The 57,139-nt window shown below is 53.2% G+C and overlaps 5 protein-coding genes across 7 annotated transcripts; 4 read left to right on the top strand and 1 right to left on the bottom strand.

Moving 5' to 3' along the window:
* Positions 1 to 32,439: 32,439 nt before the first annotated feature.
* On the top strand, positions 32,440 to 34,757 carry LOC128278405 (muscle segmentation homeobox). The gene is made up of 2 exons (XM_053017134.1): positions 32,440 to 33,678; positions 33,817 to 34,757. The coding sequence occupies exons 1-2, from the start codon at positions 32,440 to 32,442 to the stop codon at positions 34,744 to 34,746; spliced, it is 2,169 nt and encodes a 722-aa protein (XP_052873094.1). The 3' UTR covers positions 34,747 to 34,757.
* Positions 34,758 to 41,469: 6,712 nt separating this feature from the next.
* On the top strand, positions 41,470 to 44,018 carry LOC128277750 (uncharacterized). 3 transcript variants are annotated; one of them, XM_053016260.1, is made up of 5 exons: positions 41,470 to 41,821; positions 42,251 to 42,416; positions 42,595 to 42,964; positions 43,127 to 43,170; positions 43,276 to 44,018. In XM_053016260.1, the coding sequence occupies exons 2-5, from the start codon at positions 42,279 to 42,281 to the stop codon at positions 43,309 to 43,311; spliced, it is 588 nt and encodes a 195-aa protein (XP_052872220.1). In that variant the 5' UTR covers positions 41,470 to 41,821; positions 42,251 to 42,278; the 3' UTR covers positions 43,312 to 44,018. The 3 variants fall into 3 exon arrangements, with proteins under 3 accessions (XP_052872220.1, XP_052872219.1, XP_052872217.1); XM_053016259.1 differs by lacking the exon at positions 43,127 to 43,170 and having other exon boundaries at positions 41,470 to 41,817; positions 43,504 to 44,018; XM_053016257.1 differs by lacking the exon at positions 43,127 to 43,170 and having other exon boundaries at positions 43,504 to 44,018.
* LOC128277752 (mediator of RNA polymerase II transcription subunit 18) lies at positions 43,992 to 44,809 on the bottom strand. Its single transcript, XM_053016261.1, has 3 exons — positions 44,684 to 44,809; positions 44,534 to 44,624; positions 43,992 to 44,465 (listed from the first exon to the last, which is right to left on the bottom strand). Exons 1-3 carry the CDS (start codon positions 44,806 to 44,808, stop codon positions 44,046 to 44,048), a joined length of 636 nt encoding a protein of 211 aa, XP_052872221.1. The 5' UTR covers position 44,809; the 3' UTR covers positions 43,992 to 44,045.
* A 487-nt stretch (positions 44,810 to 45,296) lies between these two features.
* On the top strand, positions 45,297 to 46,724 carry LOC128277617 (delta-aminolevulinic acid dehydratase). Its single transcript, XM_053016098.1, has 5 exons — positions 45,297 to 45,495; positions 45,570 to 45,717; positions 45,841 to 46,293; positions 46,369 to 46,485; positions 46,551 to 46,724. The coding sequence occupies exons 1-5, from the start codon at positions 45,386 to 45,388 to the stop codon at positions 46,707 to 46,709; spliced, it is 987 nt and encodes a 328-aa protein (XP_052872058.1). The 5' UTR covers positions 45,297 to 45,385; the 3' UTR covers positions 46,710 to 46,724.
* Positions 46,725 to 47,631: 907 nt separating this feature from the next.
* LOC128268345 (uncharacterized) lies at positions 47,632 to 53,103 on the top strand. Its single transcript, XM_053005402.1, has one exon. It carries the CDS (start codon positions 47,632 to 47,634, stop codon positions 53,101 to 53,103), a length of 5,472 nt encoding a protein of 1,823 aa, XP_052861362.1.
* Positions 53,104 to 57,139: the final 4,036 nt, after the last annotated feature.

Raw genomic sequence — 57,139 nt, 5'->3', positions numbered from 1 at the left:
TAACATTTAAATATCCCCTGTCGTGATTACGCATCCTGGTCATAAGTCCTCAAACATCGACCAGGAGCAGATAAGTTAAATCGAGCAAGGAGTGTTGGCGAGTCAATACGGGAAGTCAAGTTTAAAAACAGCTTAAGCCGACCGTCTACGATGCTCGAGTGATCGTAACCCACGTAGAAGGCAGTGCATTTTATAATGTGCTAGTCGATCAGCGAACAGCAACACAAGCGATCTGAAGGATATTGTAGTGAGACCTATAATTTGTTACAACAAGTATATGATGATGAGTGTATGAGTAAGGCAAGGGTTTTTCGTTTTTCTTATTAGTTCTAGTCATATTTTTGTTATTTCTAAGGTTGATTTCAACCTCAAACGATCAGGCACCAGAGCTACACCGCTCCGATAGCCCGGGAACCTATTCAACAGTAGCGATCGGTGCACGTCCTCAATAATTCACACTCGCCTTGGCGCTGCTGTGGGTTTATGTGATCCCACAAAACATGAAACACAATGTACGATCGTCAATACTTTGTACTTGGTCACGCGGAGTTCTGCTTCCTCCGTGGAGCCCAACCATTAAACCGGAGGAGGGCAGAACAAAAAAAACGGGGGCTCTCAGAACGCGATGAATAATAATTAAAGCTTCCATTAGACGCCTTCTGCGTCGCGCGTTGCGATGTTCGTTGCGGCGAGGTTTGGTGAGTCACGGCACGTTCCTGCGCCAGACCCCCGAACAAAAACGGTCGCCCCTGATGGCCGCCGCGGGCTGGCGTTGGGATGTGATTCTCTCCGAGCTCTAACGACGACGCAGACGACGGCGACATTTCCTCCGTTCCCATTTCCGTCCCGTGCACCGTCTCGTGCATTTCCGCCGGTCGCGCTGGCCCTACCAATGGCCAGCCCCGTTTCCGCTACGCTGGACCCTGCGCGCGTGCGTGTGTGAGAGAAGCCAATTCCGATGCACAGTAGGAGGAGGAAACGGAAGCCGAACGCGAGCCTTCGGGTTAAACGGAAGCCTAAATTATGAAACGGATTATGATTATGGTTTGTTTTTTCAAATTCCTTTTTTACACGGCGAAGTGTCGTGCGTCTCGTACGATACGAAACACGGGATGTGATAACACAATAAACATGTGATAACTTTAATAGACTAAACAGTAACCCGACTAAACCCGAATGGACCGAAAAACTAACAACTAAACTGGAAACTATTTACATTGTATGTTGCCTTGTAATAACTAAGTCCCTTTTTTTCAAAACGACTTAATTAATTAGTTTCCCAGAACTCGGAGAGAAAAGGATTCAAATTTCAAACTACAATAGGTGAATTGTTTTATTGTTAAAGAAAAAAAAACATATAATTTGGATTGAATCAACACTAATAAATACAAAGTTCGTGAGTTAAATAATTCATTCCAATTACTTGTATTAGTTCATTCACAAACGAAATAAATTACTTAGATGGCGCGCCATATTCTACAGTGTGGCCCATAGTCCGACCTACAGCCTTCCATTGCCGCCGTCTCGCTTCGACCACTTCCCCACCCCGCTTCGTACCACCGAATCTTGTACGCCCTTTTCCGTTTGAAACAATCTGGCCGCCCTCGACACCCTCCCGACACCGCCGTCCACCGCCGTCAACCTCCCGCAACCGGCCACAGCATCGGCCGGCGGTCGACACAAAAACGTGATCGCCTCCTCGATGGCGGCACAATGTCTGGCAAAGTCGGCCCGAAGCCGACGCCGCCGCCAACGACGACGACAACCGACACCCCGGAGCCGGGCCGGAAGGGAGCTGGGTCGGAGGGTTTTGCGCATATGCAGCTCTCTAGCGTGGCGTGGCGTGGCTTTGCGCCGCGTTGTTTGCGTAGAACGTTCGCGCTTACGTTGCGCATATTTTGTTTCGCGTTTCGCGTTTTTTCTCCTCTCCACTCCACTCAACTTCTTCCTCTTCTTGGGGCCACTTTATGCCATCTCATCTCGCGCGGGAGGCCCATTACGCCTCGCGCCGTTCGCCAACCTGCTAGAGGCTATGTGGAGTGACTTTTTTTATATCGAGATCCATTTATGGGCACCGAGTCGAGGGGTTACAAAAATGGGGTTACATAAGCTGAGCGAGGATCCTCCCGTAACCTTGTGCAAAACCAAACTGCGTGATCGTGTACAATCTCCCTAAGCCGCGAGGAGCTATCGCGAGCATCGCTTCGAAGGCTCCGGGTGCGATTTTCGGCCAATCTACCGCCAGACGATCCCGCAAGCGCATTCAAATCGCTTATCAAGATCGCCTTTTTGTCCCCGAGAGTCCGTGCCGCAACTAGCAAGTAGCGATCGGCCTGAGGTGACACTTTGCGCGCCCAAACTTCCAGCCAAGAACGCCCAAAGTTTGGCCTCGAAATCCTTCCACCCATACACAAGCATCCGCCATTGTGTCGCCATTCTTGCCGCGTCTCGCCCGGCTTATCTGCGGCCATATCGGCGGCGACGATGTCGCAAACTTTGCCAACTTAGCACATTTTTTTGTTTGTTGGTTCGCCGACGCTGGCCGCCACATGTCTCAGAACTTTAGCATCTCGCTCTCGCTATTTGGTTGGAGTTTGTGTGTGTGTTTTGGCCCAAGTGAGGCTCCGGGGGCACCAACTAACTGCTGAAAAAGGGATCCTTAACTTCATGTGTTATTATAAATTAAAACCATTAAAAAGGAGTCGATGTGTCGATGATCGATAAATCAATTAAATTAAAATAATGTCATCCTTTGTCTCGCTGGCAAACCAAGACCAGGCTCGGAGGCCGAACAGCCGATTGACTAATGTCATCCTCACACAACGATTCCAATGGCCCCATCAGGTGACAAGTGGACGAACCGGACCAGAACAAATGGTTCCGCATTAAGGTCCGCAGGTTCCGCAGTCTAAACCGCGGTCTTTAGACGGGCGGTGACTTCTTTTGATGTTTGGCACGAAAGTTGCCGCTGTCCGGGTTGCAACGGAACGTGGAACCGGGCCTTAAACGGGTGTTTTTGCCGCCATCAAATTCGCATTTTCACTTTTGGTCGTTTGTTTTTGTTTTGGTGGCCTTTCGCCGCCGCACGTCAGTCAGTGGACTGTTTTTGTCGATTTGTTTATCTTCGACGTTTCGGCAACAAAGAAATGGTGCATTTTTCTGTCGGAAGAAGATCGGTTGTAGATGTCCTTTGCGATCCTTTGTGAGCATCGTTCGTGACGATGGCCCCCGGGTTGCGATAGTATTCGAAGAAATTTCGAGAAGTAACAGCTACAAACCGAGACAAACGAGAAGAGGCCATTAGTGATCATTTTTCACAGGTTTGTCGGACTCTCACGAAGAAAGAAGCGCTCTAGACTGGTTTTCCCGCCCATAGATCAAGAGCCCGTATCAGTGAAACGTTCACCAAGTCACAGATCACCACCGCGGATGACGGTTATCAGCGGTCGGGTTGTCACTGAACCTTCAATCAAGTCACGCGGAACGAATGATTTGTTTACCGACGGGTGACAAATAGGTGCCCGAGCCAACTAGTCGGAAGAATGTCGGTCGATCGGCGGTCGGGCTTCCGGTCCGGCACCGGATGCCTGGAACCTGTTGACTTAAGGGCCCGCAAATGTAAACAGCGCTCCAAACTCCAAACCGACGGAATTGGACGGCCCGCGTCGGAGCATTCCGCAGTGTCCGATCAATCAAGCGCGGTTCCCGGGAAGTCCCGGGCGGGAGGGCACTGCAAATTTCATCCAAGAGTTTCCCACAGCGATCGGGAGTATTGGTTCCGGAGTTGTTGGCGAAACCCGTCTTCATTAGCATTAGCGGTGGCCGGCAATCAATCAGCGCGCCGGGCCGGTTCCGTGGTACAGGTATTTTGGGCAATACTGCGTCACTTCCGGTCCAAACCGCGTAGGTCAATCGATCGTCAACCACTTCCGTTCACTGGCGTTGCGAAACCCGCCACGGTTCTGCTGCCGGCGAACGTCTGTCTCGCAGATTGCACCACCGTAGACTCTGGGGCGACGACACCGCGCCTCTCCGACGTGAAGGTGAAGGTTGTCAGTTGTCTATTTTTGCGCTCCCAGACGGGGTGGGGACCACGGTGACAGGTTCACATTCCACACCGAGACACATTCCACCGTGTCGTGCCGCGCCGGGTTGTTATCGGTCGTGAGATACTTTTTTCCCGCGCCCGCGCCCTATCGCTGTACTGACCGATGACCTGCGGTTCGTGGAACTGAGTGCTCTGTCACGCCGTTCACTTTGTCCGGACCTATCGAAGGGTGATTTTTAGATCTGTCCGTATCCGTAGACTAACGCAAAACCATTCTCTTGAAGTAAGTCAATAAGTCATCAGAAATTACAGTCGGGTTACAGTCATCTGTAACTCTGCTCATTCTCGGGACCTCTACTGTAAAATATGCCCTGCCCGATCGTAGGCCTGTCGTGTTCGCTCCGAACCCCTAAATCACTTTTATTGTCGTCGTCGTCGTCGTCGTCGAAGGGTCGTCCGGATGTGTGACATAGCAATCCGCAGCGCCGGAACTAATGCCTAATTTGTTTCTACAAACGATTCAGAGTTCCTCTTCTTGGCCACATCGGGACCCTCCTACACGCTGGCCTCTAGAGGCCCAGAGGCAGTCAGAATCAGTTTTCACACACAATTCACACGACGAAATTGATGCTTTCCAAATGTTTACCGGCATACCGGCGGGAAAGGATCCGCTCGGAAAGCCTCGCTTTCAATGTGGTCCCAAATAGGGGCTTATGTGGCGCATCGGTCACCAGACCGACCGGATGCCAGCGCGGGCCCGAAGGACTCCTGAAGTGAAGCTGTCGATAAATAACGGAACCGTCGCTTGGTCGCGCGGTGTCAGCTTACGCGCCGTGATGCAACTGCTGCGCATCCTCGAAACAAGACACCACCCGAAACAAGATGGCGGCGTCCGCGCTACTTTTTCGGGGTGGAAAATGACTTCAAGATGTGCTCACGATGTGCCCGCGATGTGGTCGTAAAAGGAAAGTACGAACCAACGAGAGGCACTGGACTACCAGGCAGGGCAATCAATTAAGCAGCGCGCAGAGGAGAAAGCGACCGTCCGCCAATGGCCTCCGCAACATATCGGGCCCAGAATCCAGAATGTGTAACACTAAACCTCTGGCTCTGGAGAACCGTTTTCGGACCTTTCGTCTTCGTCGGTTCTACTCCGGACGCGACTTCAACTCCTACACGAGAGCAGAGCCAGGGCCCGGTAGGGACAGGGGCATCTCGGGCCTTCACATCGCCCAGAAAACCCAGACGAAAGTCGAATGGAAAGCGACCCAGGACAGCCTGCCGCCGCCAACAAGTCTGTCCGGTCCAGAGAGACGCCGAGCGACGGAGAGAGAGCCGGCGGCCGACTTGCGACCTATTCGAACTTCTTCATCGCCTTGTTCTTGCGCCCTGCCGTCGTCGTCGTCGAGGCAGACAGGAAGGCACCGTCACCGAGGTCTGGGTCCCAGCCGGCAGGGGTCCAACGTGGTGGGTGCAGGTGCCGAGAGGCAGAGGGAAAACCGGCGAATGACCTGGCACTCGGGAACGGTCGCTTCAAGTGTTTCTTCATGTCTTGCTCGCTCTTTCTCTCTCTCTCTGGCGCACGCGCACACTCTGGGGTCCCTGCCATACCTTCCTCATCCCCGTCGTCTCGACGCATCTTCCTCTCGCTCTCGGCGAAGGTTAAACGGCTACGTTGGAATCGCGCACGGGACGCCGATCGCCGCCGGCTTGGGACGCCGATCGCCGGGTGTTGATGAACATGATGCGAAAAGAAGATACAGGGCCCCCAGAGTGTTTTTTATGCTCCATGTTGCCATCACCTCGCGTTGAAGATGTGTACATAAAGTTCTGCGACACTAGCCCCCGCTCTCTGTGCTCGGCTCGTACGCCTATGCCCATGATTAATGGCGGACGTAGGCCCACCACACACTCAAACACCCTGTTCGTACCCCTAATGAGATTTGTTCCTAATGACTCACATTCAGTTTGGGAATTTTCATCAAGTTTTGAAGATTGATCAAAATGGCGCAGAGTTGCTGACAGTTGCTCGATCAGATCAATGGCTTCATAGATCAAGACCTGGTTCAAGACCTGGTCAGGAGTTGTTGCTTATCAAGGATTCAGAATACGATTCACGGGCTCAACTTGGAAGCCAGTAACATTATGGAAACTCAGTGGTGACTACCTGAATGTCCTATTCCCAGAAATCGAATGACCTCAGTTTGGTCAGCTGTAACGTGCCGTTGACTATTTATTACTATTAAGTCATCATGCCTTACGGCCACACGGACACGGTTTGCCGTGTGTAGGTGCGTGTACCTCAGCACCTCATTAGTGGCGATCATTTCGTGTGGTATTTAAAGAATCGCCACACTGTCACTTGTTTTGAGCCAAAGCCGTTGATGCTGTACCGCAGATTTGACAGTGGCAGCTCCCGCGGCTGCCGAATATTACAACCACCACCATTTGTATCTATTTTCAAACAAAGCCCGTGTGGAGTGTGTCAAAAACTGGCCTCAAACGCCAAACTGACGGCTGACAGATCGCACCATCCGTCTCTCGATCGCGTCCACTCAGGCGTTATTCATGGGCTGCAAAACGATGGAACTCATATTTCGGTGTCTGGAGGGCCAAATGCCTTCCCAGTTCTGGTTCGAGCCGCCTCGCCTCTTACGCTTCTGTCAATTCAGCGTATAAGGCGAGGCGTCCGCTTCTTCTCGTTCTCTCGCCGAGAGGATCCCATTTCCCGGACCGAGCCGATCTTGGGCCGGCCGTTTGATAACGCTGGCGAAGAACTGGTGCAACCGGAGACCTTCCACGCAGCGCCCGGACCAAATGCAACCATATCGGGGCTGCACTTCGACACACAAACAATGTCGGGGTCCACGCACCACAGGGCGCAGGGCCCAGGGCGCGTCCGGTCCGGTCTGGTGTTCCGCGTCCTCTGTATTTCGTAAAACAACAAATCCCCGCCGTTCAATCATTCCTTTCACCTCGCGTTGCGCCCGTCCGTCTTCCTTCGAGAGGCAACCGAACTCAGAAAGATCGATTCCAGCACGAACGGGCACCAGGCAGGCAGCAAAAGCGAGCAAGAAGCAGAAAAGAAAAAAAACACACAAACCTGAGACGTTCCATGGCAGACAGTATGACGCCAAGCAGTCTCTCGGCAGCCGCCGCCGCCACGCCGTTCGCCCTTTCGACCGCCTGTGTTTGCGTTTCGATCGTTTGCGTCCGTCGCTCGCTAGCGATCCGATCTCCCCGCACATGCACAGCACAGCACAGCGCAGCGGCTTCCTCGCCGTGGACCTGACCCCATGCTGGAGCGGTCGGTCGGACACGGATCCGGTCGCTTTACCAGTGCGCTGTCCAGTGCGCTTGTCGTACATCCCAAAACTGCAGCCGCCGCGCATTGATAAGTACCGGATACGATCGAGAACTCTAGCTCAAGTACCAGTAGCAGTAGTATACTAGTATGGAGCAGTATGCAAGTGCCATGAGAGATAGTCCCAGATTTATTGTTGAAGGATTTATCTTGGAGACATCATGAAGCCAAGGGCTTTATTGTGGTATCTTATACGAGGACTGTTCAACAAGTATCGGGACACAATTATTACAGTTTTCTGCGATTGCAAGGGAGTGGTGCATCATGAGTTCTTGCCACAGGGTGGAACCGTCAATAAAGAATCATACCTGTAAGTTATGCGCAATTTGCTCTAAGCAATTTGGTCAAAAAACAACACGTTAATGATTAAATACGGCCCGGTCCGTTCTACTAAAAAAAAAAAAAAACACGTTAATGATATCACAGCTAGCGTGTTTCCCAGATCTGGCTCCCTGTGACTTTTTCTTGTTCCCGAAACTGAAGAGCACGACTGAAAGGACGACGCCACGCTACGATTGAGGATATAAAGACGGCTTCGGAGAAGTAGCTGAACAAGATGACGAAAAAAAGATTTTTTAAGTGCTTCGAGGATTCCTCATGTTCCAAAGCTGAGCTCAACGACCCAGGCCGAACAAAAGCGATCCTACCCTGCATCTGCATGATCGTAGGCCCCTGCTGCCTACAAACTTATCAACTCGCGTCCGACGTCAGCATACGCGGTAGCTGCTGCCGCTGCTGCTGTGGCCGCTGTTGCCGCTGTTGTTTGCCGTTTGTGGTTACCGCGAGTGGTGGTGGGTGGGGCGCGAGAGTGGTGTTGTTACTGTTGTGATCTGCCATTGCTGCTGTTATTACCGCGCAACGCCTGCAACGTGCTTTGAACGTGCCCGGAACGCGCAGTGGCCGGCTGTGTTCGCGTCCCGAAGAACCCGCGGGGCATCGTTTAAGCGCAGCGCAACTATCGCGAGAGAGGCAACGCATGGTGGTGGCGGAGGCGTGGTCGAGCCGATGCACGATGGGCGGATGGGCTCAAGCGCACGTGCACGGCCCACAGGCAGCCCGATGAAATCATCCTCAGCAGCATATTGACCACCCGCCCGCTCTTCGATGATCGATGGCGGTCCCAGCAACCAGCGCAACTGCGGGGCTCGGAGGGCTGACAAACAAATCCCGACACGCGGCGTGGTGTATTTTCCACCGCGGCCGCACAGGGTGGTTCGATAAATCGAAATGCATTGTGGACAACTCGCGCCACTCGTGGGATATGTAAAGTTGGGCCCCGTTTTTTCAGGGACCGACTCGTCCATGTGGAGAAGACCTTTGACACCGTTTATCGTCACACCGTGCAGCGCCACGCATTCCGGCCCACACGGCGTTTGGTGTTGCCACATCGCAAGCATCCACTTCACTGCTGTACGTTCGAGCACTTTACGGGCGGCGGTTTATGTAGTTATGACGCGACATTTAGCGAATATTTTGGAAATGAATGGAAATTGCTTCGAATTTAACTTCTCAGCATAACTACTCGAAACTGCTCGAAACTGGTTCGTTTTGACGCCTGTTGTGCATTCTGATGATCTAACGACCTAACGATTCATTCAAAGCCTGGAAAATGGCCCTTTTAATTCATCATAAAGGGTAATTTGTTCGTATTTATTTCGTGCCTCGTTCCAGGTAGGCTCTAAACCGGCCGCGGCACGTGATCTGCCCTCAAATCAAGTGTGCCCCGTGCCGAATTCGTACGCGGACGCGCGGATTGGTGACTAAAGCCCAGTGACCGCACTCAGACCGCGATTACGCAAGAAGCCAGCGCGGCCACACACACGCGTGGCCTCGCATTAGTTAGCATTACGCTTGCAGGCACATTACGTGCCCGGTCCGTGTGTATTATCAATAATAATAGAAATCCAATCAAAACGGCCCTTTTTCTGCAAAACAACCCAGTGCGTTTGTGTGGCCCGCCATCGACAAAGAGAATCACGTTTCCTGATAGCCACCGCGGGGCCCAGCTACACCCAGCCCGGCCCAGCCAGCAGCCGCCGCAGACCCGAGGTCCCGAGTTCGACGCCATATCGACTGGCCGACTGCGATGCGTGCAATGTCTGGTGGGCGATTCGAGATTCAGCGATTCGAATTCCGCACCGAGGGGTGAAACTGTGGCGCACAACAAAGAGCGCAACCCTTATCGCCCCACAAAGCATCCTAAACAACCCCAACCAACCAACCAACCCCCGGCGATAGAACCGAGGCTGACGACTCGCGCTCTCTCTAGGTCGCCGGCGACGACGGCTCCGACTTGACTGATAAGGTTTCACTCGCACGTTCATCAAACCCTCGACGTTGACGTTTCACAGCACCCGGTCGGCCGACGGGTAAACCTGAAACCGATGCCCCGACCGCCTACCGCCTACCGCCTACCGCCTACCGCCGACCGCAGGAACCGCAAAGAGAGCCCGGGCAGCAGCAGCAGCAGAAGATCAACACAAACACCGGGCCCAAACAAAACAATAAGCGCCTAAGCGCCGCCTTTGATGGTGCGATCAGCGCCGCCGCCGCAAACGTCAGCCGACATTTGATTGCCGCACGAACTGTCAAAGCAGCATCATCGGCCAAGGGGGCACCTCTTAACCCCGACCGAGAGGCGGTGGCGGTGGTGGCGGCCCCCGGGCAAAAGGGGTCACAGTGGTTAACCGTGTTTGAAGGTTATTGGTTTTTGTGGTCTGGCTTGGTGTGTGGGGCCTTGGGGCACAGCAGGACACGGCAGACGGTCACCGGACGGTTGCATCAACCGGATGATCGGCGCCCATTGGACTCGCAAGTGCTTAGCTATGTAAAGGTGGCAATCCGCGTGTCAAGAGGCATGGACATTAAAGAGGTGGAAAATATCTTTTAATTAGGAAAAAGAGGAACAAACAAGTTGGAAAATGACGTCATTCAACAAACGCGACAGAGAAGGGCAAACAAATTGGTTAAAACAAACAGTAACACAGTAATAGGAAACATAGTAAATGTGAGTCATATGTTCCAAACCATAAAGAAGAACGAAGAGAATAATAACAAAAGGAAAGAGAGAGCGATTTACAAACTTACTGGTCGATTAGATGAAGACTCATCTGAAACATGAAACTTCCAGTCAAAAGCTTTAGACCATTACGCCTTGAAATGAGGCCCAATTACACAATTTTTCATCTATTTTTTTATTACAAAAAAAGTCAACGGGCAAAGTTAACGGTTAGAACTAGAACTAACACTAAACACAACAACAGACGAAACGAACGCAAAAGCTGATAACCGATATCTAGAAGAAACATACACGAGTACAAAAATTAAACAGTAACTAACAAGACATGAAAGCCAAATAAACTGCCAGACATGGTGAATCTGATCAAGGGACATATTAATGTCAAGAAGTGACGACAAACTATTGATAAACTCGAGCAAAAAGTGTTAGCGAGCCAATACGGGAAGTCAAGATCATCTCACTTCATTCGCTTTGATGGTGCTTCTAAAGTGTTTGTCGATTTGACTTTTAGCTGCTTTTTGAGTCCATTTGACTTTAGCAGCTTTTTGAGGATTTCCCATCTTATGAGGTGCATGTTTCACATTATACGTTCACAGGACACCGGTCCCGGTCGCTCCTTTCCCGGGCTTCGCGTGGGATTCTTCGCAGCCCAAAACACCCTTCCCGCAAAAGCGCAACCACCCGGAGGTCACCTGCCCGAAAATTGTTTCACTTGAACCGAAGCCTGATGTGTGCCTGATGGGCGCGCGAAACGAGAAGCAACGACAAAATCAAACAGGCAGCTGCGAAACACGGTCCAATTATTGCATAAACATAAGCAGCCACTTCCGTTCAGCGTGTGCTCGATAATTGGCCGCAGGAAACGCCGCAGTCGGGGGGGGAGAGGCATGTGGGGCTAACCAAACAAGAGCATTTGCTCAATTGGTGTGTGCGCCTCTTAATCGATTTGCATGAGGATTTTGTGTTTGGCCTTTCATTTGTTGGTGGCTCCTGCTGCTGCTGAACGGCAACCAAACAAACGCGGCTTTTTGCGTGGCTTCTCATGCAAATCTCTATTTACATTTGGGGGCCGTTTTTCTTCGCTGACACAGGTTCCGTTCCACCGGGCACACGATGCGAAGTCAATAGTGAATGTAAATTTTGTTTATCAATTTATGAAAGTGTATAAAAAGCTCCATCAGCCCCGGCTTCCGGCTGGCGTCTGTGAGTGACAGTCGCTTTGCATCGATCGGTTCAGGACCGTTTTTACCGTCTGCTTCCCTGTGGCGATCGTTTGCTATCGACTTTTTGCTATCGAAACCCAGGTTGTATTGTTTGTGTGCGTTTTCATATTTATTCTAATCTTCTGTTTGTTTTGCACGTTTTCTGTTTCGCTTTACTTGTTTTATTGTTTTATTTACATGTTTCAAACATATTAACATAGATTTCATGTTTTGTTCTTCGTTTCGTTTCGGTCCTTCAGTCCAAAAACCTCTAATCTCCTCCCAAATTGGCGCCAACGGCCGTATTGGCCATGCCGATTCGATGATTAATTCGTTCGAAAATGTCCAAACGTGGGAAAAAGCCCACCTTGGGCAACCTGTTTTATAAGCCGTTCCGTTCTTGGGACCCTCTTTCTCGACTGCTGACTGCTGAACACGATGGGGCATCCGCAAGAGGACAATTCTTCGCGACAATATTCATCGCGGCCGCTAAGCTTCTTTTCGACCGGCACCGTCCAGCCTCTGTAGGGTCCTTGTTGAACAACACAAAACTCCAACTCAAGTTTCTCTCTCTCTCTCTCGTGCGCAAGGTTCGGCGCGACCACCCGGGCACAGGGTTAGGTGTTTGGCACATTTCTTGGACCATCGGAGACACAATAACTTATGGCCGAGGAACGAAAGGAAAGCAAACATTAGCTTCACAACTGCTCGAATACCGCACCTGAAGCGCTCGTCCATCGTCCAGCTCAAGGAGAGAGACCTCACGTAGCATAGAGAGCTAGTAGAGAAAAAACCGAATCACTCGAAAAGCGCCTTTTATGCAAAAACGGGCAACAAAACCATTCACAAACACGCATCCACCTTCAGCAGAATGGGGCCCGCTCCTTGAGGCGCTGGCGATGAATGAAATATGATACTTGAAACTGCGTGGCCGCCTCCCGACCATCGACCATTCCGCCGTTGGTCGTCCGTTGTTTTTTGCATTTTAATTCTATTTTTGAAACCGATTCTACCGCCCAAGAGGGACGCCGTTTGACCACGCCTGAACCCCGAAATCAATCACACACCACATTCCGGTCCTGTCCACCAGCGTCCAAGCAAAAAGATGAATCGATTGAGGAGTGTTTCGCAATGGCAGGCAGAAAAGGCACAACAACACACGAACGTGGGGCGGCCACATCGTAGCGAGGCTGATGTACGTGCGTCATGAAAACATCCACACTTGACATTTACAATTTAAAATTTATGCTCGAATGAATGAAACGCTACACGCCAGCCACCCAAACGCCAACAGCGGAGGCCATCGATCGAGCATCGGGCGGGGTGGGGCTGGAAACTTGAGAGCTTCGGGTTAGGGCGGACGGGCGGCCAGGGCTCCTTTCTACCTCCGGAAGGAAGTGAAAACCGCGCTCCGACGATGACAAACCCACCGCAACGACAACAAACGGCAGCAGTCATGAATGGTGGCACTCGGAACACAGGTGCTCGGCTCGATCTTGATGCTCGGCTCGATCTTGATGCTCGGCCGAAGACGCTCCAGACTCTGATGGCAGATGGCCAGACGTGAGAGCGTGAGCAATGGTGGGGCGCAATTTGCATGGAGCGATGGTGGTCGATAAATCGATCGCCCCCCGGGACGACGATCCTTTGCGATCGACGATTGCTCTCTCTGACATTATCCGCTTGGATTACCATTTAAGAAATAAGCAATGAAAGGAAATAAATGTAGCAATAAGCAATAGGTAAGATGTACGTAAAAATTTTGTAATTTAGTGAGAAATGAATGTTTTTTTGGCAGAAGGGGTTGGCCTTGGCTCTTCAAAGGTGCTCGGCAGAGAACGCTAAGTTGATGGCGAAACCAGCTCATAAGACTTTAAACTAGTTTTATTATTAAGTCCTTAAGCCTTTCTATAAATTGGAGGCTAATTTTATGTTGGTTCATAATACAACTGAACACAATTTGGTGCCATCTCCGGAGTATGGATCGTCTTGGAGTGCCCTACCATTTGCTTTGTTATCTGGCAAGCTTAGGAATTTGTCAGTCTTGACTCCAGTCATGTACTCTACGCTAGACTAGACAGTTCAACCCGGTAAATGTTATGTGCAACAGATTTAATCAAGAGTACGAGTTCTTTGACTAATGACTAACAATTTTAATAAATCAAACAAATCAAATAAAAAAGGCCAATGCCACCATTTTGTTCATTCTCGACCTACAATCAACTAATCACTATGAAAACATTGTTGGGCACTCCACCATTCTTGTTTTGGGATTTTATTTTTACACCCTTTTCAACCCCCTTCTCGGCGCATACCAACGGTGGTGGTCTTAATCCGTTCGTCGATTGCACCGGCTCCGGATTACCCACTTTGTGTGCGCCGTGCCCCGCGGGACGACAAGACAGCAAACAAAGCTCTCGAAGACACGGACCATAAAGCACAAAAACACCGCGGCCCGCAGTGTTCAATTACGGCCCCACTCGAGTGCCATAGTAGAGGCGTTAGTAATGTTGATTGATAAAATGACAGCCTAGTGCCAGCACCTCCCGTTGCTCGACGGAAGCTCCCGCTAATCCCGATTCCCCGGCGGAAATGGTTAAATATAGACCTCGCTAAGGACTTCGCATACCACTTAAGACACAGTGCGAGTCACACCTTAGAAACCCCTAGCAAAACGAATAAGCTTAATGTTAGATGAAATGTAAAAAATGCGCGCAAGCAAAGGTGACATAAGCAATCAAAGTAAATAAATACAGGGAAACAAAAGCCTCAGCCCAAAGGCGGTGGCGACCACAAGGCGGTCCACGATCTGTGTGAGTCACCCGCCGGCGTGTAACATGAGATCATGATCTTTTGACCACGCCGAAGATGCGCAAAGAACCGCGCATCGATTCGAGACTGTTTTATGGCCCATGGCATCTTCTATTTCTTCTGCACACACACAGACACACTGCACACGCTTTTGTTTCGTCAGTCAATTTGGTGATTTGCAATCCCGTTTGGGGCGGCTAAATAAACATATCGTTTTATGATCACGGTCTGCTCAGCCGCGCCACAAGGAAGCGCTTTCATGCGTATAAAGTTGTTTGCTTCGTTTGGTCTTTGCAGAGTTTATATTGCTGACGAATTAAGGATTTGGTTTTCAGTTCGCTACCGGTGGTCAATCAATGGGTCGTCGTCGCACCACACGGTGCACGGTCCACGGGCATATAACATGCAAATTTATCCTACCACAGGCGCATACCATTAAGGGAGCCTGGCGCGCGTGCGCGCTCCACTCCGAGGTCACCAATTGACTACCGATATTGTCTTGCAAATTTGTTAAAATGCAAATTTCAATTTCAAGCCAAATAAGTTCGGCGAATCCCGGGCTGGTTTTCTGTCCCCTCCGCAAAGGGGTTCGGTAGCAGCCGCCAACGTCGCCATTTCATCAAAGGCTTCCGAAGTTTTTCTAGTTTCTGATTTCGTAGGTATAAGGTTGGCTAAAAAGAAATCCATTATTTTCTCGGTAGATGGCTGTAATGATCTTGGCCAGGACTCCTTCCAGGACTATTGGCTAGAAAGGTGCTACTGTGTATTTGGTGGGCCTTGGAAGGAATCATTTATTGATTGACCTAGCGATTGACCAGAAACGTCCAGAGTTGGCCAACAGAAAAGGTGTTGTGTTCCATCAGGACAACGCAGTGCCACAAACGTCTATAGTGACGGATTTGGATCGACAGAAGATTGTGGAAATCGATTACGACTGGAGTTAGTCGGCAATAAGGACCAAGACTTCTACAAGAAACTTCTTAAATAAGGTTTTGAAACTCACGCAAAAATAATGGAAATTTTTTTAACCCAACAAACTTAAGGACTTATTTCGAACTTCCATCGATGTCCATTGTGTTGTTTCCCAAGACTTTCATTCCATTTTGGTGTGTGAAACACATTCTTGGGAGCCCAGGAGCAATGCTCACTTCGCAAGACCGTAAAGAGTGCAGAGAGTTCCCAAATTGCGCGCATTGGCGTTCTGCGAAAACACCGTTTGCACCATCTGTGTCGGTAAATCTAGTTGACACCCGCTAGCCACCCGCTCGATTAGCGCTCCGGAACACTTGGGCCCTGCCGGGAGAGTGCCCCACGGAGTCGTTTGCGCATTCCATTAGATTAATAACCCACTCGGGCCACGGACCCAACCGGAGATTAGGGCGCCAATATCGGGCGCACCATGTGGTCCGCACCGAACCTCGTTCTCAGAAGGTCCACCACTGCATTCCAACACCGCACCACACCGGCGAACCAGATCCAGCCCTGGGTCTCTGGGGCATTCTTGGAAAGCCCAAAATCTTACGACAGCCACGACGTCGCCGAGGGATCAAACCCCGGGGCGGAGTGTTGCATAACCGCGATCGTCAGCGACATGCAGCTCTATTTGCAGCATGGTCACGTGGTCACCGAACGCGCCGGGCCGTCCGTCCAGAAAGTCCAGAAAGACACGTCCGTCGCCGGGCCAGACAGCCGGGCCGGTCGACCATCGCCACCAGATGCAAATAACAATTATCCGTCGGTCGGTGCGATCCTCATGCAACATGCAACGACCATCATCAATTTAGGGCCGCAGACGTCCGATACGGTGCCCCGGCGACAATGGGCCCGAGCGCACGCACCGCGCCAACTAGCGCAACTAATCCACCCCGGATTTGGCGTTTGGGGTGGGCCACCACTTGTCTAGTTGTCTAGAGGTGCCTAGCCGCCGTCGTCGTCGGTGTCCGTATCCGGATGACAGCGCGCGCCGGCCTGTCACAGTCCGGCTGCGCCACTTCCGCCGGAGACGGGGGAACAAGCGAAGATGGCGTCCCTTGCCAAGGGCTTAGCCCCCGAGCTAAGGGCAACGACTTCTAGTCCCGATGGTGGTGGCCGCCCGTCACCGGTTGTCTCACCGGGCTCGGCTTACGAAACCTAAAACGCCAAATATGTTTTCGCCAATCTTGGGGTCCGTTACCCGAAATGCCAAAATGGATTCTTCGTCGTCGGTGGCGTAAGCTACGGTTCCTTCGGAAATGATATGCGTTTCCGGTTGCAAACTGAGGCCCCCCTCTATGCTGCAAATGGTGCACATTTTTTCGGGGTCCTTCGCTTCTCGCGCGGGGAGATTGGGTTTGTGTCGCAGGTCGCGTTATGTTGCGCTCGCCGGTGTGGCGACGCAGAAAAATGGCGCTTTTGCGCCGCAGGAGAGCCCCCAGGGGCCCATGCCTCGGCCAGGTGTGTGTGTGTGTGGGTTGATTAGCCAAAGTCTGTGTGCTGTGAAACGTGAGTAGGAGTTGCGCGAAGAGGAGTTGCGCGCGCTGAGGAATTTCCGTGCCCCGCGCTGAGGGGCGCAGCAGCGGTCACCTCGTTCACTTCATAACGGTAATCAATTAGGTGACCGACCGACCACAGAGCGCCGCGACGGAGCGTACTCGGCGCGCGCTGATGGTTGCATTTATGGAGAAACCGGACCCAGGAGGCCCGGTCACTCCGCGCGGACCCGGTTAGCCCCCGCGCAGTAGGTACTTGAGCACCGGGCCCCACCGGGGCCTGATGGCGAAATAAGGAGGCAGCCGATAATGAAAGGTGCTCAATCAAAATGGCGCTAGTAACAAGTAGCGCGAACGGTAGTAGGAGCCCACTTTGCGCGCCACGACACGGGAGCGCCTCGACCGCCTAGCCCTCCTCCCGGGAAACTTGTCCTGTCCTCCAGACCACTTCTGGTTGGGACATCATCTCACCGTCGTCGGCCGTCTCGCTCTTCCGTGGGCTCCGTGACAGCGCCCGGACGGGCTCTCCACATTGTTGCCGGGGTTTGGAGATTGGGCCGCCAGCAACCCTCGGGCAATCTTTTCACTTCATCGACGGCTCGGCCCGGTATCGACAGGCGCGATCGCTTCCGAAACGGAACCTTAGGGCGCAACCTTTCGATCGGGCAATCGCTTTTGAGCGAACAATTTTGAGCTGGGCGGATCAACCAGACTCCAGGATCCAGAATCCAGAATCGAGTTGCCCGCTGCGTAAATACTAAGTCTATTAGAAATTGTTATAAAATCCCCTTTGAATTAGACCCCAAAACCTGCTAATCCGGTTAAATTAGATAAAGTTAAGCAAGGTCTGTGATGTGAATAGTGTATTTTAAAGTTCCCGAACCGCTCATTAAACGACCCCATGGAAGGTTGATATCTTTCGATTAGTCTAACCGATATAAACCACCTTAAGAGGCACAAATAGGGCTCTAAACTCTGCCCGTAAGTTCTAAAGATCCGACCAGAAACCGGCATTTGCAGAAAAGGATTCGCGGCCCTTTCGTTCGGCCCGGCGTCCGTAAATCGTGAAAGAGATTAATTCCAGAGTGAAGAGCCAGCCCACAACTCGCCACACTTAGGCCTCAGAAATGCGCCCAGGCCTTGCGGTTGGTATGCCGTTTGGACCTCACAATTTCGGCTGGACACCTTCTTCAGGTGGCTGCCAACCAGCAGGGCGAGCGAGAGAGAGACCAAATAACAAGGTGGTAAACGATCCGATATAAATCAAAATACCTCGAGAACCGTCGGCTTTAAGAAAACCGCTTAAGGCGTGTGAAAGAGTCCGGCGAGAAAAGAAGAAGAGAGAGGGCGAGCAGAGAAACGAAACATAATTTCTGCCGTGCACCCCGCATGTGAACCGCTCATTTTCTGGTCCACTTCGGAGCCCCGACCGGGCCGGGCCTCGGCCGGGTATCAATCAAATATGGCGACGCTGGAATGTGCCAGCGCCAGCGCAACATGGCGCACACCGATCCAAGGCACGGGCTGAGGTGAGGTGAAAGATGACTGCGGCCGAGGCCGGGGCAACGGAACGGAGCACAAACAAATACATAAATAAGCGAAGGAACCTCACGGGGTGGCAGCAGCAACGCGGCGAGCGCGAAAAAGGAGTAGTTGATGAAAATAAATAAATAACCTAAACGGAATGCTCCGCGTCCGAAGTTCTCCCGAGCCGTTTGGACTCGGTTTTGGAGCCTCCGGGCCAGGCACAGAGGAAGAATTCAGCCGGCCGGAGTCGTGCCCAAGACGAGCCTTTTTGGGGTCGCTGGATCATCCCCGGGACTGCAATTCCTGGGCGTGCGCGTCCAGATAATAAGCCGGGCACCCAAAAACGGGCAGGCACCGAGAAGGGTCGACGGAGCTTGGCCCAAAACAGGGCTTGTTAAGGGCGATCGCTCACCTCACGTCGGCTTGGTCGGCCTGGTCTTCGGTTGAACGGAGAAGACATTCCAATACCCGCGTGCTGGAAGTTCCCCGCGAGGGCTGAACCAGAGCAAACGGAACGGATTTTAAGATACCGAACACTAAACGAATTTAAATTGACAAGAGAGAGACCCACAGATAGAGAGAGCGAGAGATGCCTTGTCATCGCACATTCCCGGATGCGGAACGTCCAAAATCCCGATCCCGAGTGACGAGAGGCAAACGATCGAGCGAACCGCAGCGCCTATGACTCATACGCCCAGCCTCCCGATAGCCAGCGCCAAAAGTGATCTTCGCGTTTCTTCGCCGTCATTTTCGCAGCCGCCAGAAACTTGGGCCCCGAGATGAAAGGAAGAAACAACCGCCCAAAACGGTCGCCGCCATGATACGAAGCCCCGACCCAGCGAGTTCTCTGGAGTGGTTCGGGGTCTGTGGGGATCGGCGAAGCTAACGAGTTTGCGCTGCGAGCTGAGGCTCTCCGAGGTCCGGTGGCGGGCCCACCGACCGGAGCATGGTTGTCACCTGCTGCTGGCCGCGGTACCTCCCCGTTGGCGAAACGAACACGAAGCGCCTCGAGCGCCCCACGGCGGCCGGGACGGCGATTGTGTTGACTGACATCATATTTTTATGGAGGTTAAGTCAAACAAACCGGTTATGTTGCCGCCTGCACCCAGCGATGGTGGTGGAAGCCAGCACAAGCGGGGTCCCGGCCACCGCTCGGCCTCTCGACCCGCTCCTGGGCTCCTTGCTTGGGTCGATTATTAGCAAGTTTTTCGGTTTCGGTGCGCAGATCGGACGGGAACGATCTGCCAGCGATTTTTTCGGTTTTCTTTCTCCCGGTTCCTGGGAGGAAAGAGGAGGTTTCGTTTTTATCCACGGATTGTGGGCGAAAAGAGCTTGTGGTGGAGACATGGCCAGCTCAGCAGTCGTAGCCTGGTTACCAAGGCTAGCGAAAAGTAGGGTATCTCCGACTCCGAGCGATAGACGTCAAACCGCAACTACCGAAAGTCCCGTACTCGACTCTCGATAGTCCAGTGCCTTCTGCGACTAACAACCGTGGTTGGAGCTGTTGGATTGATGAAGATATTGACCCGAGTCGATCGAGCCTAAAACCGGCCGCATGATCACCACCGGACAAGATGGAAATCCATCATTTTCCGAGACACACTCTCTCGCCTATCGCATCGTCACATCCGGTCCGCTGGGGGCTTACACCAGGTCCGATCAGGTTCCGGCTCCCGGGGGTCTCTGTCGAGTGGGGTCTCTCCCGGGCATTGAAGGCGCCATAAATTGCTCAGCCGTGCGAATCGTTGCCGTTTGTAGCCTATCTTGAGTGTTGCTGGTGGCCCCAGGACAAGTGGCCCGGTTGGCTCTTGGGACAAATTCCACCACTCAGCGGCTGGGCTGGAATTCCACCCCCAGGACTGGACCTAAGCGGCGCGACGATTGCACGTGGCCGCGGTACTTGAAATAATTCAAATTCTCGCGTCAGTCTGCGACCCCAGAAGGCAGTGGAAGGCTCACCTGAAAATACCTGAAGCCGAGTTCTCTTGGGTGTGGGGAACTGATAAACTTTATCGCCCGTGCGACACGCTCCTAAATTGGATCCCACGCACACACACCTAGTTTTAGGTGGCAGCGATCAGCCGATTAATCAGCCCCCGGAGGGCTGTGTAGGGCTGCTTATTAACCAAGATAGCGGATTAGTGGAGAACTGCTGGGCGTCGAGAACGTTCATTATCGGTGGGCCTTTATTGCCCTTTCCAGCAACGACGGAAGAGAGCCATAAAGGGCGCCCGATAGTGTCAGCAACGCCACGTTGAAGTGGGTTTCTCTGTGCAAAACAACGGCTGCGGCAAAGCTGTGAGTTCACTGTTCCGAACCGAAATGGACAACTGGCCTGTGTGTGCGTGCTGATAACGGTTTATTGTTTTGCATTTTGATTGATTAAATGGCTGCCTTCCGTGCTGATGGCTTCTGCTTCTGACGCGCCCGTTGGCCGCGTCAATTAAAATATTTTGGCTGATAAATACTCGTCCCATTTGTCTCGTCCTATGCGCCGGAACCCCCGAAATCGCTCGGGAAGCCCTAATCATTACACAGACGAAGAAACAAGCGTAACAAACAAGCCGCGCTCCGTTTAGTACCATCGGTCACGGGCCAATCGACGCGGGTGCTGGGGCGGACCGATAAGCGGCGGCGGCCCCAGAAGTACGTGTACAACTTCAGCCAGAAGTGTACAACTTCTGACGAAAGCGCCAGCCAGCGGCGGCGCGGCGCAAACAAACATCATGTCGAGAACGTTTGACGCCAAGCCAGCCAGCCAGCCAGCGCTCTGGCCAGCACTCTCCCCGAGCCCCCACCCCCCCCCCGGGATCACCATAATCGTAATCAAATCACACAAGTGCTCCACACGGCGCTGGCGGCGGCATCGATCAAAGGCGACGGCGGCGGCCTGGGCGGCCACTTCAAAGCGGGCTCGATCGCGGATCCATTGGCTCGTTAATTATCGGCCCACCCCATTTCAAACGGGGCCGCGATCGACCTTTCCCCTGAAGATTCTCGGATCGGATCTTCTTCCGAGCGGCACTGGGACGGACGGGGTCACAGATCTTGTTCCGTCTGGCTATGTCAAACGTCAAACAAATTGTCGTACGATGAAGTTCCCAGAATGACACCGATTGCTGTCGTCGCAGTTCCCCTAAGCATCGCCTGGCATCGTGTTCGGGTTCCAGACCGTGGTTCGAATCCGATTAATGAGCAATTAAGAAGGGCTTGGGACTTGGGACGATTGCTGAACCATCAAAAATCAAGTTTGATTTCCGGTCCGGGTCCATACAGAGACCCGGCCCAGTCAACTGGCTCTGTAATAGGCACTTGAGGAGCCCTCTTAGGAGGGCCACTGCTGCTGCTGCTGCTACTGGAATTGCTGCCGCGAAGAACTAACGTTGGCCGTTTTGGGGAAGCTCTCCAACCACAGAGTCCTCCAGAACAGAGTCCACTCGAGATGCGGCGGCGGCGGCGGGTACCGTCCTCCAGGGGGCCCCGAAAAGGCCCGCATTTACATAACACAAAAATTCAAGTGATGTGTAAACTCCACTCCACGTCCACGTCCGCGCCCGACGGAGGAGGTCTCGAGTCTTCGGAGGTGGCCTACCGCACACCGAAGTGCTACCGGGCGCGGTGACTCCTGAAGATTCCGGTCCACCGGCCGTCAGCCCTATCGACGTCGAAATCTTCGCCGGAATCGGCGCGCGCGAGACCCTTCTGGTGGCTAAAAACCGGTAGCCGAGACTGCCAGCGTGTGTGTGTGTGTTTGGGGTCTTCTGTTGTTTCTTCTCTACGGCTGCCTGCTGCTGCGCCTTCTTGAGCCGATCGAAACATCATCATCGTAACGAGCCTCTAATGGGAGGACCCGAAAGGAGCCACATCCGGTGGTGCTCCGGTAGTTAGGCCACTCGACTCGGTGTGCATTAGCGGAAGCGATCGCGCCATGTATACCCCACTCAGCAGCCGAGGCGATGCATACCCAAACGAGCATGCAGATCGTGTGGATTCGGAAGGGTTCTTTCGGAAGGGTTTTCCGGAACGGCAGAATAATGAGCAACTTCAAGCAACGGAGAACGGTGAAGGAGGCAAACTGGCGCAGTTGGCTATGGTCGCAGTTTCTAAAGCGGGCGGGAACGCTAATTCTTGAAGTATGTAAAGTCTTGAGCTCGTTTATAATCAATCGTCCGACAGGATTAGTTTGATTTTCCAGATAACACGCACGAATATTATAACAACTTTATGGACCCTTCGTAACTCAATGTGGACACCTGGACACCATCGCGACCCCAATGATCCCAACTCCGCCAAAGGTTCCGCCACCTGCAATGGCACCGTTCGTTCGAACGGAACACCCCCCGGGCCCCGCGACAAACTGCGACACCTCGAAGTGGCTCTGGACCTCACCTGGCTAGCTGGCCAGCGGCTACCGTAGCACTTTCACACCTTACTCTCCACTGCAGTTTGTTTCCCGCCCGACCAAAGCACCCCGGAGTCCCCGGGAAAGTAAACAAGAAGCCCGACCGGAGGCTGCGGAACATTCGGGTGCGGAACATCTTCAGCGAAAGACCTGGAAACGGGTGGGACAACAATCCCAACGCCGGTTGCCACCCCGGACTCCATCTTCACACCGGGACACCTACAGGGTGCCCACACAGAACTGTAGCTGTATGTACCAGTGCGCCGTCCGGTCCGTTTTAAAAATACTCATATCTTATTTGTTGTTTATTTTACTTCGTTTAACCTTTCCCGTGATCTTTTCCCTTTTTTTCACATTGTATTCCCTGCCTGGCTGCCTGCCGGCCGCCTGCGGCCTTTCGTGGCCCGGCCTTTTCGGACCCTTTTTTCCACACATTCTTTGCTACCAAACCTCGTCTTTTTTTTTGTGCGCGGTCTCTGGAGGGCCGCGGAGGTGATGCGATCCGACGGGGCGATCGTTATGTTTTCGTTCGTACTGTTCTCTCTCACTCGTTTATGCGCGCCCCTACGTCCTATGCTACTTGCGAGCGCCCCTGCGGACGTTACCATCCTTTTGCGCGCGCCATCCGGAGCGCGTTGGTGGTGTTTCCGTTGGCTGGTTGGATCCTTCTTTTCTTGTTTTGCGATCTGCGATCGACGCCTCGACGCGTCGTTGGGCCATTAGGCACCTCGCACCCCGATTTACCTTGATCGACCTATCGGGCGAGCGAAGTTGGGCAAAATATTGGGATGGCTCAAGGAAAAGTTTCATCCCGATCGCTAGGGGTCCCGGGCACCCGAAAGGAGGAGGCGATCCGTTTAGCCGCCCGCAGTTCGCAGCGTGATGATCGGCCCGCCGCGGCCCACGGTCAGACAGTGCGGAGCCAACATGGCGCCCGACCGGTGAGCGAACGAAATGGCCGCCTCATCGGAACGATCGTGGAACGCGCAATGGAAAGTTTCGATGGAACTTTTCCCCCCGTTCACAGCACCAGGATCGGAAGGACCCCGTTCGTTCGTCCTAATTTTAAGCCTCAGCATCCCGACCAACACCCGGCACGCACACAGGAAAATAAAAAGGTAACAACGGCGCAAAGTAAGACCCATGGCCCCACCCGGCAACAACCAGCCCGGTTGTTGCGGGGGGGCACACACACACACGGGCACACACACAACACAAACAGTTTATCGCCGGTGGCGCCTATTTACACACTTGGACCGCGCGCGAGACTGAACGGCGACACGGACACAACGGCAGCGGGAAAAAGATCGAGCGACACGAGGGGCAACAGAGCTGGACCGAGGACCAGGCGCACCCGGTCCGTGGCCGAGAGCGGGAAGGAGCGATTTTATTAATTGTCAGAGTCGGAATCGGAACAGGCCACAGACAGACAGACGGGAGAGAAAGAGAGCGATCCTCTACGTCGATCGGAGAATCGCGTACAGGGGGTGCAATAAGTCGCGCCGATAGCAACCAGCGAAAAAAACGAACGTTAAAACATGATATAAAATAATAATAATAAAAACAGCAATCCCGCCAGCGCCGCTACACCGCAACACGCACCGCGGCGCCTTCGCCGTCGGTTAAGCTCATAATTTGTGAAATGAAAACTTCCTGTCACACCTCGGATCGACCGGCACACACACACGGGCACGGCACACCCTTTCCACGGCAGAGCGAGAGCTGGCCACGATCTTTGGCGCCGGCTCCGCCTCTCTCTTTCTGCCGCAATAGTGGTCCGGGTCGTCGGCAGGTATTAGCACCCGTTCTCTCTCACTCATTCTTTTTCTCATTCTCTCTGTCTCTCTCTTGCTCGCGGTGGTGTAAAAACCAAATTCCAAACAGAAAAAGGGTTTCGAAAAGATCTCCTGCGTCGGAAAAGGGATACCCACGCCCGGGTTCTGGGCGCTGCTCTTCGGCACAAAATATCGTCCGGAAGACGCGGCCAGAGGTCAGGAAGGTAAAAAAGCGCCACAGAATGAAGTTGATGCTGCCGATGATGACGATGCCGATGATGATGATGATGATGAGCGTTCGTCGGAACGGACGCGATAACGAAACCGGGTTTCCTCTGCCGCGTCTTTCGGTCTTTTCTTACTCCCCGTTTTTCCTTTCCCACTTATTGTTGGGCTCACGTTCCTGTGTGTGTGTGTGTGTGTGTGTAGGTATGTCCAAAAACGGCAGAAGGCAGATTCCACACGGCAGAGGAGGAAACAGGAAGGGCACCACCGTGCCCGGCCAAGCCACCAGGATGGGCAGGGCAGGCCATTAACAATCGAAAACAGAACCGCAGCGGGCAGAGGCTCCTCCGGAATCAAACGTCGTGGTCGAAGGAGAAAACAAGGAGAGCCCAACAACACCCAACAAGGGAATCAGGAACGGTGGCCCCAGCAACGAACAACGAGCCTCCTCGAGAATGATGGTCCAAAAAAGGGATGAGAAAGAATGTAGCATCTCTTTCGCCCCATGTCGAACCTAACGAGAAAAAAAAACCTTTAGCCACGAACGAACGGAAGACAACCGAGGGAGCCGAGTCCCGGTCGGCCCGGCCCGCGCTCCGCGGGACCGAAAACCTGTATCCGAAAGACTCTCCGGTAAAACTATGTTTGGAAAATCATTAATGCTGGAAAGTCGTTGCCGCCGCCACCGCGCGCGCGTGATGGCTACGCAAACGCAAACAAGATTCCCCCCCGGGAGGGACGACAGGGGGTGTGGTGCCCTCCCGTGCCACTCACCCGCCTGCCGTTGCGGACGGGAGGACGGCGCCCGCGCCTGATTCGGGGCCAAACCCCGCGCAGTTGCTCGCCATGACCAAATGCGGCGCAAACGGGGTGACGAGGGGGGCAAGAACGCACCCTTCCTCTCCGAGGCCACCTTGGGCCACCCGCCCTGACACCGAGCTGGAAGGAGCCGAACGAGACAAACCGGAGGCGCTTGCAGGCAAGATGATCGCCGCCGCGCGCGCGCGAGACGAACATCGGCAGCCAGTACGGCGGCCAGCACCGTGGCCACGCTGTTGGTGTGCGTGCCTTGAAACACACACACACACACGCAAGCGCTCAGGGTGCGCCCATGTGCGTGTGAGCGCGCCAAAAGCCGCTCTCCCCCAGCATCCAACATGCGCAGCATACTCACGCAGGATGCTGGCGATCGCGTCGGGGCTCGCGGGTGCTCCGCCACCTTCGGCCGTCCGCCCCGAGGACTCCTCCAGTCGACGAGGCGCCCGACCACGCACACACGCACGCACAATGCGAGAATTTTGTGCCAACGCAGCATCGGCATCGGCAGCAGCAGCTTGGGGCGCCTCCGTCGCGCCCATGACTGATGGGGCCTGCGGGGTGATCTTTCATTTCGCCTTCTCCTCCACTTTGCGCTCTGCTTCGTGCGAACCCGCCCGCGCGAGATCCCCATTCCCGCACTGGGATCAAAAAGGGGCGCCCTCCAATCCGTTGACGCTGCGTTGACTATTTTTGGTTCTCTCCACCTAGAGAGTGAGAGCGAGACGGAAGAGAAAGTTCAGCCAACAACGCCACCGCCAACTATGACGTGATTCGCGCAGCAATCAAGATTGATAGACACACACAGAGCGCCACCAAGGTGAATGCAGGCAGAGGGTGGGCTTACCAAAGGGCGCCACTAGAACCGGCTGACTGTGCTGGCCTTCGCGGAAGTTAATTACCGAGGGGGTGCGCACGATGAGTCAACATAATGTACCGGCGCCACACCACCCCACGCCACACACGATGCATACGTGGCCGGATCCGGGCCGGGAATGGAAAAGTACGGATCAAACGGGGAGCTGATTGATCGTGCCAATCATCATTCCACACAGCAACACAGGTGGACTGATCTCACCTCACTGATCTCAGTGCGGGCGACAATTAGCCGCCTCTCGCCACATTACTCATCCATATTGCATTCTGCTGCGCCGTCCAAGGACGCCGTCGGTTGGTAGGGATTTTTTCCCGCCGTTAGAACAGAGCACGACACGGGTTTTTTCACGGCCGACAAAGGCCAGCCGCAATTAGCAGAGCGGCCGGGTCGTGGGCCGATAAAGCGCCCCGACGGGTGCAACGGTGCGTTACGCAAGCCGTTCCCGAAGGACACCGGTGCGACGGTGCGTGACATTTCCCAGTCCTAAGGTCAACTAAGGCCCGCCGCGGCGAGAAACTATCACTCGCTCTGCGCCGCGCCCTCGTTCGCACGGTCCGCACAGGCACAGAACATCCAACACCGGCCTCGGGAGGTCCTGAGCCAGTTGGCGGCTTCCTGGCGTTGGCGATTCTTCGGCCTTTCGCCAATTTGCGCGCCACACGGCGCGCACACTGCACTTGCAACTCTGCACCGCGCGCACCGGTTGCGCAATAGCGAAAGCGCGTATGCAACGCGGCCACCCCGCAGCTTTTGCTTGTCCTTTTGTCCTTCACCGTGACGGCCGGCCGGCCGCGGGCCGCCATCGTTGCCTTGACTTTCCAGAAAGTCGCACCAGAAAGTCCAACAACGCACACGGCACGTCCTTCGCTCCTCGGGCGGGAGCAAAAGTTCACAAACAAACGCACAAAACTCTAACCGCGTGTGGCGCGGCGCACAGGTTCCTTTCACTGTTGCACCGCACCGCACCGGTGTGGCTGATTATTTGGAGCGTGAGAAATCTCTTTCCTCCGGTGGCCGATCCGGGAGTTCCGATCACGCTGGCCGAAACTGAAACCATAATTAATGAGACGGGATTTTGGCAGTGTACATCGAAAGTCGCACTTTCGCAACTTGTGACTAATGGGCGACGGACCCGGAGGGGCCCCGATGGAATCGGTACATTCAGATATCACCCGTTGATGTTGCAACAAAGTACGGGTTTAGAAACACGGAGATCATAGAACCCTTCCGGTACCAATCTTCAAGTAGCACAAGAAGCAAACAATACCGGGAAATGTAGAATTTTAACTAAAAGGTTCTAAAAGATCTTTGAAAAGGGTCAAAAAATGGTCGGGAAAGCGTTAAAGACGAGGCACAGCCAAGACGACCATCAACTCTGTGAAGTTTCATTTCGATCTGTCAATTCATTCTTTGTTTACAAGCCATTTAGTACGGACGTGTCATAGTATTTTTTACAATGGAAAAAATCAAGTATCGCGCAGAGTAATTGCAATTTTATTTTTGGAAGATCTTTGGTCTTCGCCTTCAGTGAGTACAGCAGAAAGATGGATTGCTGAATTTAAACGTGGTCCTAGAAGGTTTGAAGACGATACACGTTAGGAACGTCCGAAAACAGCAGCAACACCTGAAATCGCGAGGGACTGAAAGAAATTTAATAGAAGCCAGTAGGCATTTTGACAATAGTCAACATCCATGAATAAAAGCTCGAATTCTTGAAGCATCCGTCGTATTCACCAGATTTGACCCCTAGCGACTTCCATCTGTTTCCAGACCCAAAAAACAATCATTCGGGGAAAGCGTTTTTCATCAAATAAGGAGATCATAACAGCTGTCAGAGCCTATTTTGCAGTCCTTCCAGATTCTCGCTTCAGGGATGAAACTCATAAATTGAAATCTCGTTTGAACAAGTGTATCGATGTTCAGGAAGACCATACTGAGTAATAAAATGTATTTCAAACCATATAAATGTGTTTTTCTTATCGAGGATCCGAACTTATTGAACAGCTTAGTAGGTTTTTTAACTCATAATATTTTTCCCACAGCCACAGTAGTATTATCTCTTCGCTAACGATTTTGCGTGTGTGTTTTGTGTAGAAGCTCGTTCAACGTCCGGTGCTTCCGATCTAGTAGTTGACTAATTGACGGCCAAATCCTGAAAATCCTAGCTGTCAAATAACCCTACGCAATGCAATTGACAGCGATGCGCCTTAACCTAGCGCCATTCGAATGTCCGGAAGGCTTGCCAGCCCTGAGCGTACACTTAATGGCGGGACACACGCGGCCAGCCGGTGATGATGGTGGATTACTGCGGCATTAGCACTCCGTGATGCTGTGTCGTTGAGTCAGCGCCGTGCGCCGTTTGTGTGTGACAGTGTGTGGGCTCCTTCCCGGCCTCGCATCCCCTCCTATGCGCAAACCGAGCAAGCGCGACACCGAGAGCGCCGGGTTTCTAATGGGTGAGCAACACGGACGCTGCGCTGCGAAAACTAGTGGCGCTGCCAAATCCCGGTCCGTGGACCGCGGTGACGGTGACTATCTACCAAAAATAATGGTGCGCTGCGCCCATGCCAGGCAAGCTGAGCTCAGAAACAAAAGCCAAAGGAAGATGGTAGCATAACCAGCAGCAGCACTGTGGCGCACTGTGCCAAAAACCGGGACACACTTCCGTAACGGGCGGGCGTAGGTAACACTTTAAATTAGAGGATTTTTTTCCCCCGGTTTTTTGGGGGTTACAATTATTTTTAAGTCTCTTCCCGCGCTATGATTTAGGGTGCGGGATTCATCCCGACGGTGGCAAGCGAGCCGCCGCCGGATCGGTAAAGAAAATAAACAGAAGCGCAGCAGCAGCTAAGAAAACACACGACACCAAACGTGATTCTGGCGTAATTAGTGTGAGACTCCCGAGAGCGAGGAGCGAGAATAAAATATGCTGCTGCTGGCTGGCTGGTGAGTGAACCGGCACACTGGGTGGCTACAGGAGCGATCCAGCAGCCATCATGGCGTCGGGCTGGCTGGCTGACCGCGTGCGCCAAGATCGCTGCTGACGGTGCATAATGCGCGCGCGGCGCTCAAGTGGGTGCGGCCCCGTCGCCCCGTATGCTGGCAGCATGGGCGCGAGCGGGTGGGCCGTTTCCGGTGCACGCAGGAACGGAGGCAGAACGCGCCGTTCTAAATGGGCCGTCGACCACACTGTGCTGTGCTGTGCCGTGTGTGTGTGGTTTAGAATCGGATTTGCAACAGAGGCCGCGCCCAGCACCCAAGGCTCCGAGTGTCGATCGGGAGTTGCGGAGTTGCTGGAAAAAACGGGTATTAATCGGAGACGTCAATTAGATAATCTGTGACCGCGTATGGTGAGCGCTAGAATCACTTGACGGTGCCTGGTTCTTTAACCCCTCCCGGTCGGCCTATGGCCAGTATGATTATCTATCCCATGTTGGTGATTTATTTCTCGAATAATCGAACCCCAGACACCGGGACCCCCCCGCGCCGTCTGTTTGTATGCCCCACGAGGCGTGTGTTGGGGTCGTTATTGGTATTTAACATCGGCTCCGCCGCGCGGCGTTTATCCCGTCCATTAGAGTTCTCCGGCTCCTCCGTGTGTTCCGTGTGGTGGCGGCGCGTGGGGTGGCTGGCGGACACACACGCACTCGCTCGCCTCGAATGAAGAGAAAACAACACACACGCGAACGGATCCAGAAAGAGAGAGCGAGCCAGCAAACATCCATCATCTGCCGCCACCGCCACCACCACCACCGCCGTAACTTCCAGCGCGCACCGCATTCTGCCGCGCTCGATCCGCGCGACGCTTTGTCTGGCCCGAGAGCCCGTCCGCTGCCGCCGCCGCCGTCGTCGTCGTAGTCGACGTTCGTGGCGACAATTTGTCTGGTCCGGTCCGGTGCTGGCTGCTGCTGGCTGTTCGGTTGCGGGTCGCCTTGCGCTTGTCGTTGTTGCCGCTGCTTGTTTCGCTCTCCGCGGCCGTGTGTGTGTTGGTGCGAATGAGAATCAGTTTTAAGCCCCCGCACACGATCTCGACGAATGGGCCGACGAAGGCAAAACCCGACAATCACATCGCCCGCAATCGGATCGCGTATTGGTGTTGGTGAGCAGAACGGCTCACAGCGCACAGGGTGGGAGCGGGGCCCTCGCGCACTCGGCCTCTGATGTGCCCTGGCGTTGCCCGGACGGTATCAATCGACAGAACGAACGAGACCGAGTGTCTCGAATGACCGACCAGGCGGGTGGAGGTGGCGAGGTGTGTGGTCATCGGTGCGGCAGGCGGCGGCAGCACACACTATCTCTCGCTCTCGCTCTCGCTGACGGCCACGTTGCCACGTCTGCGCCCGTTCAATAGCAAGCAGCGGCAAGTTTTGGTTCCATTCTCGGAATCGAGCGTCAGCTTCTTCTCTCTGGTCGTCGGGTCGACGGAACTCTCTCACACCGACCAAATGCGTCACTTGCCCCTCGGGAAAGGTGGGTTTCCAGCCTGCCGATGGTAACCTGTGGCAAACGAAGAAAGGTGTAACACAGATTATTTTTAGTGGACATCGCGCGCGCGGTGCTCGGCGCGATAAATTAGTGCAAAAATAAATCATCTTTAGCGGGACGGTCGCCGCGCGATCAGTCGGTGCGACACACACACAGTATGATGGCAACGGTGCGCGGCCACAATTTTGCCGGCCGAGTCAGACCGAGTGACTCGCGCGTTCGAAGCGCCGGAGACCGTCGAAAGGGATGACGGGGGAACGGATGTGGGCGCGTTTGCGAGTCGCGGGTGACGCGACCACACCGCGACACACACTCTGACACTGTCCCGACTCACTGTCTCGTGTGGTGCGAGCGCGTCTCCGCTCGCACACCTTGCCCGCCACGGGCGTCGCATTCCGCGGTGGGTCAGGTTTGGCCTTTTCTTCCATCGGCAGCGCGGGCGGCTGAGGAGAGCCCACCACCCGTCGCCCCGGACCACCTGCAGGACTCGTTGGTGTGCTCGGTCGCCCACTCACACACAAACACACTCACGCGCTCGCTCTCTGTCTCTCTCTGTTGCTCTCGGGTTCGCTCGTACGATCATGTGACAACACGAACGCGTGTGAGTGCGAGCAGTGCGACCCGAGTCACGACGGGACACGACACACACACACCGAGACACGTCGGTCGAGGGCTGAGCGGCGGAATGCCGATCTCTCGTGGCCAGTTTTTCAGTTCTTCGTTGAAACAGCAGCAAGCGAGAGAGGCAAGCACACGCTCGCCAGCCAGCCAGACACTCTGTGGCAGCTCGCGGTTCCGTTCCGTTGGACAGTCCGGGATTTTTTCCGTCACTCCGTTACCGTACCTCGATCGAAGTGGCCGCATAAATTACGCTTGCGCTTTTTAGTTCACCCAAGTGCCACACGACAAAACGTCAAACATTTATCAAGTGCCCCGTCGCGATAGTTCGCGTTGCAGTGTGTGCAGTACTTTTGTGCAGATTTCGGTGCGCGCGGGGATGTAAACCCCCCCCCATCGCCCACCCGGCCGACACACAGTGCGAAACCCGGTACCCGGCGCCTCCATGAGTGCGGCCGCGTGCTCAGAGTGTGTGTTGTTGTGACGTGAGCGTTGTTTTTGACAGTTCGAACCGAATGTGACGGATGTGCCTACTCGATGTAGCGAAAGGAGTGAAAAACATCCCCGATTGTGCCTTCGTACCAGAGAGAAGAGAGAGAGAGACGAGAGGGGTCGAACGCAAAACTTCCTCCACCGCCAAAAGTGCCTTTCCCCCATGCGCGGGTTTGTTCCGTCGTGCAGTAGATTGCAGCAAATTTAGTGGCGCACCGCAATAACGTTAGTGTGTAAAGTGTGTAATCCCCCCGGTGGAGGGTTTGCAGCAGGAGCAACATCGCAGTACTCCACGCACCGCACACTCTGAATGTGCAGAAATTACAAAGTCTTTTCGCCACCGCAGCAGCAGCAGGAGCAGCAGCCACAGAAGGACGAAGGAGGAACTAGCGACAGCACGGCAGAGATGGCCCACGGTTTGGGGGTCGTTGTCGGCATGATGCGTTGCGGCAGCAGCGACACAGTGAAAGGAGAACCGGGCGTAGCCCGATCGGCCACGGGATCACCACCCGGCGGCCACAACTCGTCGTCCGCCAAGATGGGTTCGCGGCGCATCTTCACACCGCAGTTCAAGCTGCAGGTGCTGGACTCGTACCGGAACGATGGTGACTGCAAGGGGAACCAACGGGCCACGGCCCGCAAGTATGGCATCCACCGGCGGCAGATACAGAAGTGGCTGCAGGTCGAATCGAACCTGCGCTCGGTGGTGGCCAACGGCGGCAGTACCGTCGGCGGCAGCACGGCCAACAACGGAAGCGGCTCGTCCTCCTCGGTGTCCTCACCGTCGGGGGCTTCATCGGGTGGTGCATCGATGAAAATGAGTCTTCTCAGTCACCACCACCAGCACCACAACCCGCACCATCCGCTTCACCCGCTTCCGCTGCAGCATCACCTGCACTATCCGCATCACCACCATCATCATCTGCAGGCGCACCACCATCAGGGTTTAACGGCGGCCGGGTTGCCAGCGGGCTATCATCATCACGCGCATCACCACCACATGCAGCAGCAGCATCCGTTGGCGTTCCACCCGACGGTCGTCTCCCAGGGCGCGCTTCCGCCGCCTGGACTAGTGGACACGGCCAGACACCGCGTCGCTCGCGGCAATGGCGCTTGTATGGTGTCACCCCCGGCGGTGCTAACCCACACAACGACGGCGGCCGCCGCGGCAATACCTGTTTCGTCGTGTTCGCCACTCTCGGTCACGTCGTCCATCGGCGGCGCTTCGTCGTCGTCGTCGGCGGCATCTGCGCTGTCCGCTTTGTCGCCATCTTCTGCGTCGCTACCGGCGCGCTCGCCGCCGTCGTCAGCCAGTCTGCGACGGCCATCACCCGCCACGGCAGTGCCATCTGGTGGTGAGTTGTCGCACCAACAGCCACAGTCATCGCCATCATCAGCGTCGTCGCCGCCGGTCATCTTTTCGCCTGTGCCATTGCTGGCGGCGGCGGCCGCGGTCCCTAATGAGCCATCGTCATCGGTGGCGGCCACCTACTACACCCAGTACTACCGGCACTTCCATGCGGCGGCCGCAGCGGCAGCTGCGGCGCAGGTAGCCGCAGTGCACCGCTTCGATCATCCGATCGATCTATCCCGCCCGTACGCCTTGCCCCCCGTGCATTCGCCTGCCATGTCGACCGCGTCGTCGTCGGCCTCCAAGCTGCTGCTGTACGATCACCACCACCACCAGCGTCCGCACTCGAGCGCCTCAGATCACGAGGAAATTAGCGTCAACGATGAGGCTGACCCACCGACGACGGTGGCGCCCGAACCCGAGGTGGGAGTGGAAGAGGCGTGGGATCTGTCCTGTCACCGGGCCGATCGTAAACGATCCTCCTCCGAGGTGGGCGGTGCCCTGTTGGCGCCCGAAACGAGCCGCCCGCCCAAATCGATCAAACTCTTCAAACCGTATCTGCTCGACGGCGACGAAAAAGAGGTCGAAGGCAAAGAAGAGCGCGGCGAAGAGGATCACACCGCGCAGCAGCACCGCCAGCGGCGCGATTCGGCGCTGGCCGTCGACGATGATAAGGATTCGACCCGCGAATCGCCCGCCATCAGCGAGTCGCTCACGGTCGGTAAAACGGCAACAACGGCCCATCCATTTCCGATCATCTGGAGCAACTCGTCACCCGGCTTCCACGAGCATGGGTTCTACGAAACGGCCAGTGGCCCGCGAACCACCGGACCGTTTCCGGTCGGTGGCGCGGCTGCTACACTCACGGCCACGCAAACGACAATCGGTGGCGCCCGGCCAACCTGGAGTTCGCCGCAGGCTTCGCCCGTTTCGGGGTACGACAGTTCGACCTCAATCTCGTCCGTCTACAGTGGACCGGAGGAGGAAAGCACCACGAACGGGCAGCAGCAGCAGCAGCAGCCGAAGCAGCCGCCGGTGCGGCCGGAAGTGAAGCAGCAGCAGCAGCAAGCCATCGAGAGCGAAGCGGACTGTCGGGCCGATTACCGGGCAGTGGCCAGCAAGTACAACATCAGCCGTAAGTACGTCGAGAAGTGGCTGCAGCAGGAGCCGGAAGATGACCACCACCACCAGCACCGCTCGGCTCCGTCGGCGGCCACCGGCCTCGCGGGAGCAGTTTCCCGTGGGCCATCGCTAGTCGTCGGTTGAGATTTCAAACATCGGCGCAAACTCTTGGGCGCCCTGCCTAGCTTTTAGTCCCTTAGTATTAAGCGATCATCATTTAGTAGGGCGCGAGATAAAGAGAGAGAGTGTCTTCAAAGGCCATTTAAATGTGTAGTTTTTTGTAATTTAACTGGATTGTGATATTTTTGCTATACAAACCGCAAGCGTGCGCGCGGCACATAAACTACTCTGGACTCAACCTGAAACACCGTGTTCGATGCGCGGAGGATCCCAGCGGCGGCAAGTGTCTCTATCGTCCCCGTGTTTTCCGGTCCACTTGCACCTGGTTTGGTCCCGGTGACCGGCCGGGCGGGCGGGCGGTTGCTTTATGTAAATGAGCATATAATGAATCGCCTCTCATCGGAAGAAAAGGGTGACAGAACTAATCTGCCAAAGCAATCCTTAATTCGTCTGCATTTTGGGCTCCCTTCGGTTGTTATCCTTGCATCCATGCGCGCGCCCTTCACACTCTCCTCCGTCCGGCGGGTAGCATCGCTTAAGCACCGGGAATCCCCCAGCGCAGGTGCCAACGAGGGCATTACTTGGGCGACACCCTAAACGAAAGGTAGCCTTTGCCGACGGTGGCGCTGGACGAAGTTCAAGTAGTCAATGTTCGATCCGGGTTCCACAGGTATTTTTGCCACCGGTGGCGGGGTACATCGAGCCGAGAGATTTGAGTAGATTATTGAGATTGGACCGGCTCGCGGCGGCCCCGACGGCGGGTAAACTGGTGTGGTCCCTTCGCACCTTTTACCACACCATCGTTTATGGCCGTGGTGGGGAATTCCCAAAAAACCTTTTGCCCTCCGTACGAACATTTTAATGTCCCCGACCGACCACCAAACGAGATCCGATCGATCCACCTTTTGTGTCTGCTGTTTACCTTTTCGGGGCCACTACTGTGGCCATGCACCTCCGCAGAGGGTTTTATGTTTCTTGCTTGCATCATGCACCTTTTTTGCTTGGCGCATTTTTTTTGTTTGTTTCGCGAGTTCTCATTAGAAGCGAATTCTATAATTAGCCCACCCGACCGACCCGGTCCTGTGCAGGTTGGGTGGCCAGTGATTGGCGTTGCTGCAAGTGCAAACAAAACAACACCCGACCGACCGACCGCCCGACCGCCGGGAGGAATAGTGCTGTGACCCATCAACTGCGCTGCGCTGTGTGTAACCGTACGCCTGGGTCCGAACACGAGACCCACACCCAAGACAGGCTTTGCGTGCTGCGGACGGCGATGTCAATGGAGGCCAACGCGAAAAAGGGTGGTCACCCTATACCGGTGACGATGATCATCAGACACCTTCGGGCCGAAAGGAAGCGTCGGGTCAGCACTAAATGGTGGGTCGGTTTTTTTGCAGTCCCTCAAAGTCCCAATACAAACATCGCCCCATACAGGCAGGCGTCCCTCTGTCCTTCTTTCCGGGGCCAGTGTTGGGGGGGTTTGATTGCGCATCGGAATCCGTGTAACGGTGAATTGTGCCACGGTCACGGCCCCTTAGGTTTTTTGTCCAGCTTTTTTCGGCCAATGGAACGCGGAGTGCGCGCGTTTGCGAAAAGGACCTAAGGATTAAGGATTTGCATAGTGTGTGGTTATGTTTGAGTAAGCCAGTTAGAGGAGCGCAGATTGGCGGCGGACAAACGCGCAGAGAGTAGCAGAAATAGTTGGATAGAAGTCGCGCCAATATGTATCAATTGGCAAGCAGCGCGGCCGCGGTCGCAGGAGTTTCAGGAAACCAATACAGGAAACGGTAATCAACAATAATAGGGAACCTAATGTGAACTGCAAGTGCCTAAATGAAAACGGAATCAAACGTTAAGATAGTATAATAGTACACACCCTTAGATAGTAACGATAATTTAAACACCTTCGTAGCGCGTAAGCCCCGGGGCCAAACGAAGCGCCCCCCGCCAAACTGGAAGAGCAGCAGCCCCCCTTAGCATATCATGGTTAAGACAAAGCAAACACTTATAAACTCTTATGTATACAAACAGATTGCACCAAAACGGTGACACAACAAAACATAACAAAGTAAATCAAGTGCCAATACGATGTATAGATAGTTACACACACTGTTCTAAAAGGAACCTGATGAAAATAAAAGATAATATTAACATTACGAAAGCATCATTCAAAACTACCAGACTCCCGTGTTTTCTGTGTGTCCCTTTGCGTACGAAAGAAATCCAGTCGATCGCTCAAAGCGCTGAAACCCTATGTCCACTTTCGAGCACTCCAGAGTTCGATCACGCGCCTCAAGCTCGAAAGTGAAATACGAGCGAGTGAAATGGTTACGCTCATAAAACGGAAAATTCATTCGAATTTATTCTATAATCACCTCTGCCCCCGTCCGCCAAATGTGGTACTCTCCGAACCACTCCGAAACCACCGGCCCGGAACGACGAGCGTCCATATAAATATTGGCCCCCTGTTTTTATTGCAAAGAGGTGGGTTTATGAAATTATTTTACGCCTCCGATCGATTGGACATTATCACTTTTTGATCCATCGTGTTTTTACTTTCACTCGCCGCTCGGTTTATCGGTTTCGACGTCCTATTGGTTTTCTCCGCACAACTGATTACCGGCAGAATCAGCGAAGCGGAATGGCCACTGTTTTTGGATGCGATTCGGACGATAGTTGAAACAAACGGTGGCATAGAATGAGGCGTAAAATTCTTGTCTGCAGCTTTCGCTTGATCCCAAAATAAGAGATCGACCATCATGTGCCGACGGAAGAAACAACGACGAGAACGGCCGACGGATTGACGAACAGAAGCGATTAAATCGTCGAGAAGTTTCTTAATTTGCTTGAAGCTTCTGAAGTTCTTGGCACTTTTTTTGTTGTTTTTCCGTTTTTACAGGCCAGGCCATCGATTGTACTTTTGGAAGCACAATCCGAAGCGTAGATCACCCGATGAGCTTGGGTTATTCTGACTTAAGCCTCCGAAGCAAAACAAAACCAATCTTAGTAGACATCGACGAATGCTTGCTCTCATTTGGACCATTGTTAGAACGGCTTGCCCAATGCCAGTGCGGTCGAAAATCAATAAAACTTTCACTAAGCACACTAATTGAATCAGAGACGCGACGAGTCGCCAGCGTTAAGCCGCCTCGGCTGTTCGGCTGCCCTCAAATTGTCCTTGAACCAACAAATTAACGGGTTAGGGATGTGCGCCTTCACAGAGCTTGTCTCTGGGCCGGGCCTCTTTTTTCTCTTCTTTCTTGTCTCGAATTTCCCTGTCGCGGTCCCGACGCGACATATCCTCCGTATCGCATTACAAGCGAACCAATTACCAGCCGGCAAGAAGTTCCGGTGCCCTACGGACCAACTAACGGACAACACTTTCGACTCACTACCTCTGGCGGCAGTCCAGGGACCCAAGGTGAACGCCGAAGCACCGTTGCATCATTCGTAAGCAATAGAGTACAGTAAAGAGAGCAAAATACTATTCCAAAGATTGGGCACTGGATTATACGTAAAGTTTCAATCGCCTCTGTTTCGTGAGACAGGTTCACTCAATCAGCCCAACAGCGCAACAATTAGCTTGCAGATTTCGTTCAGCGCCAGAAACCAAACCAAACGCCGAACCGAAGCCAAATTCGCTTTCTCCATTCTCAGCTTTCCGTTTGATAAGGCCGCTCTTGACGTTTAGCTCAAAATCCGTTCGCGAAAGGGTATAATTGAATTAACAACTGTCGGTGTGACTCAACACCACCTCGCCATCACATCAATGGTGGTACGATCGGCAACATCCAGACGTCCAGACACAAGGGCACAATCGGTGCGAGTCCGAGGAAGGTAGGCAACAGGTTTCGCGGGTCCATGAGTTGGTTCTAAAGAAAAGTAGAAGTTTTCTTCTTTGTCCAATAGATTAAATGATTTGGACATTTCAATGTATCAAAGCAATTTATTGAGGTTAGGTTCACTCGAGAATTGGACGTATTGAAGTTAGGGACACTTCAGCAGAACAATTATTTTGTTCCTATTTTTATTAAAACGATAAATTTACAGATGGAAACATTTCGAAGTCCGTTTGTATTACACAAACTGCACGGCCAATTGGGTAATCGTTACGCCCATCATCGGAGCAGTATTTTAAATGATGCCTTTATACGATTTGGCCTTTATCTTCCACCTGTCGCATTAAATGGAGCGCTTTTTGATTTCATTTGTTTTTAAGCCCTCCTGGCGTGGCGTCGTCTTGGCGTGTGAAAAGAAATATTTTTTCTCAAGAATACGTGCGCTTTGGCTAGTTGAGTTTGGCCCCCACAGGGGCGGGAAGTAGTATTTTCGAGACTAATTTCTGTCGACACGTCGTCACCTGACAAACAGAAGGAATTTCCAGGAGATCGATTAAGGGTGTAGCCAGCCAACCGGGCAGAAGATAATGGCGGGGGCTCCCAGGGGCTTTAGGCGCATATCGCAGCAGTGGAGGAGTCGATTCTGGTGCTTGCTGGAGTGAGGTGATTTATCGAACGGACGAGTACCGGAACAACCCATCCCCAGTGGTGGCGCAATTTTGAACCTGTCTGTGAGCGAACCTACGGATCCCACGGTTCACGCCCCGGCAGCAATTAGCCATTTGGTACATCAATAATAATCGATGGGATTCGACTGCCACGACCGTCGTCGCAGTGCTCCCACGAAAAGCTGTCGCCATTTTGTACACTGAACCGAATTTTTTGATAAGAGGAAACGTTAAGGGTTGTGAGAACACCAGGCGGGCACATTGCGGCCCCGAGTGTGGGACCTTAGTAAAATCACTCCACCGCTGCCACACTGAATATTCGTCGCATTTTGTGAGCTCTCTTAGCACATTTAAAATTTAGCAAGCGAACAATTTGAAGCGTCCAGAAACATTCGGTGGCACCTTACGCCATTTTTTAACAGTCATTATCAAACTGCCATTATCATAATCATCAGAAGAACTTCTATGTTCAGGAAAAACCGAGTCATGCAAAGCGTTGGCTATGTTTGATAATTACCTAATCTTCACCAAGATCCACTCAAGGCTACGTTTTTGCTACCTACTGTAAATTTGTTATCAATTTTGGCAAACGTGCATCGGGATCGAGTGTCGGACCGCCGGATGTACCGTTTTGTACCGAACGATGTGTGGTCCGGTAGCACCATCAAACTGGCCACCTATTTATAATCTGGTTTCGCGAAAGGATCGGAACACGCTGACAGGGGCATTTGTCGAAACGGCCTCCTGCCCGCGGGCAGCGCATGATTTGACGGCACAATATTGTTTTCCTTTAATTTTGTTTTAAAGTCTTTGTGTTTTTCTTCTTCTGTTCCAGTGATTACATGCTAGGGTCAGGCGGGATCACGTTGATGATGCGAGGCGCTCGTCCGCTCGTGCTTAGAAGCCGGAACGGTCGAAAGACTTAGATGCTCGCGGTCCGCAAGGAGGGTCCAGCAAGTCTGGGCCGCGCTGCGGCACAGACTTGAAAACGAATTTAACTGGAAAAATACCGCATGGTCCGTCCCCTGCCGCGCAGGTCACGTTGTTTAGGTTTTGTCGGCTTTGGTGAAACATTAACAGCGCAAAACGATTGCTATAGTCACTCTTTGGCCAGAGGATGATTGGAAAAAAGAAACGCAAAATAACAATATTCTGGTGAAAAAATATAACCTACTTTACGCTGTAATGTAATGTTAAATTTATTCAAAGATAAGAGGTGCATGAACGGACATCATTTCCCAATATGTCGCAAGTGACAAGCTTGTCATTGGGGGCTACTGATAATTCCAATCGGGAATCCAGTTCCTGGTTTCGTCTTGAAGTGTGACCTCAACCAGCCTGAATTGGCAAGACGGAAGTTTAGCGAAGTTTCGATCAGTTATATAACTTGTAATGTTCATGAAATCATGTCTCATTCAGTTATCTTCCGCAGGCGGGTCAAACATTCGCCAACTTCAACTACCGAGATGGTAACAATGCTAACAATGTTTTTTTTATTGTGCCACAAGCCAACTAGAGACAGTAGCCAACTAATCAGCGATTAAAAATTTAATTGCCATAACGAACACTGCGCTCTGCGACAAAATTTGGCACCGATGCTCGGCTGGGGCACCGTCGGTGGACGCACGATGATAGCGACCAGCGTGTGTGATTTTGTTCGTTTTCGAGCTGCTGTACTGCCGGTAAGGAATGTTAATCTATATGTTTCAATCAGTCACATAGTATAATTCAATTTGGTGTCTGTTATCTGTAAAAGTAGTCCAGGCTCGACGAAAAACAACCGAATTGTCTTGCAGAATTCAAGTTGCCACTTTACGCATTGATTGAATCCGAGTTATTTTACACATTTCCTTATTTGTTCGTTCTCTGTTTCACGATCACGAATATATATATAACGAATATTTTGTCGTAGCAATGCTAATTAGTTGCACTACCCAAGCAACGGTCAACGGTGTTGATTTTAAATCACGGTTCAAATTTCAACACGTGCTTTTTAGAGTTGCTTTGGCTGCATCTTAACCTCCGCGAACCGTACGCAGCCACCCGAAAGCTTTAAAGGAAAGTGAAAGCACACGTGCGTGTGTGTGCGCCGCTGTCATTCGCTCAAGGTAAACTAGAACCGGTTCGTGGGTTTGTGGGTGGGTTTGGTGGAGAACGGGTCCAGTTTAACAGCGGTAGGGGGGGAGTGGGGATTCGTGTTGCGTTTGTTTTGTTCGCGTAGATCGTGCTGATCTCGCAGAAGGCGCGGATGAACGAGAGTTGCTACCTCAACGATCAACAGCATCGTCATTCTCCGGTTCGCCGGACCCCGTGCTTTGTGTGACCGAAACAATTGGGTGCCGTGACAGAGTGTTCGTTTTCGATTGTGTCGAACAAACTGCGTTTGGTTCTACGCCGCCACAAGTGCCCTTTCGTACCCTGCCGTGTCACGAATACAGGCTCGTCCCGGATTGCATCTCATTCCGTATGCTGCGCGGATGATTATCGGCTCCGGGAAGCACACACCATACTCGCTGCAGCACCTGCATCAGTGCAACCGCGACAGCGGAACGTAGTGAATCGTGCCACTTTCAGAAACAGGCCGCGCGGTAGGTAAGTCTGACCGCTCACCGATTGACCAACCAACCGCGCTGCGATGTAATGATTATTACATAAATTCGAGAGGCTCTGCCACTCGGTGCCGTGTGCCGTGGAAAGCAGCGAGGCTGGTGGCCTTGTCTTTAGCCCATCTACTTCGTAAAAACCTGTCCTCGAGACTCGAATGAAATTGAATCTAGGAACAATCAATTGGAACGCAAACTGGGCCACCGAATGGTAGCCGGAACCGTTCCAGCGACCAGCGATGGAACAGTTTAAATGAAAATTACGATAACAGGCCGCCGTCCGTCACGCATCAACCTTATCAACCAACGCCGTCCGCGTAAACGGGCCCATTGTCCACGCAAACAGTGCGCGTTATCGCGACGCACGGCCTCCGTTCTCGAGTTGCTTTAGTTAGTTTGGTCCGTTCTTGTCCGGCAGGTGCTGGTGAACGCAACGCGACGACGACATGATGCACATGACATTCTGGTGGGGTTCGAACGTGGGCGATGTCTTCTTCAAAGGGCTGACCGTTAACGGGACCGGCGCAATGGTTGCCCTCTGTATGACGCTTACCGCACTGTCCATCGCCTACGAGGCGTTTAAGGTAAGGCAAGCTAATTGAGCGCAGTGTGCCACCGTAGGCCATTGACCGATTGCTGAAGGGTCAGAAATCTTATCGGTTCCAAGTGGAGCAGATAAAATTTAGAGGCAAAAAACTGATCTGATATCCGCGAGAGAGAGAATCAGCTGCGATTCAGGTTTACCCGTTTGTTTTCTTTTAGATCCATGGCGCCAAAGTGCGCGCACGGACGGCCCGGGAACGTGTCCGTGCCGCATCCTGTCCACCGAGCGAAAGTGCCACGCTCCTATCGCTCGAAGGGGCCACCGGTAATGGGCCCCGTATGACCGGACCGTTGTCGAAAAAGATTGGCACGCTCCTAGCGGAAGCGATCGTCTTTCTGTTCCACAGCATGCTCGGCTACGCTCTGATGCTGACGGTCATGATCTACAATGGCTACCTTTTCGTGGCCGTCGTTGGAGGCATGGGCCTCGGGTACTTCCTGTTCGGGCACCTGTCGATGAAGGTGAACATGGAGAACTTCCAAGCGCACCAGAACAAGGTGATCTGCACGGCGCGCTGTCTTCAGCAAGGTAATGAGCAGGAGTAGCGGAAGGAGCGCCACTCGAGACTGCCGACTGGTTCATTGTGGATCGTGATTGTGCGTGATCGTTATCTTTCATGTTCTCCTTTCTTCTTTCTTTCACTTTCTATCTCTGTCGCTGTCTACGTGCATCTCGCGGGTGTGTGTTCAGCCGAAAGTTGCGCCATGAGCCACTCTACGCCCTGTCCTTCCTCTGTATGTGACAATCGTTTTTAAGTTAACCCATTTTCTTCTTACCAATCATCTTCAGTTTCTCACCCGCTTCCGTATCATTTACTGTTTCTTTCACATTTCCTTTAGCGTACTTCCCGATCCAATTATCAAACCCTGCACTAATACTCGGCCTCCAAACACTTTCCGATTCACACTCATCCATCCGCATTGGTCCGCTGAATAAGGATGTACCTCGCGTGTGGAGCCTTCCCTCCCGTGTTCGTTTCTCCCGCTCCCTAGCACCGATGGCCCGCGATGTGCGCGCGTTTTGTGTTCTGTAGCTTTGTGCCTGACCGCTGCTGCTGCTCGTTTCAGAATCTATAAACCCCTCCGCGTCCACTAGCCGTGACGATCGTGCTGGAACATCGATTAGCGCTACTCCGAGCTCGGCTGATGGGCCATCGAACAGTACCGCGACAGCTTGCCACTAAAGGTTTCCTGTGAGTTCCTGCGAGCCAATCGATCATAAGCAATGTGGCAGCCTTGCCGGGGCGAGGACCCAAGCACAAAGCAAAACGCTACTCGAACTGTGATTTTCCTGCGACACTCTACCGGGGTGCGGTGGTTTTCGCTCGGTGGTTATTTTACAAGTGCTAGACCGGTTCGATAGAAAGATTAGTTGTGCCAAGAACGCTCTGCTCTGAGAATGTTGACAATATTTAAAAGCAAACCACAGAGTGCTATCTGTACGTACCACCATTTGATAGGTTTCCATCTACTACCATATTCTTTTGTGATATTTTGTTTGTTTGTCCGATTGTGCGACGTTTGCGGACGCGCCTTTATTGATGAACTGTTATACATCCTTTTTGAATAAACCAAGATTATAAGTAAAACCTGCTCTCGTTTCCTGTTTGTTACGGCATTTGGGCAAACCGTTTGTAGTCAATCTTTTCCAACTGCACGAGAGGCTTCAACTGCTCGGCGAAGATGCGCATATCCTCAGCTATCGCATCCTGACCTTTCGGGGCCAGGACGGACAGCTCGACGAGATAGCTCTGCGAGATGGGTTCGGTCATGTTCTTCAAAATCTTCGACACCGTTATCTTCATGCGCCCTTTGCGAAACATGTAACCCTTCATCGAGTACTCAAAGTCCAACCGAAAACCCATTTCGGTGAGAAAATCGATGACGTGCGGGGTGCACGCAATGTCGAGACTGCTTCGGACGAGTGTTGGGCGTGTTCTATCGCCTAGTTCCGGTTGGCCAATGTAGCGTAGCTGGAGCGGCGCTTCGACATCTTGCGCTCGCCTTACCCGTACGGTCATGACGGGGGTCTGCGGATACAAAGATTATCTCGTTACGAAACGCCGGTTCGAGTTTACCTTGTCTTTACGTTCAATACCTTTTCACTTGGCAGCTTAAGGCTAAAGCACATTTCGATATCGCTAAAAGTTTCGGTGCTTGCATCGACATTGTCACAAAGTCCTCGCAACCTGGAACATAAAATGTCCATTTAGTAAAGGCAGCCTAATCAAGCGGCATTAAGGATTACCGGTGCAGCAAGTTCTCCGCAGCCGAATCTAGGATGGATCCTTGCAGTAGAAACTCTTGATTGGGAATTATGTTGGAGCTGAGGGCCTGCTGCAGCAGTTCGGCAGCATTTACCTGAGTAGCCATTGTGAACTAACGAGAGACGAGCGAATTAAACTAAGAACAGATCCGCGAAACTGTGAAGTAAAAAAAAGTGAAGACTGCAAAATATAACACCAAAACAATAAAACCGGTAGCGTGTAAACAACCCAGGTGCCAGTTTATAACGCATCGCTCACGGATCGGTTTAGAAATCGAAATATTTCACACTCCTTTGAATTGTCACTGTGGACTGTTTACAAACATTCGCAAAATGTTTCGAGTCGGAATGTTTTTTGGTATTGCAAGGCGTCGCGACCGTAATTTGCAGTATCCTTGGCTTAAAACCACACATTATTGAACAGAATTTGCCGATTAAGTGCGTTGTTAGTTCTAACTTCTGGCGGCAGACTTGTGCAGAAAGTGTGATCTTCCGCTAGTAGTAGTGAGGCTTTGCACTTAGAAAGCGTTTGGCGCACACAAACGAAAGTTCGATTACGGTTCGATTACACAATCCGGTTCTCCGGTAACTTAAAGGCAATCGACGGTTCGGTGGAGCAGTCAGTCGAAACTTGCTTATCATTCCGGGCTCGTGGTGCCACGATAGGTGGTTGATTCCGAAACAATGGCGCTGATTAAACTGCACAGCAGCATATTCCATCCTACGCTACGCAAGCTGCAGTGCCAGGATGTGGCCATCGATACGCACAACTTGATGTATCCAGTATTTTTGGTGTATGTACTTTGGTGTTGCCTATTGGTTGTAATTTCAATCCTAACGATCACGATCTAACCTTGTTGATTTGCAGTGAAGATGATGAAGCTGTCCAAGACATTCCAAGCATGCCGGGTGTGGCGCGGTACGGAGCCAACCAACTGTTGGCCCACCTTCAGCCACTGGTCGCGAAAGGCCTCCAGTCGATTCTTCTCTTTGGAGTGATTGATCAAATGCCGAAGGTGAGTGGTCTACGGTGATAAAACAGGTCGATGATAAGCCGCTGACCCGAAAAGATTTGATTTGTGCCAAATGCACGCAGAGATGCAGTTTGGTAATTCACTCAACAACTTGAACCGTTTCAGGATTCGACCGGCACGGCGGCTGATAGTGCGACGAATCCGGTGATTCGGGTTTTGCCCCGCCTGCGGCAAGCATTTCCAGATCTGCTGATCGCGTGTGACGTTTGTCTGTGCCCGTACACTGACCACGGCCACTGCGGCGTGCTGACGGTGGATGGCACTATCGATAACGAGCCCAGCATAAAACGGATTGCTGAGATTGCGCTCGCGTACGCACAATCCGGTGCGCACATCGTAGCACCGTCCGATATGATGGACAATCGTATACAGGCGATCAAGCGACAGCTTCGGGAACACAATCTGGAGAATCGCTGTTCGGTGCTCTCGTACTCGGTAAAGTTCGCGTCCGGGTTTTATGGGCCCTTCCGAGATGCCGCTAAATCGGCTCCGGCCTTCGGCGATCGAAAGTGCTATCAGCTGCCACCGGGATCGAAGGGAATCGCTAAACGGGCCGCGGTACGCAATTCGGTTTGATTTCGGAGATCGCGTATGGGGAGTGTAATCTTGCACCTTACTCTCTTCCTTTGCCAGAAACGGGACGTTGAGGAGGGAGCCGATATGCTGATGGTAAAGCCCGGTATGGCCTATCTCGATATCGTGAAGCAGGTGAAAGATGACTACCCGGAGCTACCACTGTTTATCTATCAGGTAATGCATCCGTGAGGAGTCGTAGGTGCACTACTAATGGATCTTTGTTTCGCTTCTGGTGCCAGGTGTCGGGCGAGTACTCTATGCTGCTTAACGCCGGTAAAATCGGCGCGTTCGACTTGAGAACCGTACTCTGGGAGGTGCTCGTGAGCATGCGTCGGGCTGGAGCGGACTGTATAATCACTTATTTCACACCATTGTTGCTCGACTGGCTGAAAGAATGAAACGCTGATCGTTGATAGCAGGACTATACGGTGACAATAAACTCATGATTCACGCAATAGTAGTTTCAATAATGTGTACCTTTTCCAGTAAAGAATCGGTCCCACTTGTATATGAGTATTTTCTTGAGTTTAATAAACAAGTCCTATTACAACTATAATTGGGCGATCGTAAGGTAAACCCGTGCATCGGGGAAAGCCCCCGAAAACGAGAGATTAAAACCAGTTTAAACGGGTTACGAAGTTATATTTGGCCGCCAATCTTAACGCTACGATGAGTCACGATCTTCCGTTTAAAGATTGATATGCTGAACAACAAAATGAAGAGCCTTCGCAAAGCAAACGCAATTCTAGAACTTTATAAAAATGCAACCTTTCTTATTAATACCCTATTTATCGTCGCCGGCACCGCGAGTACACTTGAAAACGAAAGTAAACACAACCACTACTACACAAGCCGTTGAGTCGTGGCGCATCGTGAACGCGATCGTGACCATGAATTCGCGATGATAAGAGTTTCTCCGAACATGCACGATATTAAACGCCCTGTTATTTGCCAATAATCGACATCCTCTTTGCTATCCCGATCGTTGCTTGAGAGGCTTTTGATTGTTTTCTGCTAATGTTGTATAGTTAAAAAAGAAGTTCATTTAGTTCCCAAAATGTGAGACTCTTAAACGCACCACAATACGGTTAGCCACGTCGCGACACGCAAATGCTTGTCTCGCGTTTCTCGCGGGTTTCGCGGGAAAGAAAGAGATGGGAATGCAATACCGGCACAGATATGCCCTAATGGCGGGGATTTCGCATTTGTTTTTCGTACACGCATCACTCGAGTTGCGCGTCGCGGATGCGTAAACAGTTTAGTGGCAAGCGGCTAAGAAGAACGTCCACACTGTAATCCAGAAAGAGCAGAATTTCAGTCATGCCGGACGAACTGATTAGTACACTGTTTGAAGCCATAACGACGGACGATCAGCTGTCGTTGGAGCGGTGCCTCGAAACGGCCACCATCGAGACCGTGCTGGAGTTCGAGAAACTCTACGGTGAGTCACCGGTGCACCTGTGTGTGAAACTGGCCGGTGAAAACTGTGTCCCGTTGGTGAAACGCCTCTTTGCGAGCGGCCTCGTCGACGGCGATCTTTGTGATGGCGGGGGCAATCGGCTTCTCGAGTGTGCTTGGGCCTCCGGTGACCTTGAGCTCGTGAAGGAGTTGATAAAAATTCAAATCGACGGTTTGGATGACGCAACCGGTTGCTATCGGATGATGAAATGTGGTTCGCTGGAAGTGTTCCGGCTCTACCTCTCGCTGACGGGTTGGAACGAGCAGGACACGTTTCGGAGCGTAGCGAGCGCCCTGGTGCGGATCAACGTGAAAAGCATTGTCCTCCCTGAGGAGCTGCGTATTTATCTGCTGTGGCTGTTGTCTGATTACGGTTATCGTCAGCTGGCGGGCGATTGGCAGGGCAAAAAAGATCCCCATGAATGGAGGCGCCAGGTGGCCACCGTCGCTGATTGCTGGCGTGTTGTGAAGGAAAAGTACGACACGCGGGCGTACGGCGATGTCGACGATGGTCTGCTACATCGACTGGAAGTGATCCACAATCATCTGTACTTTCTCAAACATAAACGCTTCCTGCGCCATTTGCCGCTCCAAGAAGCGGTGTTCTGCGTGGCGATCTTTATTTCCGCCTACCGGAGCGCCTCGCAGTTTCACGAGTACCGGCTGGTGGTGAACAAATGCTTCGTGATAGACGTCCTGCGGATGGTGTGCCGTCAGCTGAAAGCGGTAGAAAGGCATCTCGTGGCGACGGAAACCGAACTGATCGCGCTGCTTAATCAGCACGACCCGCTAGGCACCCCCGCCGGAAAAGATCGGTTGATCGCGACGATTCGCGAGCGTGTTCCGCACCTGGGAAACGCACAAAACTTGGTCAACCGATTGGTCTCGGGAAGGAAGAAGGGCCAATCGGTTGAGACCACGGTAGCTGAGGCCATTTCGGATGAAACAGTTGACCTGGGGCACCTGCTAACGTTCACCGATCGTCGTGTGGTGCGGATGCTGCAGAAACGGTACGTCCGAACGAAACAACTTTACTCCCTGTTCAAGATGGCGTTCTACTGTAACCAAATTCCGGCTCTGGAAAACGTCGATCCTCCCGTCCGGACGGCCTGTATGAAACGTGTGGTGCAAGTTTTCGGAGAAACGGTGAAAAACACGAAAAACAGTCCGAATTTACCGGGCAAAGTGGAGCGATCGATGGGCATCATGCTGACACAGCTGTTCCCAACGATCAGCAAGGAGCTGCGGGAGATCCTGTCGCACAGTTTTTCGCTCAAAAAGCTCCTACTGGGTACGGAACATGAGAGCAAGATGTTCGAAACGGTCAGCAATAACTTTTTGATGGTGCGGGCCGTGTTTCAGTTGCTGTACGTCACCGTGATCATGGAGGTGCGGAATGAGTTCTACGGCCAGCTGTACCGATGCGGCACGATCGAAAGCCTGCGATCGCTGGTGCTGTACGCGGGGAACCAAGAAGGGTTGGCCGAGCGACAGCAAGCTTATCTCGAGCAGGTCAAGAAGCACTTTGACGAATTTAGAAAGCTTCTGACGGAACTGTCCACGGGTCCGGTCGGAAGTACGGCTCCGTTGGCGTTGCTTCAGCACCAACTGAAGGTAAAGGACAACATCATCAAGGAGGTGGAAAAGTTTGTCACCGAGAATGATGGATTCTCGTACGGGGACGTAGCGAAAGCGTGCATGGCCAGCTCGGATCTGGCCAGCGTACGGCGCCTGCTGTCGTGGAAGCTTACCATGCGCTGGGGAAACAAACTATTTAGTAAAATATTTTCCTCCTGGAAGACGAACCACGTGGAATCAATGACGATCGAGTGGATGGACTGGCGTCTGGTGCGCTACAATCCGTCCGTCACGGCTGGCATCCTGAAGATTGGCGCTACGGCGCTGCAATCGGTCGAGGAATTCGATTACATCGTGCATACGCGACAATTGACGGAGGATATTGGAATCACCGATCGTGTGGACCATGAGGCACTGCAGCAGCTGAACAACCGCCTGAAACCGTACTACGATAACATCTTCTTTGTCGACAACAAGTGGAAAGTGTTGAAAGCGTTTTGTAAGGCTCATCGGCTCGGCTGGAACGAGGAAAGCGCCAACCGGCTCGTCAAGCGCGATCGGGAGCGTTTGCAGGAACGGTTTGATGGCTGTCGCACGAAGCTACAAGAAATCCTGGCGGCGAATCACCTGCGCTCTGTTGACGATCTGTCCCGGAAGCTATATGATCTCCCACCGTACGTGCTGGCAACCGTCGAGTACTGCCAGCTCGAGCTGTGCGAGATGCTGGTGGCGGTCGGGTACTTTGGGGACAGTTTTCACTACATGAAGCACCGCATCCCGATGATCCAGGGAACGAACTACCGCAACTGCCTGGCCCACGATGCGCTCTCGTACAACCTCCTGACGGACAGCTCGATGGAAAAGTTTGTGATCAACGCGTTCGTGATCGCCAACACCGAAATTCGGCTGTTCGACAAGCGGATAAATCCAGCAACGCAACCGGATGTGCTAGGGCCGAGCTTTCCATCGGAGGTCGACACACACCGTTGGGTCGAGGAGCAGGAACAGTTGATGGCCGCTTTTCGTGCTAACGACGTGCCCAAGATACACGCCCTGGTGCGGGCTGGGAGTGAAATAACGAGTCAGTTTTGTTGCTCGCCCAATGATGCGAGCGTCACGCGCAGTCTACATCCACTGACCGCACTCGTCAACCCGTGCACCGCGAAACCCGCGATCGTACAGTTTTTGGACAGATACTATAGCGGCTTTGCCGACACGTGCAACACACCAGCCCACCAGATAGAGGTGGCGTTGCGAATGTACGACTTCCAGTCGGCTTTCGATCGTTCGATCGGCGGCGGTGATCGTCTGATGCGTGAAGCCCTGTTCCGGTGGCCCGAACTGATGGCCTCCGTACGACGGACGGACCTGTTCGTTCATCTGTTGGCGGCAGCCAACCGGCATCGGATACTGTCGAAGTTAATCGAGCACGGGAATGAAACTAGCGTACGCGAGATTCTACCGTTTTTCGATCGGTTCCACGACACGGACGGACGAGGCCCATTGGGTGACGCGATGCTGTATGGCGTCCGGCCGATCGCCGAGATGCTGCTGCCCCGAACACCCGTGCCACACGCTGCGACACTGGTGCTAGCGATCATGGTACATTGGGACGACTTTTTCGCGCAGCTATTGGACAAAGTTGAACTCGATTCCGATGCGTACGGATTTCTGCTGATAACGGCGGCGCAAGCTCAAAACTATACCGCCACCGTGTACCTGCTGGAACAGGCAACGTACCGAAAGTACATACCGGCTGTATTCGAAGCATGCGCCCGTATGGCGGCCCGTAGGGGCCAGTTGCCAATACTGCGGCACTTGCTGGAGTGTCACCCGGTAGCTAACCCGGTCGGACTCGCCACCGTTTTGCAAATTGCTGCACTTAGAGGACACTGGGATTGCGTGCGGTTCCTGCTCGATGCTGGAGTTCCGGTCGATGTTATATGTTCTGGTGACCGAACTGAAGAGAGAACGACATTGCTTATTCTGGTGAGATACGGGCAAAGCCGCCTGCTGGACAAAGTGACAAAGGTCAATCGTGCCATTTTCGGACAGATTGTGGACCACCCATTGGCGCTAGCTCTGCGTCACGGTACAGCATCGGGTCGCATGATTTGTTCCCTGCAGAGACTTGGTTTCGATTGGCTGGACAGCTCGACGGTCATGAACGTGGGGATTTTGAAGCCTAACGAACCAGCTCTCACCACAGTGTGGCAAAAGTGGCAGGAAAGGCGTCTCAAGTTCCGGGCAGAAGCCGAAAGTGATCACTTTGCGTTGGCGCTAGATGTGTTAGACCGATGGGCCGCGATCGGATTCGTCGAGGAGCCGACAACCGATGACACTGCGCTGATTTGTGCCGTGTACAAAAATGTGCCCCAAATCATAAACGATATACTTGACCATGCACGAACGGCACGAACGATCGACGGTATTGGCGTTCTGCGATGTATAGTTCTCGAGATTGACTCCAAGGTCATAATGTCCGGAAAAAGAGGAAAGGGAGCGTTGGCGACCGATTTGCAAGCCGCCGTTAGGACTATGATTGAGCGTATGGAAGGCTGTACGGACCTGCTGGAAGCAATGCAGTGGCACAAGTGCACGATCGATGCTGCCGGGGTCAGCGTAACCGTCTCGGTACTGGCAGCCATAGGCCAAACGTTCGACCAGGTGCCGGGGCTTGCCTGCACTGATCAATTGAACGTTTCTGCGCCATTGCACGAGAATCTCCCGGTTCTGCAGTCAATCACCAGCCGGTTCTTTAGCGAGTACCCCGTTGTGTACGCCACATTTGCTACATCTTCACCGAGCACTCGGCACTTCTGGCAGATCGAGGACCTAAGCTGCCTATTCGACATTCTACCGCCAGGCGCTGCCATCGATCTGACGACCACCGTCAACTACGGCGATAGCTCCGACGAAACACCGCTTCACAAGTGCTTCCCGGATGGGAAGCTATCGTTGGTGAAGCTGCTGGTGGAAAACGGAGCCAATCCGTTGCTGGCTGACTCGAGCGGAATGGCTGCCATTCATCTTTCGCTGCTCAACGCGGCCGATAGCGCCATCGGACGGTATCTGTTCGACGAAAGCGTCGCGCGTGACCTACGCAACGCAAACGGTGCCTCGCTGGTGGACCTTGTGGACGGTGCCGGTGGCAATAGATTGCTCCACACGGCGGTCATGACGGGTCGACGTGATATAGTTGAGCGCCTTTTCCACCTTCGTGTCGATGCAACAGCGCTCAACAGTATCGGAGTGTCGGCCGTGCAGATAGCGGCTGGTTCGGCGGTCCACAATTCGGAGAAGCTAGTTAAAATGCTGCTCGAGTACGATTCGTCCATGATCGATACGCAAAACCCGATGGGTTACACACTGCTGCACTATGCGGCCAAGTTGAACTCGGTTCCATTGCTTCGAGTACTGCTGGAGTATAAACCGAAACTTACTGTCCGCCATGAACTAACGCCGCTCGCGACGGCTATCGTTTATAGACAAGTGGATTTCGCCCAACATTTACTCCGCTACGCCATCGAGAATGGCATCGCAGACGTAACCAGTGCGGACGACAAGGATCTTGTCTTTCATTCGTGTTTCTGCAACTGCTACGAGTTTTCCAAGGCGCTGCTGGAATACGAATTGGGTCACTCGTTGGATTCGATTGAAGCAGGTGATCTACCACGGATCGATGCCATCCTGAACGGAGTTCCTCCCGTAAACCCGAAATTTCTCTTCTCCAGTTTGTGCAACTGTGCGGATTGACGAAGCGGAAGAGTTTGTGACCCAACTGCAAGTCCTTCGCAACTCAATTACAGATCAATCTGCAACGGGCGCTGAGTGAAGGCAAATGCCATCGTTTCAAACTTACATTCATTGCTGGCCATCCATGCAAAAACATATTAATACATTAGAAAACTTGTTGCATTTTCTTTAGAGTGTGTAATTCGATTGTGAAATTTGGCATTTGCCATGAAAGAAAATCGATCAATTCATAGCACAGCACGCCGATTTGATAAACCACTGGTTTTCCGTGTGAGAATGAGAACCCAATATCAGCCAAAAATATCTAAAAAGGACCCTCGTTGCTGGCGTCTAGGCGTTTATATCGACGCGTTTCTTCCGCCGAGGCCGATCGGTCGGGTCGCAGGACATTCACCCTGGGCCGATCGTGCGATGTCGCGAAGTGGAGCGAGACCGCTAGCTCGTGCTGGCGTATTTAAATTAGTGGAGCGTGCTCTGGTGGCCGCTAGCGCAATCGTACTGACGGTCAAGCGGGCGGCGGCGAATTCGCCGCCGCCCGCTTAACTGACACCGGCCCGCGTGTGACATTTCATCTGTCATCACTGTTGTTTTGAACGATGTCCAGCGCTGCCACCATTATCGCCGATCGCTCCAAAGACTTGCCGCGTGCTGTCCGCAGGAGCACTCGCCTCACGGGTTCCATCTTTGGAGAGGAGATAACTTGGATGATTTTTACGACGGGCCAGCATCCGAGAGGCAGGGCGGCGTCGACGACCACGGCGAGATCTCCTTCCTTCAGGTTCCTCGCCGGTTGGTGCCACTTCGTCCGTCGGGTAAGCGTCGAGAGGTAGGTCGAAATCCACTTCGTATTGTCGATGGGAAATCGTCCATAGGTAGGAGTGGCTTCACCCCTGCGGATGAACCTAAGAGGAAGTGGTTAGGAGTCAGGGGCGCAACCTCCTCGCGGTCGACCGGCACGTCAGTCAGCGGGCGGGAGTTGACGATGCTTTCTACTTCAATCAACCAGTTTGTTAGTATGGATGGTCGATTCGTCAGCTGAGCGGCAGTGCGTCTTTACTCACATTGTCCCATGCTTCTTTTAGTTCCCGGTTGGCACCCACGAGGTTGGTCCCGTGGTCCGAGAAAATCTCGTTTGGCGTCCCGCGTCGACCGACGCAGTTACGGATGGCCAGAATACACGCGGAGGTTGTTAACGCATGTGCTACCTCTATGTGCACCGCCCGATTCGTCATGCAGGTGAATAGCACACACCATCGTTTCTCTGTCGATGAACGTGAAGGGCCGCGCTTACGGGGAGAGGCGGCCACCTGGTAGATCGCCCATCGGTGGCGGCTGTGGGATCGCTCTACGGACCTTGCAGTAAGAGCAGTGATTCCTAAGCCAGTGGTGGCATGCTGCCCTTAGCGCGGGGACGTCATAACGCTGCCGGATCTCGTTCATCACTGTTTGGTGGTTGGCGTGTTTGTATTTTCGGTGGTAGTGGTCCACCACGAGGTCTGTTACCTTGGCGCTCTTCGGCAAAATTATCGGGCGTTTAGAATCAAATGGGGCGTACGCGCACCCGTCGATCCTGCCTCTGAGACGGATTATTCCATCGTCATCGAGGTACGGGCTGCGTTGGTGAAGCGCGCTTTTTGTCGGCATGCCCGGTGTCTTGGGCGATGTCGCGAGCAAGCGGTACTCCGCCGGGAACGCCTGTCGTTGTCCGTCGACGATAACGTCCCTTTCGGCCTGGTCAATCTCGCAGGGCTTAAACGGTCCGTTGCGTCGTGATGATCTGTGCCGCGCGTTATGGATGAATCGCCGGACAAACGCTGCTGCCCGGATCAGCCTCCACCAACGAGAGAAGTTTTCAGCGTTGAACAGTGGTTCTCGTTTATCGTGCAGGGCGATCGTTTCTCGTTTTTCCTCCTCCATCATGCGGGGCACTGGCTCTGGTCGGGGCCATTCGCTCTCAGGTAGTTTCAGAAAGTCAGGCCCGGTGAACCAGCTGCTCGTAGATAGGTGGCCGGAAGTAGGCCACGGAGGCGAATCCGTCCCGGCCGGCGTCAGCGAACACGTGAAGCTGGATCTTTGTTCCTTGCACTCTCAGTGCTATTCGATAGCACCTGGGAATCGAGACTTGTCGAGTTGTGGTAAGCAGTACAACCACTGTTTCCGCTTTTCGTTAAGCTCATCGGGTATTTTTTCGTCCAACCCGGTTTTTGCTCGCCAGATATCTTGAGGAGCACTCTAAAGAAAAAAAAATCCGGCGACGAGCGGGTCGAAGATGGTCATCAGGGTGCTCAACACCTGTCTCTTTGTGGGTGCGGACTCTGCGTGGAGCAGGGCCTCGATCTGCTTGCGGAGCTTGAAGCAGAAGGCATCGCTTCTGGTGTCCCACCACATTCTTAGCACCTTTTGTGTGGAGGCTTCAGGTTCGGGTCCGATGAGCTTTTGATGTTCGTAACTTTCACCGACGACCTGACGTACCTCTGTTGAGTTCGATAGCCAGTTGTGGAGGCGGAATCCACCCTCGCTGTGGACGTACTCGACGTCGCGGCACAGACCCAACGCTTCGGTGGTGTCCTCCACACTGCTGAGCATGTCGTCCACGTAGTGCTCCTCCGTGATAGCCCTCACTGCACGCGGGAACTGCTTCGCGAACCTTTCGGCGTTGATATTTTTCACATATTGCGCGCAGCTCGGTGAACACGCGGCACCGAATGTCATCCTCGTCATGACATACTCGTCTGGCGTCGGTTGGTCGCTGCTCCATCTCCATAGACATCGTTGGCTGTGCTGATTTGCTTCCCGTATTTGCACCTGGTGGAACATTTCGGTTATATCTGCGGCAATGGCGACCTTGTATTCGCGAAATCTTTGCAGGACCGTCGCGAGCGGCACGAGGAGGTCCGGTCCGGTGAGCAGGTTGGAGTTCAGCGAGACACCGTTGACGCATGCCGCAGCGTCCCACACCCCCTCCCGCAGCGTCCCACCTCAGCTTCCCTGGCTTGTTGGGGTTCCAGACCGGGCAAATGGGAGGTACCACTTGCGCGGATGCCCCATTGTTTTCTTCGGGTTTGATATCTTTCGGATGTATCCCTTCGACAGATAATCGTGCATGACTTGGTTCATGGTGTCGCGTAGCGTCTCATCACGGCACATTCTCCTTTCAAGGCAGTCCAGTCGACGCAGGGCATGGTTCGATTGGGGGGGAGTGTTGGGTCGTCAACGCGCCATAGCAGTCCTGTCTCGTACCGTCCGTTCACGAGGCGGGTGTGTTCGCGCAGTTGGTCAAGGGCCAGTTCGTCCGCTCTCGACCGTAGCACTCGTGACGGTCTAGCGTCGTCTAGCGCGAAGCACCTTTCGTCGCCTCGTTGACCCGCTGTTCGACGTCATGGCATGTGCACAGCAGGGCATGGTGACTCGCTAGCGTCGAACTCACCTTGTCGCCGCGGGCACCACATACTCCGGACACTACCCAGCCTAAACGCGTTCTGGTGGCGACGGGTTCGTGGGGCGCTCCTTCTACCGTCCTCAAGGGGCATGAGAGGCGGTAATTGTCTATCCCGATGAGCAGCTGAGGGGCCGTCGACTCGTACGAGCGAACCGGGGTTCGGCGTAAGTGCTCGTATCGCTCCACCAGCTCGGGTATCCTCACCGACTGCACCGGAAAGGACAGATTCTCTACCGCCCTTACCGACGATAGCGGATGCTGTACCGAGCTCCCCACACCGGATATCACGACGTTTATTTCGACTGAGTTTTTCTCGTCCCTCGTTTGGCCCCCGGTCCAGGACAGGCAGAGCGGCTTCGCGGTTCCCTTAGGCCCAGCTCGGCCACCAATTCATGTTCCATAGCGTGACCGAGGAGCTTCGTCGAGGCAGGCGAGCGTTTCCACGCATTTCCCGCGTCCGTACAGCTTCACCGGCACGTAGCGGAGCAGGACCTCGGGTACGCCTGCCGAATGGTGGTTTGCGTATTCACTGCTCGGACCCTCGGGGTGGTTTCGTGGTTCACGGGGCGCAGTGGCAGTGCTCTCTTTCGGCGGTCT

This window comes from Anopheles cruzii, chromosome 2, assembly GCF_943734635.1.
Source record: "Anopheles cruzii chromosome 2, idAnoCruzAS_RS32_06, whole genome shotgun sequence".
Lineage (NCBI taxonomy): Eukaryota > Metazoa > Arthropoda > Insecta > Diptera > Culicidae > Anopheles > Anopheles cruzii.
This window is presented reverse-complemented; position numbering and strand designations above follow the sequence as displayed.

What these genes read in the sequence shown, in the direction of transcription:
- LOC128278405 (XM_053017134.1), top strand. Translation starts at nt 32,440, where the DNA reads ATGTGCAGAAATTACAAAGTCTTTTCGCCACCGCAGCAGCAGCAGGAG. An exon ending in CAGCGGCAGCTGCGGCGCAG is followed by an intron (nt 33,679 to 33,816) that starts GTAGCCGCAGTG and finishes CACCACCACCAG; the next exon opens with CGTCCGCACTCGAGCGCCTC.
- LOC128277750 (XM_053016259.1), top strand. Translation starts at nt 42,279, where the DNA reads ATGATGCACATGACATTCTGGTGGGGTTCGAACGTGGGCGATGTCTTC. An exon ending in TCGCCTACGAGGCGTTTAAG is followed by an intron (nt 42,417 to 42,594) that starts GTAAGGCAAGCT and finishes GTTTTCTTTTAG; the next exon opens with ATCCATGGCGCCAAAGTGCG. An exon ending in GGCGCGCTGTCTTCAGCAAG is followed by an intron (nt 42,965 to 43,503) that starts GTAATGAGCAGG and finishes TGCTCGTTTCAG; the next exon opens with AATCTATAAACCCCTCCGCG.
- LOC128277617 (XM_053016098.1), top strand. Translation starts at nt 45,386, where the DNA reads ATGGCGCTGATTAAACTGCACAGCAGCATATTCCATCCTACGCTACGC. An exon ending in TGATTGATCAAATGCCGAAG is followed by an intron (nt 45,718 to 45,840) that starts GTGAGTGGTCTA and finishes GAACCGTTTCAG; the next exon opens with GATTCGACCGGCACGGCGGC. An exon ending in GAATCGCTAAACGGGCCGCG is followed by an intron (nt 46,294 to 46,368) that starts GTACGCAATTCG and finishes TTCCTTTGCCAG; the next exon opens with AAACGGGACGTTGAGGAGGG.
- LOC128277752 (XM_053016261.1), bottom strand. Translation starts at nt 44,808, where the DNA reads ATGGCTACTCAGGTAAATGCTGCCGAACTGCTGCAGCAGGCCCTCAGC. An exon ending in GCGGAGAACTTGCTGCACCG is followed by an intron (nt 44,625 to 44,683) that starts GTAATCCTTAAT and finishes TTTATGTTCCAG; the next exon opens with GTTGCGAGGACTTTGTGACA. An exon ending in TTAAGCTGCCAAGTGAAAAG is followed by an intron (nt 44,466 to 44,533) that starts GTATTGAACGTA and finishes TTGTATCCGCAG; the next exon opens with ACCCCCGTCATGACCGTACG.
- LOC128268345 (XM_053005402.1), top strand. Translation starts at nt 47,632, where the DNA reads ATGCCGGACGAACTGATTAGTACACTGTTTGAAGCCATAACGACGGAC.